Source organism: Camellia sinensis, chromosome 10 (assembly GCF_055761805.1).
Source record: "Camellia sinensis isolate YWXY chromosome 10, ASM5576180v1, whole genome shotgun sequence".
Classification (NCBI taxonomy): domain Eukaryota; kingdom Viridiplantae; phylum Streptophyta; class Magnoliopsida; order Ericales; family Theaceae; genus Camellia; species Camellia sinensis.
The window spans coordinates 189,618,828-189,690,916 of NC_138970.1; positions in this window are offsets into that span (position 1 = coordinate 189,618,828).

Sequence of the window (72,089 nt, forward strand, 5' to 3'; positions counted from 1 at the left end):
CCTATACGGATTCTCCTGCACAGTGGCAGATATGTAAATACGGGGTTTACATACCATTTCTTGCGCATTACGGTTCGAACAGTCGAACACCGATACGGATTCTCCTACGTAGTGGCGGATATGTAAATACGGGTTTTCCGTACCATTTCTTGCGCAATACGGTTCGAACACTCGAACACCTATACGGATTCTCCTGCACAGTGGCAGATATGTAAATACGAGGTTTGCATACCATTTCTTGCGCATTACGGTTCGAACACTCGAACACATATACGGATTCTCCTGCACAGTGGCAGATATGTAAATACGTGGTTTACATACCGTTTCTTGCGCAATACGGTTCGAACACTCGAACACCTATACGGATTCTCCTGCACAGTGGCAGATATGTAAATACGGGGTTTACATACCATTTCTTGCGCAATACGGTTCGAACACTCGAACACCTATACGGATTCTCCTGCACAGTGGCAGATATGTAAATATGAGGTTTACTTACCATTTCTTGCGAAATACGTTTCGAACACTCGAACACCTATACGGATTCTCCTGCACAGTGGCAGATATGTAAATACGGGGTTTACATACCATTTCTTGCGCAATACGGTTCGAACACTCGAACACCGATACGGATTCTCCTGCACAGTGGCAGATATGTAAATACGGGGTTTACATACCATTTCTTGCTCAATACGGTTCGAACACTCGAACACCTATACGGATTCTCCTGCACAGTGGCAGATATGTAAATACGGGGTTTACATACCATTTCTTGCGCAATACGGTTCGAACATTCGAACACTTATACGGATTCTCCTGCACAGTGGCAGATATGTAAATACGGGGTTTACGTACCATTTCTTGCGCAATACGGTTCGAACACTCGAACACCTATACGGATTCTCCTGCACAGTGGCGGATATGTAAATATGAGGTTTTCCTACCATTTCTTGCGAAATACGGTTCGAACACTCGAACACCTATACGGATTCTCCTGCACAGGGGCAGATATGTAAATACGGGGTTTACATACCATTTCTTGCGCAATACGGTTCAAACACTCGAACACCTATACGGATTCTCCTGCACAGTGGCAGATATGTAAATACGGGGTTTACATACCATTTCTTGCTCAATACGGTTCGAACACTCGAACACCTATACGGATTCTCCTGCACAGTGGCAGATATGTAAATACGGGGTTTACATACCATTTCTTGCGCATTACGGTTCGAACACTCGAACACCTATACGGATTCTCCTGCACAGTGGCAGATATGTAAATACGGGGTTTACATACCATTTCTTGCGCATTACGGTTCGAACAGTCGAACACCGATACGGATTCTCCTACGTAGTGGCGGATATGTAAATACGGGTTTTCCGTACCATTTCTTGCGCAATACGGTTCGAACACTCGAACACCTATACGGATTCTCCTGCACAGTGGCAGATATGTAAATACGAGGTTTACATACCATTTCTTGCGCATTACGGTTCGAACACTCGAACACCTATACGGATTCTCCTGCACAGTGGCAGATATGTAAATACGTGGTTTACATACCGTTTCTTGCGCAATACGGTTCGAACACTCGAACACCTATACGGATTCTCCTGCACAGTGGCAGATATGTAAATACGGGGTTTACATACCATTTCTTGCGCAATACGGTTCGAACACTCGAACACCTATACGGATTCTCCTGCACAGTGGCAGATATGTAAATATGAGGTTTACTTACCATTTCTTGCGAAATACGTTTCGAACACTCGAACACCTATACGGATTCTCCTGCACAGTGGCAGATATGTAAATACGGGGTTTACATACCATTTCTTGCGCAATACGGTTCGAACACTCGAACACCGATACGGATTCTCCTGCACAGTGGCAGATATGTAAATACGGGGTTTACATACCATTTCTTGCTCAATACGGTTCGAACACTCGAACACCTATACGGATTCTCCTGCACAGTGGCAGATATGTAAATACGGGGTTTACATACCATTTCTTGCGCAATACGGTTCGAACATTCGAACACTTATACGGATTCTCCTGCACAGTGGCAGATATGTAAATACGGGGTTTACGTACCATTTCTTGCGCAATACGGTTCGAACACTCGAACACCTATACGGATTCTCCTGCACAGTGGCAGATATGTAAATATGAGGTTTTCCTACCATTTCTTGCGAAATACGGTTCGAACACTCGAACACCTATACGGATTCTCCTGCACAGTGGCAGATATGTAAATACGGGGTTTACATACCATTTCTTGCGCAATACGGTTCAAACACTCGAACACCTATACGGATTCTCCTGCACAGTGGCAGATATGTAAATACGGGGTTTACATACCATTTCTTGCTCAATACGGTTCGAACACTCGAACACCTATACGGATTCTCCTGCACAGTGGCAGATATGTAAATACGGGGTTTACATACCATTTCTTGCGCATTACGGTTCGAACACTCGAACACCTATACGGATTCTCCTGCACAGTGGCAGATATGTAAATACGGGGTTTACATACCATTTCTTGCGCATTACGGTTCGAACAGTCGAACACCGATACGGATTCTCCTACGTAGTGGCGGATATGTAAATACGGGTTTTCCGTACCATTTCTTGCGCAATACGGTTCGAACACTCGAACACCTATACGGATTCTCCTGCACAGTGGCAGATATGTAAATACGGGGTTTACGTACCATTTCTTGCGCAATACGGTTCGAACACTCGAACACCTATACGGATTCTCCTGCACAGTGGCAGATATGTAAATACGGGGTTTACATACCATTTCTTGCGCATTACGGTTCGAACACTTGAACACCTATACGGATTCTCCTCCGCAGTGGCGGATATGTAAATACGGGTTTTCCGTACCATTTCTTGCGCAATACGGTTCGAACACTCGAACACCTACACGGATTCTCCTGCACAGTGGCAGATATGTAAATACGGCGTTTACGTACCATTTCTTGCGCAATACGGTTCGAACACTCGAACACCTATACGGATTCTCCTGCACAGTGGCAGATATGTAAATACGGGGTTTACATACCATTTCTTGCGCAATACGGTTCGAACACTCGAACACCTATACGGATTCTCCTGCACAGTGGCAGATATGTAAATACGGGGTTTACATACCATTTCTTGCGCAATACGGTTCGAACACTCGAACACCTATACGGATTCTCCTGCACAGTGGCAGATATATAAATACGGGGTTTACATACCATTTCTTGCGCATTACGGTTCGAACACTCGAACACCTATACGGATTCTCCTGCACAGTGGCAGATATGTAAATACGGGGTTTACATACCATTTCTTGCGCAATACGGTTCGAACACTCGAACACCTATACGGATTCTCCTGCACAGTGGCAGATATGTAAATACGGGGTTTACATACCATTTCTTGCGCAATACGGGTCGAACACTCGAACACCTATACGGATTCTCTTGCACAGTGGCAGATATGTAAATACGAGGTTTACATACCATTTCTTGCGCATTACGGTTCGAACACTCGAACACCTATACGGATTCTCCTGCACAGTGGCAGATATGTAAATACGTGGTTTACATACCGTTTCTTGCGCAATACGGTTCGAACACTCGAACACCTATACGGATTTTCCTGCACAGTGGCAGATATGTAAATACGGGGTTTACATACCATTTCTTGCGCAATACGGTTCGAACACTCGAACACCTATACGGATTCTCCTGCACAGTGGCAGATATGTAAATATGAGGTTTACTTACCATTTCTTGCGAAATACGTTTCGAACACTCGAACACCTATACGGATTCTCCTGCACAGTGGCAGATATGTAAATACGGGGTTTACATACCATTTCTTGCGCAATACGGTTCGAACACTCGAACACCGATACGGATTCTCCTGCACAGTGGCAGATATGTAAATACGGGGTTTACATACCATTTCTTGCGCAATACGGTTCGAACACTCGAACACCTATACGGATTCTCCTGCACAGTGGCAGATATGTAAATATGAGGTTTACTTACCATTTCTTGCGAAATACGTTTCGAACACTCGAACACCTATACGGATTCTCCTGCACAGTGGCAGATATGTAAATACGGGGTTTACATACCATTTCTTGCGCAATACGGTTCGAACACACGAACACCTATACGGATTCTCCTACACAGTGGCAGATATTTAAATACGGGGTTTACATACCATTTCTTGCTCAATACGGTTCGAACACTCGAACACCTATACGGATTCTCCTGCACAGTGGCAGATATGTAAATACGGGGATTACATACCATTTCTTGCGCATTACGGTTCGAACACTCGAACACCTATACGGATTCTCCTGCACAGTGGAAGATATGTAAATACGGGGTTTACATACCATTTCTCGCGCAATACGGTTCGAACACTCGAACACCTATACGGATTCTCCTGCACAGTGGCAGATATGTAAATATGGGGTTTACTTACCATTTCTTGCGAAATACGGTTCGAACACTCGAACACCTATACGGATTCTCCTGCACAGTGGCAGATATTTAAATATGGGGTTTACATACCATTTCTTGCGAAATACGGTTCGAACACTCGAACACCTATACGGATTCTCCTGCACAGTGGCAGATATGTAAATACGGGGTTTACATACCATTTCTTGCGCATTACGGTTCGAACACACGAACACCTATACGGATTCTCCTGCACAGTGGCAGATATGTAAATACGGGGTTTACATACCATTTCTTGCGCAATACGGTTCGAACACTCGAACACCTATACGGATTCTCCTGCACAGTGGCTGATATGTAAATACGGGGTTTACATACGATTTCTTGCGCAATACGGTTCGAACACTCGAAAACCTCTACGGATTCTCCTGCACAGTGGCAGATATGTAAATGCGGGGTTTACATACCATTTCTTGCGCATTGCGGTTCGAACACTCGAACACCTATACGGATTCTCCTGCACAGTGGCAGATATGTAAATACGGGGTTTACATACCATTTCTTGCGCAATACGGTTCGAACACTCGAACACCTATACGGATTCTCCTGCACAGTGGCAGATATGTAAATGCGGGGTTTACATACCGTTTCTTGCGCATTACGGTTCGAACACTCGAACACCTATACGGATTCTCCTGCACAGTGGCAGATATGTAAATACGGGGATTACATACCATTTCTTGCGCATTACGGTTCGAACACTCGAACACCTATACGGATTCTCCTGCACAGTGGCAGATATGTAAATACGGGGTTTACATACCATTTCTTGCGCATTATGGTTCGAACACTCGAACACCTATACGGATTTTCCTGCACAGTGGCAGATATGTAAATACGGGGTTTACATACCATTTCTTGCGCAATACGGTTCGAACACTCGAACACCTATACGGATTCTCCTGCACAGTGGCTGATATGTAAATACGGGGTTTACATACCATTTCTTGCGCAATACGGTTCGAACACTCGAAAACCTCTACGGATTCTCCTGCACAGTGGCAGATATGTAAATACGGGGTTTACATACCATTTCTTGCGCAATACGGTTCGAACACTCGAAAACCTAAACGGATTCTCCTGCACAGTGGCAGATATGTAAATGCGGGGTTTACATACCGTTTCTTGCGCATTACGGTTCGAACCCTCGAACACCTATACGGATTCTCCTGCACAGTGGCAGATATGTAAATACGGGGTTTACATACCATTTCTTGCTCAATACGGTTCGAACACTCGAACACCTATACGGATTCTCCTGCACAGTGGCATATATGTAAATACGGGGTTTACATACCATTTCTTGCGCATTACGGTTCGAACACTCGAACACCTATACGGATTCTCCTGCACAGTGGCAGATATGTAAATACGGGGTTTACATACCATTTCTTGCGCATTACGGTTCGAACACTCGAACACTTATACGGATTCTCCTACGCAGTGGCGGATATGTAAATACGGGTTTTCCGTACCATTTCTTGCGCAATACGGTTCGAACACTCGAACACCTATACGGATTCTCCTGCACAGTGGCAGATATGTAAATACGGGGTTTACGTACCATTTCTTGCGCAATACGGTTCGAACACTCGAACACCTATACGGATTCTCCTGCACAGTGGCAGATATGTAAATACGGGCTTTACATACCATTTCTTGCGCAATACGGTTCGAACACTCGAACACCTATACGGATTCTCCTGCACAGTGGCAGATATGTAAATACGGGGTTTACATACCATTTCTTGCGCAATACGGTTCGAACACTCGAACACCTATACGGATTCTCCTACACAGTGGCAGATATGTAAATACGGGGTTTACATACCATTTCTTGCGCAAAACGGGTCGAACACTCGAACACCTATACGGATTCTCCTGCACAGTGGCAGATATGTAAATACGGGGTTTACATACCATTTCTTGCGCATTACGGTTCGAACACTCGAACACCTATACGGATTCTCCTGCACAGTGGCAGATATGTAAATACGGGGTTTACATACCATTTCTTGCGCAATACGGTTCGAACACTCGAACACCTATACGGATTCTCCTGCACAGCGGCAGATATGTAAATGCGGGGTTTACTTACCATTTCTTGCGAAATACGGTTCGAACACTCGAACACCTATACGGATTCCCCTGCACAGTGGCAGATATGTAAATACGTGGTTTAGATACCATTTCTTGCGCAATACGGTTCGAACACTCGAACACCTATACGGATTCTCCTGCACAGTGGCAGATATGTAAATACGGGGTTTACATACCATTTCTTGCGCAATACGGTTCGAACACTCGAACACCTATACGGATTCTCCTGCACAGTGGCAGATATGTAAATATGAGGTTTACTTACCATTTCTTGCGAAATACGTTTCGAACACTCGAACACCTATACGGATTCTCCTGCACAGTGGCAGATATGTAAATACGGGGTTTACATACCATTTCTTGCGCAATACGGTTCGAACACTCGAACACCGATACGGATTCTCCTGCACAGTGGCAGATATGTAAATACGGGGTTTACATACCATTTCTTGCTCAATACGGTTCGAACACTCGAACACCTATACGGATTCTCCTGCACAGTGGCAGATATGTAAATACGGGGTTTAGATACCATTTCTTGCGCAATACGGTTCGAACATTCGAACACTTATACGGATTCTCCTGCACAGTGGCAGATATGTAAATACGGGGTTTACGTACCATTTCTTGCGCAATACGGTTCGAACACTCGAACACCTATACGGATTCTCCTGCACAGTGGCAGATATGTAAATATGAGGTTTACCTACCATTTCTTGCGAAATACGGTTCGAACACTCGAACACCTATACGGATTCTCCTGCACAGTGGCAGATATGTAAATACGGGGTTTACATACCATTTCTTGCGCAATACGGTTCAAACACTCGAACACCTATACGGATTCTCCTGCACAGTGGCAGATATGTAAATACGGGGTTTACATACCATTTCTTGCTCAATACGGTTCGAACACTCGAACACCTATACGGATTCTCCTGCACAGTGGCAGATATGTAAATACGGGGTTTACATACCATTTCTTGCGCATTACGGTTCGAACACTCGAACACCTATACGGATTCTCCTGCACAGTGGCAGATATGTAAATACGGGGTTTACATACCATTTCTTGCGCATTACGGTTCGAACAGTCGAACACCGATACGGATTCTCCTACGTAGTGGCGGATATGTAAATACGGGTTTTCCGTACCATTTCTTGCGCAATACGGTTCGAACACTCGAACACCTATACGGATTCTCCTGCACAGTGGCAGATATGTAAATACGGGGTTTACGTACCATTTCTTGCGCAATACGGTTCGAACACTCGAACACCTATACGGATTCTCCTGCACAGTGGCAGATATGTAAATACGGGGTTTACATACCATTTCTTGCGCATTACGGTTCGAACACTTGAACACCTATACGGATTCTCCTCCGCAGTGGCGGATATGTAAATACGGGTTTTCCGTACCATTTCTTGCGCAATACGGTTCGAACACTCGAACACCTACACGGATTCTCCTGCACAGTGGCAGATATGTAAATACGGCGTTTACGTACCATTTCTTGCGCAATACGGTTCGAACACTCGAACACCTATACGGATTCTCCTGCACAGTGGCAGATATGTAAATACGGGGTTTACATACCATTTCTTGCGCAATACGGTTCGAACACTCGAACACCTATACGGATTCTCCTGCACAGTGGCAGATATGTAAATACGGGGTTTACATACCATTTCTTGCGCAATACGGTTCGAACACTCGAACACCTATACGGATTCTCCTGCACAGTGGCAGATATATAAATACGGGGTTTACATACCATTTCTTGCGCATTACGGTTCGAACACTCGAACACCTATACGGATTCTCCTGCACAGTGGCAGATATGTAAATACGGGGTTTACATACCATTTCTTGCGCAATACGGTTCGAACACTCGAACACCTATACGGATTCTCCTGCACAGTGGCAGATATGTAAATACGGGGTTTACATACCATTTCTTGCGCAATACGGGTCGAACACTCGAACACCTATACGGATTCTCCTGCACAGTGGCAGATATGTAAATACGAGGTTTACATACCATTTCTTGCGCATTACGGTTCGAACACTCGAACACCTATACGGATTCTCCTGCACAGTGGCAGATATGTAAATACGTGGTTTACATACCGTTTCTTGCGCAATACGGTTCGAACACTCAAACACCTATACGGATTCTCCTGCACAGTGGCAGATATGTAAATACGGGGTTTACATACCATTTCTTGCGCAATACGGTTCGAACACTCGAACACCTATACGGATTCTCCTGCACAGTGGCAGATATGTAAATATGAGGTTTACTTACCATTTCTTGCGAAATACGTTTCGAACACTCGAACACCTATACGGATTCTCCTGCACAGTGGCAGATATGTAAATACGGGGTTTACATACCATTTCTTGCGCAATACGGTTCGAACACTCGAACACCGATACGGATTCTCCTGCACAGTGGCAGATATGTAAATACGGGGTTTACATACCATTTCTTGCTCAATACGGTTCGAACACTCGAACACCTATACGGATTCTCCTGCACAGTGGCAGATATGTAAATACGGGGTTTACATACCATTTCTTGCGCAATACGGTTCGAACATTCGAACACTTATACGGATTCTCCTGCACAGTGGCAGATATGTAAATACGGGGTTTACGTACCATTTCTTGCGCAATACGGTTCGAACACTCGAACACCTATACGGATTCTCCTGCACAGTGGCAGATATGTAAATATGAGGTTTACCTACCATTTCTTGCGAAATACGGTTCGAACACTCGAACACCTATACGGATTCTCCTGCACAGTGGCAGATATGTAAATACGGGGTTTACATACCATTTCTTGCGCAATACGGTTCAAACACTCGAACACCTATACGGATTCTCCTGCACAGTGGCAGATATGTAAATACGGGGTTTACATACCATTTCTTGCTCAATACGGTTCGAACACTCGAACACCTATACGGATTCTCCTGCACAGTGGCAGATATGTAAATACGGGGTTTACATACCATTTCTTGCGCATTACGGTTCGAACACTCGAACACCTATACGGATTCTCCTGCACAGTGGCAGATATGTAAATACGGGGTTTACATACCATTTCTTGCGCATTACGGTTCGAACAGTCGAACACCGATACGGATTCTCCTACGTAGTGGCGGATATGTAAATACGGGTTTTCCGTACCATTTCTTGCGCAATACGGTTCGAACACTCGAACACCTATACGGATTCTCCTGCACAGTGGCAGATATGTAAATACGGGGTTTACGTACCATTTCTTGCGCAATACGGTTCGAACACTCGAACACCTATACGGATTCTCCTGCACAGTGGCAGATATGTAAATACGGGGTTTACGTACCATTTCTTGCGCAATACGGTTCGAACACTCGAACACCTATACGGATTCTCCTGCACAGTGGCAGATATGTAAATATGAGGTTTACTTACCATTTCTTGCGAAATACGTTTCGAACACTCGAACACCTATACGGATTCTCCTGCACAGTGGCAGATATGTAAATACGGGGTTTACATACCATTTCTTGCGCAATACGGTTCGAACACTCGAACACCGATACGGATTCTCCTGCACAGTGGCAGATATGTAAATACGGGGTTTACATACCATTTCTTGCTCAATACGGTTCGAACACTCGAACACCTATACGGATTCTCCTGCACAGTGGCAGATATGTAAATACGGGGTTTACATACCATTTCTTGCGCAATACGGTTCGAACATTCGAACACTTATACGGATTCTCCTGCACAGTGGCAGATATGTAAATACGGGGTTTACGTACCATTTCTTGCGCAATACGGTTCGAACACTCGAACACCTATACGGATTCTCCTGCACAGTGGCAGATATGTAAATATGAGGTTTACCTACCATTTCTAGCGAAATACGGTTCGAACACTCGAACACCTATACGGATTCTCCTGCACAGTGGCAGATATGTAAATACGGGGTTTACATACCATTTCTTGCGCAATACGGTTCAAACACTCGAACACCTATACGGATTCTCCTGCACAGTGGCAGATATGTAAATACGGGGTTTACATACCATTTCTTGCTCAATACGGTTCGAACACTCGAACACCTATACGGATTCTCCTGCACAGTGGCAGATATGTAAATACGGGGTTTACATACCATTTCTTGCGCATTACGGTTCGAACACTCGAACACCTATACGGATTCCCCTGCACAGTGGCAGATATGTAAATACGGGGTTTACATACCATTTCTTGCGCATTACGGTTCGAACAGTCGAACACCGATACGGATTCTCCTACGTAGTGGCGGATATGTAAATACGGGTTTTCCGTACCATTTGTTGCGCAATACGGTTCGAACACTCGAACACCTATACGGATTCTCCTGCACAGTGGCAGATATGTAAATACGGGGTTTACGTACCATTTCTTGCGCAATACGGTTCGAACACTCGAACACCTATACGGATTCTCCTGCACAGTGGCAGATATGTAAATACGGGGTTTACATACCATTTCTTGCGCATTACGGTTCGAACACTTGAACACCTATACGGATTCTCCTCCGCAGTGGCGGATATGTAAATACGGGTTTTCCGTACCATTTCTTGCGCAATACGGTTCGAACACTCGAACACCTACACGGATTCTCCTGCACAGTGGCAGATATGTAAATACGGCGTTTACGTACCATTTCTTGCGCAATACGGTTCGAACACTCGAACACCTATACGGATTCTCCTGCACAGTGGCAGATATGTAAATACGGGGTTTACATACCATTTCTTGCGCAATACGGTTCGAACACTCGAACACCTATACGGATTCTCCTGCACAGTGGCAGATATATAAATACGGGGTTTACATACCATTTCTTGCGCATTACGGTTCGAACACTCGAACACCTATACGGATTCTCCTGCACAGTGGCAGATATGTAAATACGGGGTTTACATACCATTTCTTGCGCAATACGGTTCGAACACTCGAACACCTATACGGATTCTCCTGCACAGTGGCAGATATGTAAATACGGGGTTTACATACCATTTCTTGCGCAATACGGGTCGAACACTCGAACACCTATACGGATTCTCCTGCACAGTGGCAGATATGTAAATACGAGGTTTACATACCATTTCTTGCGCATTACGGTTCGAACACTCGAACACCTATACGGATTCTCCTGCACAGTGGCAGATATGTAAATACGTGGTTTACATACCGTTTCTTGCGCAATACGGTTCGAACACTCGAACACCTATACGGATTCTCCTGCACAGTGGCAGATATGTAAATACGGGGTTTACATACCATTTCTTGCGCAATACGGTTCGAACACTCGAACACCTATACGGATTCTCCTGCACAGTGGCAGATATGTAAATATGAGGTTTACTTACCATTTCTTGCGAAATACGTTTCGAACACTCGAACACCTATACGGATTCTCCTGCACAGTGGCAGATATGTAAATACGGGGTTTACATACCATTTCTTGCGCAATACGGTTCGAACACTCGAACACCGATACGGATTCTCCTGCACAGTGGCAGATATGTAAATACGGGGTTTACATACCATTTCTTGCTCAATACGGTTCGAACACTCGAACACCTATACGGATTCTCCTGCACAGTGGCAGATATGTAAATACGGGGTTTACATACCATTTCTTGCGCAATACGGTTCGAACATTCGAACACTTATACGGATTCTCCTGCACAGTGGCAGATATGTAAATACGGGGTTTACGTACCATTTCTTGCGCAATACGGTTCGAACACTCGAACACCTATACGGATTCTCCTGCACAGTGGCAGATATGTAAATATGAGGTTTACCTACCATTTCTTGCGAAATACGGTTCGAACACTCGAACACCTATACGGATTCTCCTGCACAGTGGCAGATATGTAAATACGGGGTTTACATACCATTTCTTGCGCAATACGGTTCAAACACTCGAACACCTATACGGATTCTCCTGCACAGTGGCAGATATGTAAATACGGGGTTTACATACCATTTCTTGCTCAATACGGTTCGAACACTCGAACACCTATACGGATTCTCCTGCACAGTGGCAGATATGTAAATACGGGGTTTACATACCATTTCTTGCGCATTACGGTTCGAACACTCGAACACCTATACGGATTCTCCTGCACAGTGGCAGATATGTAAATACGGGGTTTACATACCATTTCTTGCGCATTACGGTTCGAACAGTCGAACACCGATACGGATTCTCCTACGTAGTGGCGGATATGTAAATACGGGTTTTCCGTACCATTTCTTGCGCAATACGGTTCGAACACTCGAACACCTATACGGATTCTCCTGCACAGTGGCAGATATGTAAATACGGGGTTTACGTACCATTTCTTGCGCAATACGGTTCGAACACTCGAACACCTATACGGATTCTCCTGCACAGTGGCAGATATGTAAATACGGGGTTTACATACCATTTCTTGCGCATTACGGTTCGAACACTTGAACACCTATACGGATTCTCCTCCGCAGTGGCGGATATGTAAATACGGGTTTTCCGTACCAATTCTTGCGCAATACGGTTCGAACACTCGAACACCTACACGGATTCTCCTGCACAGTGGCAGATATGTAAATACGGCGTTTACGTACCATTTCTTGCGCAATACGGTTCGAACACTCGAACACCTATACGGATTCTCCTGCACAGTGGCAGATATGTAAATACGGGGTTTACATACCATTTCTTGCGCAATACGGTTCGAACACTCGAACACCTATACGGATTCTCCTGCACAGTGGCAGATATGTAAATACGGGGTTTACATACCATTTCTTGCGCAATACGGTTCGAACACTCGAACACCTATACGGATTCTCCTGCACAGTGGCAGATATATAAATACGGGGTTTACATACCATTTCTTGCACATTACGGTTCGAACACTCGAACACCTATACGGATTCTCCTGCACAGTGGCAGATATGTAAATACGGGGTTTACATACCATTTCTTGCGCAATACGGTTCGAACACTCGAACACCTATACGGATTCTCCTGCACAGTGGCAGATATGTAAATACGGGGTTTACATACCATTTCTCGCGCAATACGGGTCGAACACTCGAACACCTATACGGATTCTCCTGCACAGTGGCAGATATGTAAATACGAGGTTTACATACAATTTCTTGCGCATTACGGTTCGAACACTCGAACACCTATACGGATTCTCCTGCACAGTGGCAGATATGTAAATACGTGGTTTACATACCGTTTCTTGCGCAATACGGTTCGAACACTCGAACACCTATACGGATTCTCCTGCACAGTGGCAGATATGTAAATACGGGGTTTACATACCATTTCTTGCGCAATACGGTTCGAACACTCGAACACCGATACGGATTCTCCTGCACAGTGGCAGATATGTAAATACGGGGTTTACATACCATTTCTTGCTCAATACGGTTCGAACACTCGAACACCTATACGGATTCTCCTGCACAGTGGCAGATATGTAAATACGGGGTTTACATACCATTTCTTGCGCAATACGGTTCGAACATTCGAACACTTATACGGATTCTCCTGCACAGTGGCAGATATGTAAATACGGGGTTTACGTACCATTTCTTGCGCAATACGGTTCGAACACTCGAACACCTATACGGATTCTCCTGCACAGTGGCAGATATGTAAATATGAGGTTTACCTACCATTTCTAGCGAAATACGGTTCGAACACTCGAACACCTATACGGATTCTCCTGCACAGTGGCAGATATGTAAATACGGGGTTTACATACCATTTCTTGCGCAATACGGTTCAAACACTCGAACACCTATACGGATTCTCCTGCACAGTGGCAGATATGTAAATACGGGGTTTACATACCATTTCTTGCTCAATACGGTTCGAACACTCGAACACCTATACGGATTCTCCTGCACAGTGGCAGATATGTAAATACGGGGTTTACATACCATTTCTTGCGCATTACGGTTCGAACACTCGAACACCTATACGGATTCCCCTGCACAGTGGCAGATATGTAAATACGGGGTTTACATACCATTTCTTGCGCATTACGGTTCGAACAGTCGAACACCGATACGGATTCTCCTACGTAGTGGCGGATATGTAAATACGGGTTTTCCGTACCATTTGTTGCGCAATACGGTTCGAACACTCGAACACCTATACGGATTCTCCTGCACAGTGGCAGATATGTAAATACGGGGTTTACGTACCATTTCTTGCGCAATACGGTTCGAACACTCGAACACCTATACGGATTCTCCTGCACAGTGGCAGATATGTAAATACGGGGTTTACATACCATTTCTTGCGCATTACGGTTCGAACACTTGAACACCTATACGGATTCTCCTCCGCAGTGGCGGATATGTAAATACGGGTTTTCCGTACCATTTCTTGCGCAATACGGTTCGAACACTCGAACACCTACACGGATTCTCCTGCACAGTGGCAGATATGTAAATACGGCGTTTACGTACCATTTCTTGCGCAATACGGTTCGAACACTCGAACACCTATACGGATTCTCCTGCACAGTGGCAGATATGTAAATACGGGGTTTACATACCATTTCTTGCGCAATACGGTTCGAACACTCGAACACCTATACGGATTCTCCTGCACAGTGGCAGATATATAAATACGGGGTTTACATACCATTTCTTGCGCATTACGGTTCGAACACTCGAACACCTATACGGATTCTCCTGCACAGTGGCAGATATGTAAATACGGGGTTTACATACCATTTCTTGCGCAATACGGTTCGAACACTCGAACACCTATACGGATTCTCCTGCACAGTGGCAGATATGTAAATACGGGGTTTACATACCATTTCTTGCGCAATACGGGTCGAACACTCGAACACCTATACGGATTCTCCTGCACAGTGGCAGATATGTAAATACGAGGTTTACATACCATTTCTTGCGCATTACGGTTCGAACACTCGAACACCTATACGGATTCTCCTGCACAGTGGCAGATATGTAAATACGTGGTTTACATACCGTTTCTTGCGCAATACGGTTCGAACACTCGAACACCTATACGGATTCTCCTGCACAGTGGCAGATATGTAAATACGGGGTTTACATACCATTTCTTGCGCAATACGGTTCGAACACTCGAACACCTATACGGATTCTCCTGCACAGTGGCAGATATGTAAATATGAGGTTTACTTACCATTTCTTGCGAAATACGTTTCGAACACTCGAACACCTATACGGATTCTCCTGCACAGTGGCAGATATGTAAATACGGGGTTTACATACCATTTCTTGCGCAATACGGTTCGAACACTCGAACACCGATACGGATTCTCCTGCACAGTGGCAGATATGTAAATACGGGGTTTACATACCATTTCTTGCTCAATACGGTTCGAACACTCGAACACCTATACGGATTCTCCTGCACAGTGGCAGATATGTAAATACGGGGTTTACATACCATTTCTTGCGCAATACGGTTCGAACATTCGAACACTTATACGGATTCTCCTGCACAGTGGCAGATATGTAAATACGGGGTTTACGTACCATTTCTTGCGCAATACGGTTCGAACACTCGAACACCTATACGGATTCTCCTGCACAGTGGCAGATATGTAAATATGAGGTTTACCTACCATTTCTTGCGAAATACGGTTCGAACACTCGAACACCTATACGGATTCTCCTGCACAGTGGCAGATATGTAAATACGGGGTTTACATACCATTTCTTGCGCAATACGGTTCAAACACTCGAACACCTATACGGATTCTCCTGCACAGTGGCAGATATGTAAATACGGGGTTTACATACCATTTCTTGCTCAATACGGTTCGAACACTCGAACACCTATACGGATTCTCCTGCACAGTGGCAGATATGTAAATACGGGGTTTACATACCATTTCTTGCGCATTACGGTTCGAACACTCGAACACCTATACGGATTCTCCTGCACAGTGGCAGATATGTAAATACGGGGTTTACATACCATTTCTTGCGCATTACGGTTCGAACAGTCGAACACCGATACGGATTCTCCTACGTAGTGGCGGATATGTAAATACGGGTTTTCCGTACCATTTCTTGCGCAATACGGTTCGAACACTCGAACACCTATACGGATTCTCCTGCACAGTGGCAGATATGTAAATACGGGGTTTACGTACCATTTCTTGCGCAATACGGTTCGAACACTCGAACACCTATACGGATTCTCCTGCACAGTGGCAGATATGTAAATACGGGGTTTACATACCATTTCTTGCGCATTACGGTTCGAACACTTGAACACCTATACGGATTCTCCTCCGCAGTGGCGGATATGTAAATACGGGTTTTCCGTACCAATTCTTGCGCAATACGGTTCGAACACTCGAACACCTACACGGATTCTCCTGCACAGTGGCAGATATGTAAATACGGCGTTTACGTACCATTTCTTGCGCAATACGGTTCGAACACTCGAACACCTATACGGATTCTCCTGCACAGTGGCAGATATGTAAATACGGGGTTTACATACCATTTCTTGCGCAATACGGTTCGAACACTCGAACACCTATACGGATTCTCCTGCACAGTGGCAGATATGTAAATACGGGGTTTACATACCATTTCTTGCGCAATACGGTTCGAACACTCGAACACCTATACGGATTCTCCTGCACAGTGGCAGATATATAAATACGGGGTTTACATACCATTTCTTGCACATTACGGTTCGAACACTCGAACACCTATACGGATTCTCCTGCACAGTGGCAGATATGTAAATACGGGGTTTACATACCATTTCTTGCGCAATACGGTTCGAACACTCGAACACCTATACGGATTCTCCTGCACAGTGGCAGATATGTAAATACGGGGTTTACATACCATTTCTCGCGCAATACGGGTCGAACACTCGAACACCTATACGGATTCTCCTGCACAGTGGCAGATATGTAAATACGAGGTTTACATACAATTTCTTGCGCATTACGGTTCGAACACTCGAACACCTATACGGATTCTCCTGCACAGTGGCAGATATGTAAATACGTGGTTTACATACCGTTTCTTGCGCAATACGGTTCGAACACTCGAACACCTATACGGATTCTCCTGCACAGTGGCAGATATGTAAATACGGGGTTTACATACCATTTCTTGCGCAATACGGTTCGAACACTCGAACACCTATACGGATTCTCCTGCACAGTGGCAGATATGTAAATATGAGGTTTACTTACCATTTCTTGCGAAATACGTTTCGAACACTCGAACACCTATACGGATTCTCCTGCACAGTGGCAGATATGTAAATACGGGGTTTACATACCATTTCTTGCGCAATACGGTTCGAACACTCGAACACCTATACGGATTCTCCTACACAGTGGCAGATATTTAAATACGGGGTTTACATACCATTTCTTGCTCAATACGGTTCGAACATTCGAACACCTATACGGATTCTCCTGCACAGTGGCACATATGTAAATACGGGGTTTACATACCATTTCTTGCGCAATACGGTTCGAACACTCGAACACCTATACGGATTCTCCTGCACAGTGGCAGATATGTAAATATGAGGTTTACCTACCATTTCTTGCGAAATACGGTTCGAACACTCGAACACCTATACGGATTCTCCTGCACAGTGGCAGATATGTAAATACGGGGTTTACATACCATTTCTTGCGAAATACGGTTCGAACACTCGAACACTATACGGATTCTCCTGCACAGTGGCAGATATGTAAATACGGGGTTTACATACGATTTCTTGCGAAATACGGTTCGAACACTCGAACACCTATACGGATTCTCCTGCACAGTGGCAGATATGTAAATACGGGGTTTACATAACATTTCTTGCGCAATACGGTTCGAACACTCGAACACCTATATGGATTCTCCTGCACAGTGGCAGATATGTAAATACGGGGTTTACGTACCATTTCTTGCGCAATACGGTTCGAACAGTCGAACACCTATACGGATTCTCCTGCACAGTGGCAGATATGTAAATACGGGGTTTACATACCATTTCTTGCGCAATACGGTTCGAACACTCGAACACCTATACGAATTCTCCTGCACAGTGGCAGATATGTAAATACGGGGTTTACATACCATTTCTTGCGCAATACGGTTCGAACACTCGAACACCTATACGGATTCTCCTGCACAGTGGCAGATATATAAATACGGGGTTTACATACCATTTCTTGCGCATTACGGTTCGAACACTCGAACACCTATACGGATTCTCCTGCACAGTGGCAGATATGTAAATACGGGGTTTACATACCATTTCTTGCGCAATACGGTTCGAACACTCGAACACCTATACGGATTCTCCTGCACAGTGGCAGATATGTAAATACGGGGTTTACATACCATTTCTTGCGCAATACGGGTCGAACACTCGAACACCTATACGGATTCTCCGGCACAGTGGCAGATATGTAAATACGGGGTTTACATACCATTTCTTGCGCATTACGGTTCGAACACTCGAACACCTATACGGATTCTCCTGCACAGTGGCAGATATGTAAATACGGGGTTTACATACCATTTCTTGCGCAATACAGTTCGAAACCTCGAACACCTATACGGATTCTCCTGCACAGCGGCAGATATGTAAATGCGGGGTTTACTTACCATTTCTTGCGAAATACGGTTCGAACACTCGAACACCTATACGGATTCCCCTGCACAGTGGGAGATATGTAAATACGGGGTTTACATACCATTTCTTGCGCATTACGGTTCGAACACTCGAACACCTATACGGATTCTCCTGCACAGTGGCAGATATGTAAATACGTGGTTTACATACCATTTCTTGCGCAATACGGTTCGAACACTCGAACACCTATACGGATTCTCCTGCACAGTGGCAGATATGTAAATACGGGGTTTACATACCATTTCTTGCGCAATACGGTTCGAACACTCGAACACCTATACGGATTCTCCTGCACAGTGGCAGATATGTAAATACGGGGTTTACGTACCATTTCTTGCGCAATACGGTTCGAACAGTCGAACACCTATACGGATTCTCCTGCACAGTGGCAGATATGTAAATACGGGGTTTACATACCATTTCTTGCGCAATACGGGTCGAACACTCGAACACCTATACGGATTCTCCGGCACAGTGGCAGATATGTAAATACGGGGTTTACATACCATTTCTTGCGCATTACGGTTCGAACACTCGAACACCTATACGGATTCTCCTGCACAGTGGCAGATATGTAAATACGGGGTTTACATACCATTTCTTGCGCAATACGGTTCGAACACTCGAACACCTATACGGATTCTCCTGCACAGTGGCAGATATGTAAATATGAGGTTTACTTACCATTTCTTGCGAAATACGTTTCGAACACTCGAACACCTATACGGATTCTCCTGCACAGTGGCAGATATGTAAATACGGGGTTTACATACCATTTCTTGCGCAATACGGTTCGAACACTCGAACACCTATACGGATTCTCCTACACAGTGGCAGATATTTAAATACGGGGTTTACATACCATTTCTTGCTCAATACGGTTCGAACACTCGAACACCTATACGGATTCTCCTGCACAGTGGCAGATATGTAAATACGGGGTTTACATACCATTTCTTGCGCAATACGGTTCGAACATTCGAACACCTATACGGATTCTCCTGCACAGTGGCACATATGTAAATACGGGGTTTACATACCATTTCTTGCGCAATACGGTTCGAACACTCGAACACCTATACGGATTCTCCTGCACAGTGGCAGATATGTAAATATGAGGTTTACCTACCATTTCTTGCGAAATACGGTTCGAACACTCGAACACCTATACGGATTCTCCTGCACAGTGGCAGATATGTAAATACGGGGTTTACATACCATTTCTTGCGAAATACGGTTCGAACACTCGAACACCTATACGGATTCTCCTGCACAGTGGCAGATATGTAAATACGGGGTTTACATACGATTTCTTGCGAAATACGGTTCGAACACTCGAACACCTATACGGATTCTCCTGCACAGTGGCAGATATGTAAATACGGGGTTTACATACCATTTCTTGCGCAATACGGTTCGAACACTCGAACACCTATACGGATTCTCCTGCACAGTGGCAGATATGTAAATACGGGGTTTACGTACCATTTCTTGCGCAATACGGTTCGAACAGTCGAACACCTATACGGATTCTCCTGCACAGTGGCAGATATGTAAATACGGGGTTTACATACCATTTCTTGCGCAATACGGTTCGAACACTCGAACACCCATACGGATTCTCCTGCACAGTGGCAGATATGTAAATACGGGGTTTACATACCATTTCTTGCGCAATACGGGTCGAACACTCGAACACCTATACGGATTCTCCGGCACAGTGGCAGATATGTAAATACGGGGTTTACATACCATTTCTTGCGCATTACGGTTCGAACACTCGAACACCTATACGGATTCTCCTGCATAGTGGCAGATATGTAAATACGGGGTTTACATACCATTTCTTGCGCAATACAGTTCGAAACCTCGAACACCTATACGGATTCTCCTGCACAGCGGCAGATATGTAAATGCGGGGTTTACTTACCATTTCTTGCGAAATACGGTTCGAACACTCGAACACCTATACGGATTCCCCTGCACAGTGGGAGATATGTAAATACGGGGTTTACATACCATTTCTTGCGCATTACGGTTCGAACACTCGAACACCTATACGGATTCTCCTGCACAGTGGCAGATATGTAAATACGTGGTTTACATACCATTTCTTGCGCAATACGGTTCGAACACTCGAACACCTATACGGATTCTCCTGCACAGTGGCAGATATGTAAATACGGGGTTTACATACCATTTCTTGCGCAATACGGTTCGAACACTCGAACACCTATACGGATTCTCCTGCACAGTGGCAGATATGTAAATACGGGGTTTACGTACCATTTCTTGCGCAATACGGTTCGAACAGTCGAACACCTATACGGATTCTCCTGCACAGTGGCAGATATGTAAATACGGGGTTTACATACCATTTCTTGCGCAATACGGGTCGAACACTCGAACACCTATACGGATTCTCCGGCACAGTGGCAGATATGTAAATACGGGGTTTACATACCATTTCTTGCGCATTACGGTTCGAACACTCGAACACCTATACGGATTCTCCTGCACAGTGGCAGATATGTAAATACGGGGTTTACATACCATTTCTTGCGCAATACGGTTCGAACACTCGAACACCTATACGGATTCTCCTGCACAGTGGCAGATATGTAAATATGAGGTTTACTTACCATTTCTTGCGAAATACGTTTCGAACACTCGAACACCTATACGGATTCTCCTGCACAGTGGCAGATATGTAAATACGGGGTTTACATACCATTTCTTGCGCAATACGGTTCGAACACTCGAACACCTATACGGATTCTCCTACACAGTGGCAGATATTTAAATACGGGGTTTACATACCATTTCTTGCTCAATACGGTTCGAACACTCGAACACCTATACGGATTCTCCTGCACAGTGGCAGATATGTAAATACGGGGTTTACATACCATTTCTTGCGCAATACGGTTCGAACATTCGAACACCTATACGGATTCTCCTGCACAGTGGCACATATGTAAATACGGGGTTTACATACCATTTCTTGCGCAATACGGTTCGAACACTCGAACACCTATACGGATTCTCCTGCACAGTGGCAGATATGTAAATATGAGGTTTACCTACCATTTCTTGCGAAATACGGTTCGAACACTCGAACACCTATACGGATTCTCCTGCACAGTGGCAGATATGTAAATACGGGGTTTACATACCATTTCTTGCGAAATACGGTTCGAACACTCGAACACCTATACGGATTCTCCTGCACAGTGGCAGATATGTAAATACGGGGTTTACATACGATTTCTTGCGAAATACGGTTCGAACACTCGAACACCTATACGGATTCTCCTGCACAGTGGCAGATATGTAAATACGGGGTTTACATACCATTTCTTGCGCAATACGGTTCGAACACTCGAACACCTATACGGATTCTCCTGCACAGTGGCAGATATGTAAATACGGGGTTTACATACCATTTCTTGCGCAATACGGTTCGAACATTCGAACACCTATACGGATTCTCCTGCACAGTGGCACATATGTAAATACGGGGTTTACATACCATTTCTTGCGCAATACGGTTCGAACACTCGAACACCTATACGGATTCTCCTGCACAGTGGCAGATATGTAAATATGAGGTTTACCTACCATTTCTTGCGAAATACGGTTCGAACACTCGAACACCTATACGGATTCTCCTGCACAGTGGCAGATATGTAAATACGGGGTTTACATACCATTTCTTGCAAAATACGGTTCGAACACTCGAACACCTATACGGATTCTCCTGCACAGTGGCAGATATGTAAATACGGGGTTTACATACCATTTCTTGCGCAATACGGTTCGAACACTCGAACACCTATACGGATTCTCCTGCACAGTGGCAGATATGTAAATACGGGGTTTACATACCATTTCTTGCGCAATACGGGTCGAACACTCGAACACCTATACGGATTCTCCGGCACAGTGGCAGATATGTAAATACGGGGTTTACATACCATTTCTTGCGCATTACGGTTCGAACACTCGAACACCTATACGGATTCTCCTGCACAGTGGCAGATATGTAAATACGGGGTTTACATACCATTTCTTGCGCAATACAGTTCGAAACCTCGAACACCTATACGGATTCTCCTGCACAGCGGCAGATATGTAAATGCGGGGTTTACTTACCATTTCTTGCGAAATACGGTTCGAACACTCGAACACCTATACGGATTCCCCTGCACAGTGGGAGATATGTAAATACGGGGTTTACATACCATTTCTTGCGCATTACGGTTCGAACACTCGAACACCTATACGGATTCTCCTGCACAGTGGCAGATATGTAAATACGTGGTTTACATACCATTTCTTGCGCAATACGGTTCGAACACTCGAACACCTATACGGATTCTCCTGCACAGTGGCAGATATGTAAATACGGGGTTTACATACCATTTCTTGCGCAATACGGTTCGAACACTCGAACACCTATACGGATTCTCCTGCACAGTGGCAGATATGTAAATACGGGGTTTACGTACCATTTCTTGCGCAATACGGTTCGAACAGTCGAACACCTATACGGATTCTCCTGCACAGTGGCAGATATGTAAATACGGGGTTTACATACCATTTCTTGCGCAATACGGGTCGAACACTCGAACACCTATACGGATTCTCCGGCACAGTGGCAGATATGTAAATACGGGGTTTACATACCATTTCTTGCGCATTACGGTTCGAACACTCGAACACCTATACGGATTCTCCTGCACAGTGGCAGATATGTAAATACGGGGTTTACATACCATTTCATGCGCAATACGGTTCGAACACTCGAACACCTATACGGATTCTCCTGCACAGTGGCAGATATGTAAATATGAGGTTTACTTACCATTTCTTGCGAAATACGTTTCGAACACTCGAACACCTATACGGATTCTCCTGCACAGTGGCAGATATGTAAATACGGGGTTTACATACCATTTCTTGCGCAATACGGTTCGAACACTCGAACACCTATACGGATTCTCCTACACAGTGGCAGATATTTAAATACGGGGTTTACATACCATTTCTTGCTCAATACGGTTCGAACACTCGAACACCTATACGGATTCTCCTGCACAGTGGCAGATATGTAAATACGGGGTTTACATACCATTTCTTGCGCAATACGGTTCGAACATTCGAACACCTATACGGATTCTCCTGCACAGTGGCACATATGTAAATACGGGGTTTACATACCATTTCTTGCGCAATACGGTTCGAACACTCGAACACCTATACGGATTCTCCTGCACAGTGGCAGATATGTAAATATGAGGTTTACCTACCATTTCTTGCGAAATACGGTTCGAACACTCGAACACCTATACGGATTCTCCTGCACAGTGGCAGATATGTAAATACGGGGTTTACATACCATTTCTTGCGAAATACGGTTCGAACACTCGAACACCTATACGGATTCTCCTGCACAGTGGCAGATATGTAAATACGGGGTTTACATACGATTTCTTGCGAAATACGGTTCGAACACTCGAACACCTATACGGATTCTCCTGCACAGTGGCAGATATGTAAATACGGGGTTTACATACCATTTCTTGCGCAATACGGTTCGAACACTCGAACACCTATACGGATTCTCCTGCACAGTGGCAGATATGTAAATACGGGGTTTACGTACCATTTCTTGCGCAATACGGTTCGAACAGTCGAACACCTATACGGATTCTCCTGCACAGTGGCAGATATGTAAATACGGGGTTTACATACCATTTCTTGCGCAATACGGTTCGAACACTCGAACACCTATACGGATTCTCCTGCACAGTGGCAGATATGTAAATACGGGGTTTACATACCATTTCTTGCGCAATACGGTTCGAACACTCGAACACCTATACGGATTCTCCTGCACAGTGGCAGATATATAAATACGGGGTTTACATACCATTTCTTGCGCATTACGGTTCGAACACTCGAACACCTATACGGATTCTCCTGCACAGTGGCAGATATGTAAATACGGGGTTTACATACCATTTCTTGCGCAATACGGTTCGAACACTCGAACACCTATACGGATTCTCCTGCACAGTGGCACATATGTAAATACGGGGTTTACATACCATTTCTTGCGCAATACGGGTCGAACACTCGAACACCTATACGGATTCTCCGGCACAGTGGCAGATATGTAAATACGGGGTTTACATACCATTTCTTGCGCATTACGGTTCGAACACTCGAACACCTATACGGATTCTCCTGCACAGTGGCAGATATGTAAATACGGGGTTTACATACCATTTCTTGCGCAATACAGTTCGAAACCTCGAACACCTATACGGATTCTCCTGCACAGCGGCAGATATGTAAATGCGGGGTTTACTTACCATTTCTTGCGAAATACGGTTCGAACACTCGAACACCTATACGGATTCCCCTGCACAGTGGGAGATATGTAAATACGGGGTTTACATACCATTTCTTGCGCATTACGGTTCGAACACTCGAACACCTATACGGATTCTCCTGCACAGTGGCAGATATGTAAATACGTGGTTTACATACCATTTCTTGCGCAATACGGTTCGAACACTCGAACACCTATACGGATTCTCCTGCACAGTGGCAGATATGTAAATACGGGGTTTACATACCATTTCTTGCGCAATACGGTTCGAACACTCGAACACCTATACGGATTCTCCTGCACAGTGGCAGATATGTAAATACGAGGTTTACATACCATTTCTTGCGCATTACGGTTCGAACACTCGAACACCTATACGGATTCTCCTGCACAGTGGCAGATATGTAAATACGTGGTTTACATACCGTTTCTTGCGCAATACGGTTCGAACACTCGAACACCTATACGGATTCTCCTGCACAGTGGCAGATATGTAAATACGGGGTTTACATACCATTTCTTGCGCAATACGGTTCGAACACTCGAACACCTATACGGATTCTCCTGCACAGTGGCAGATATGTAAATATGAGGTTTACTTACCATTTCTTGCGAAATACGTTTCGAACACTCGAACACCTATACGGATTCTCCTGCACAGTGGCAGATATGTAAATACGGGGTTTACATACCATTTCTTGCGCAATACGGTTCGAACACTCGAACACCTATACGGATTCTCCTGTACAGTGGCAGATATTTAAATACGGGGTTTACATACCATTTCTTGCTCAATACGGTTCGAACACTCGAACACCTATACGGATTCTCCTGCACAGTGGCAGATATGTAAATACGGGGTTTACATACCATTTCTTGCGCAATACGGTTCGAACATTCGAACACCTATACGGATTCTCCTGCACAGTGGCACATATGTAACTACGGGGTTTACATACCATTTCTTGCGCAATACGGTTCGAACACTCGAACACCTATACGGATTCTCCTGCACAGTGGCAGATATGTAAATATGAGGTTTACATACCATTTCTTGCGAAATACGGTTCGAACACTCGAACACCTATACGGATTCTCCTGCACAGTGGCAGATATGTAAATACGGGGTTTACATACCATTTCTTGCGAAATACGGTTCGAACACTCGAACACCTATACGGATTCTCCTGCACAGTGGCAGATATGTAAATACGGGGTTTACATACGATTTCTTGCGAAATACGGTTCGAACACTCGAACACCTATACGGATTCTCCTGCACAGTGGCAGATATGTAAATACGGGGTTTACATACCATTTCTTGCGCAATACGGTTCGAACACTCGAACACCTATACGGATTCTCCTGCACAGTGGCAGATATGTAAATACGTGGTTTACATACCGTTTCTTGCGCAATACGGTTCGAACACTCGAACACCTATACGGATTCTCCTGCACAGTGGCAGATATGTAAATACGGGGTTTACATACCATTTCTTGCGCAATACGGTTCGAACACTCGAACACCTATACGGATTCTCCTGCACAGTGGCAGATATGTAAATACGGGGTTTACGTACCATTTCTTGCGCAATACGGTTCGAACAGTCGAACACCTATACGGATTCTCCTGCACAGTGGCAGATATGTAAATACGGGGTTTACATACCATTTCTTGCGCAATACGGTTCGAACACTCGAACACCTATACGGATTCTCCTGCACAGTGGCAGATATGTAAATACGGGGTTTACATACCATTTCTTGCGCAATACGGTTCGAACACTCGAACACCTATACGGATTCTCCTGCACAGTGGCAGATATATAAATACGGGGTTTACATACCATTTCTTGCGCATTACGGTTCGAACACTCGAACACCTATACGGATTCTCCTGCACAGTGGCAGATATGTAAATACGGGGTTTACATACCATTTCTTGCGCAATACGGTTCGAACACTCGAACACCTATACGGATTCTCCTGCACAGTGGCAGATATGTAAATACGGGGTTTACATACCATTTCTTGCGCAATACGGGTCGAACACTCGAACACCTATACGGATTCTCCGGCACAGTGGCAGATATGTAAATACGGGGTTTACATACCATTTCTTGCGCATTACGGTTCGAACACTCGAACACCTATACGGATTCTCCTGCACAGTGGCAGATATGTAAATACGGGGTTTACATACCATTTCTTGCGCAATACAGTTCGAAACCTCGAACACCTATACGGATTCTCCTGCACAGCGGCAGATATGTAAATGCGGGGTTTACTTACCATTTCTTGCGAAATACGGTTCGAACACTCGAACACCTATACGGATTCCCCTGCACAGTGGGAGATATGTAAATACGGGGTTTACATACCATTTCTTGCGCATTACGGTTCGAACACTCGAACACCTATACGGATTCTCCTGCACAGTGGCAGATATGTAAATACGTGGTTTACATACCATTTCTTGCGCAATACGGTTCGAACACTCGAACACCTATACGGATTCTCCTGCACAGTGGCAGATATGTAAATACGGGGTTTACATACCATTTCTTGCGCAATACGGTTCGAACACTCGAACACCTATACGGATTCTCCTGCACAGTGGCAGATATGTAAATACGAGGTTTACATACCATTTCTTGCGCATTACGGTTCGAACACTCGAACACCTATACGGATTCTCCTGCACAGTGGCAGATATGTAAATACGTGGTTTACATACCGTTTCTTGCGCAATACGGTTCGAACACTCGAACACCTATACGGATTCTCCTGCACAGTGGCAGATATGTAAATACGGGGTTTACATACCATTTCTTGCGCAATACGGTTCGAACACTCGAACACCTATACGGATTCTCCTGCACAGTGGCAGATATGTAAATATGAGGTTTACTTACCATTTCTTGCGAAATACGTTTCGAACACTCGAACACCTATACGGATTCTCCTGCACAGTGGCAGATATGTAAATACGGGGTTTACATACCATTTCTTGCGCAATACGGTTCGAACACTCGAACACCTATACGGATTCTCCTGTACAGTGGCAGATATTTAAATACGGGGTTTACATACCATTTCTTGCTCAATACGGTTCGAACACTCGAACACCTATACGGATTCTCCTGCACAGTGGCAGATATGTAAATACGGGGTTTACATACCATTTCTTGCGCAATACGGTTCGAACATTCGAACACCTATACGGATTCTCCTGCACAGTGGCACATATGTAAATACGGGGTTTACATACCATTTCTTGCGCAATACGGTTCGAACACTCGAACACCTATACGGATTCTCCTGCACAGTGGCAGATATGTAAATATGAGGTTTACATACCATTTCTTGCGAAATACGGTTCGAACACTCGAACACCTATACGGATTCTCCTGCACAGTGGCAGATATGTAAATACGGGGTTTACATACCATTTCTTGCGAAATACGGTTCGAACACTCGAACACCTATACGGATTCTCCTGCACAGTGGCAGATATGTAAATACGGGGTTTACATACGATTTCTTGCGAAATACGGTTCGAACACTCGAACACCTATACGGATTCTCCTGCACAGTGGCAGATATGTAAATACGGGGTTTACATACCATTTCTTGCGCAATACGGTTCGAACACTCGAACACCTATACGGATTCTCCTGCACAGTGGCAGATATGTAAATACGTGGTTTACATACCGTTTCTTGCGCAATACGGTTCGAACACTCGAACACCTATACGGATTCTCCTGCACAGTGGCAGATATGTAAATACGGGGTTTACATACCATTTCTTGCGCAATACGGTTCGAACACTCGAACACCTATACGGATTCTCCTGCACAGTGGCAGATATGTAAATATGAGGTTTACTTACCATTTCTTGCGAAATACGTTTCGAATACTCGAACACCTATACGGATTCTCCTGCACAGTGGCAGATATGTAAATACGGGGTTTACATACCATTTCTTGCGCAATACGGTTCGAACACTCGAACACCTATACGGATTCTCCTGCACAGTGGCAGATATTTAAATACGGGGTTTACATACCATTTCTTGCTCAATACGGTTCGAACACTCGAACACCTATACGGATTCTCCTGCACAGTGGCAGATATGTAAATACGGGGTTTACATACCATTTCTTGCGCAATACGGTTCGAACATTCGAACACCTATACGGATTCTCCTGCATAGTGGCACATATGTAAATACGGGGTTTACATACCATTTCTTGCGCAATACGGTTCGAACACTCGAACACCTATACGGATTCTCCTGCACAGTGGCAGATATGTAAATATGAGGTTTACCTACCATTTCTTGCGAAATACGGTTCGAACACTCGAACACCTATACGGATTCTCCTGCACAGTGGCAGATATGTAAATACGGGGTTTACATACCATTTCTTGCGAAATACGGTTCGAACACTCGAACACCTATACGGATTCTCCTGCACAGTGGCAGATATGTAAATACGGGGTTTACATACGATTTCTTGCGAAATACGGTTCGAACACTCGAACACCTATACGGATTCTCCTGCACAGTGGCAGATATGTAAATACGGGGTTTACATACCATTTCTTGCGCAATACGGTTCGAACACTCGAACACCTATACGGATTCTCCTGCACAGTGGCAGATATGTAAATACGGGGTTTACGTACCATTTCTTGCGCAATACGGTTCGAACAGTCGAACACCTATACGGATTCTCCTGCACAGTGGCAGATATGTAAATACGGGGTTTACATACCATTTCTTGCGCAATACGGTTCGAACACTCGAACACCTATACGGATTCTCCTGCACAGTGGCAGATATGTAAATACGGGGTTTACATACCATTTCTTGCGCAATACGGTTCGAACACTCGAACACCTATACGGATTCTCCTGCACAGTGGCAGATATATAAATACGGGGTTTACATACCATTTCTTGCGCATTAGAGTTCGAACACTCGAACACCTATACGGATTCTCCTGCACAGTGGCAGATATGTAAATACGGGGTTTACATACCATTTCTTGCGCAATACGGTTCGAACACTCGAACACCTATACGGATTCTCCTGCACAGTGGCAGATATGTAAATACGGGGTTTACATACCATTTCTTGCGCAATACGGGTCGAACACTCGAACACCTATACGGATTCTCCGGCACAGTGGCAGATATGTAAATACGGGGTTTACATACCATTTCTTGCGCATTACGGTTCGAACACTCGAACACCTATACGGATTCTCCTGCACAGTGGCAGATATGTAAATACGGGGTTTACATACCATTTCTTGCGCATTACGGTTCGAACACTCGAACACCTATACGGATTCTCCTGCACAGTGGCAGATATGTAAATACGTGGTTTACATACCATTTCTTGCGCAATACGGTTCGAACACTCGAACACCTATACGGATTCTCCTGCACAGTGGCAGATATGTAAATACGGGGTTTACATACCATTTCTTGCGCAATACGGTTCGAACACTCGAACACCTATACGGATTCTCCTGCACAGTGGCAGATATGTAAATATGAGGTTTACTTACCATTTCCTGCGAAATACGTTTCGAACACTCGAACACCTATACGGATTCTCCTGCACAGTGGCAGATATGTAAATACGGGGTTTACAAACCATTTCTTGTGCAATACGGTTCGAACACTCGAACGCCTATACGGATTCTCCTGCACAGTGGCAGATATGTAAATACGGGGTTTACATACCATTTCTTGCTCAATACGGTTCGAACACTCGAACACCTATACGGATTATCCTGCACAGTGGCAGATATGTAAATACGGGGTTTACATACCATTTCTTGCGCAATACGGTTCGAACACTCGAACACCTATACGGATTCTCCTGCACAGTGGCAGATATGTAAATACGGGGTTTACGTACCATTTCTTGCGCAATACGGTTCGAACAGTCGAACACCTATACGGATTCTCCTGCACAGTGGCAGATATGTAAATACGGGGTTTACATACCATTTCTTGCGCAATACGGTTCGAACACTCGAACACCTATACGGATTCTCCTGCACAGTGGCAGATATGTAAATACGGGGTTTACATACCATTTCTTGTGCAATACGGTTCGAACACTCGAACACCTATACGGATTCTCCTGCACAGTGGCAGATATATAAATACGGGGTTTACATACCATTTCTTGCGCATTACGGTTCGAACACTCGAACACCTATACGGATTCTCCTGCACAGTGGCAGATATGTAAATACGGGGTTTACATACCATTTCTTGCGCAATACGGTTCGAACACTCGAACACCTATACGGATTCTCCTGCACAGTGGCAGATATGTAAATACGGGGTTTACATACCATTTCTTGCGCAATACGGGTCGAACACTCGAACACCTATACGGATTCTCCGGCACAGTGGCAGATATGTAAATACGGGGTTTACATACCATTTCTTGCGCATTACGGTTCGAACACTCGAACACCTATACGGATTCTCCTGCACAGTGGCAGATATGTAAATACGGGGTTTACATACCATTTCTTGCGCAATACAGTTCGAAACCTCGAACACCTATACGGATTCTCCTGCACAGCGGCAGATATGTAAATGCGGGGTTTACTTACCATTTCTTGCGAAATACGGTTCGAACACTCGAACACCTATACGGATTCCCCTGCACAGTGGGAGATATGTAAATACGGGGTTTACATACCATTTCTTGCGCATTACGGTTCGAACACTCGAACACCTATACGGATTCTCCTGCACAGTGGCAGATATGTAAATACGTGGTTTACATACCATTTCTTGCGCAATACGGTTCGAACACTCGAACACCTATACGGATTCTCCTGCACAGTGGCAGATATGTAAATACGGGGTTTACATACCATTTCTTGCGCAATACGGTTCGAACACTCGAACACCTATACGGATTCTCCTGCACAGTGGCAGATATGTAAATATGAGGTTTACTTACCATTTCTTGCGAAATACGTTTCGAACACTCGAACACCTATACGGATTCTCCTGCATAGTGGCAGATATGTAAATACGGGGTTTACATACCATTTCTTGCGCAATACGGTTCGAACACTCGAACGCCTATACGGATTCTCCTGCACAGTGGCAGATATGTAAATACGGGGTTTACATACCATTTCTTGCTCAATACGGTTCGAACACTCGAACACCTATACGGATTCTCCTGCACAGTGGCAGATATGTAAATACGGGGTTTACATACCATTTCTTGCGCAATACGGTTCGAACATTCGAACACCTATACGGATTCTCCTGCACAGTGGCAGATATGTAAATACGGGGTTTACATACCATTTCTTGCGCAATACGGTTCGAACACTCGAACACCTATACGGATTCTCCTGCACAGTGGCAGATATGTAAATATGAGGTTTACCTACCATTTTTTGCGAAATACGGTTCGAACACTCGAGCACCTATACGGATTCTCCTGTACAGTGGCAGATATGTAAATACGGGGTTTACATACCATTTCTTGCGCAATACGGTTCGAACACTCGAACACCTATACGGATTCTCCTGCACAGTGGCAGATATGTAAATACGGGGTTTACATACCATTTCTTGCGCAATACGGTTCGAACACTCGAACACCTATACGGATTCTCCTGCACAGTGGCAGATATGTAAATACGGGGTTTACATACCATTTCTTGCGCAATACGGTTCGAACACTCGAACACCTATACGGATTCTCCTGCACAGTGGCAGATATATAAATACGGGATTTACATACCATTTCTTGCGAAATACGGTTCGAGCACTCGAACACCTATACGGATTCTCCTGCACAGTGGCAGATATGTAAATACGGGGTTTACATACGATTTCTTGCGAAATACGGTTCGAACACTCGAACACCTATACGGATTCTCCTGCACAGTGGCAGATATGTAAATACGGGGTTTACATACCATTTCTTGCGCAATACGGTTCGAACACTCGAACACCTATACGGATTCTCCTGCACAGTGGCAGATATGTAAATACGGGGTTTACGTACCATTTCTTGCGCAATACGGTTCGAACAGTCGAACACCTATACGGATTCTCCTGCACAGTGGCAGATATGTAAATACGGGGTTTACATACCATTTCTTGCGCAATACGGTTCGAACACTCGAACACCTATACGGATTCTCCTGCACAGTGGCAGATATGTAAATACGGGGTTTACATACCATTTCTTGCGCAATACGGTTCGAACACTCGAACACCTATACGGATTCTCCTGCACAGTGGCAGATATATAAATACGGGGTTTACATACCATTTCTTGCGCATTACGGTTCGAACACTCGAACACCTATACGGATTCTCCTGCACAGTGGCAGATATGTAAATACGGGGTTTACATACCATTTCTTGCGCAATACGGTTCGAACACTCGAACACCTATACGGATTCTCCTGCACAGTGGCAGATATGTAAATACGGGGTTTACATACCATTTCTTGCGCAATACGGGTCGAACACTCGAACACCTATACGGATTCTCCGGCACAGTGGCAGATATGTAAATACGGGGTTTACATACCATTTCTTGCGCATTACGGTTCGAACACTCGAACACCTATACGGATTCTCCTGCACAGTGGCAGATATGTAAATACGGGGTTTACATACCATTTCTTGCGCAATACAGTTCGAAACCTCGAACACCTATACGGATTCTCCTGCACAGCGGCAGATATGTAAATGCGGGGTTTACTTACCATTTCTTGCGAAATACGGTTCGAACACTCGAACACCTATACGGATTCCCCTGCACAGTGGGAGATATGTAAATACGGGGTTTACATACCATTTCTTGCGCATTACGGTTCGAACACTCGAACACCTATACGGATTCTCCTGCACAGTGGCAGATATGTAAATACGTGGTTTACATACCATTTCTTGCGCAATACGGTTCGAACACTCGAACACCTATACGGATTTTCCTGCACAGTGGCAGATATGTAAATACGGGGTTTACATACCATTTCTTGCGCAATACGGTTCGAACACTCGAACACCTATACGGATTCTCCTGCACAGTGGCAGATATGTAAATACGAGGTTTACATGCCATTTCTTGCGCATTACGGTTCGAACACTCGAACACCTATACGGATTCTCCTGCACAGTGGCAGATATGTAAATACGTGGTTTACATACCGTTTCTTGCGCAATACGGTTCGAACACTCGAACACCTATACGGATTCTCCTGCACAGTGGCAGATATGTAAATACGGGGTTTACATACCATTTCTTGCGCAATACGGTTCGAACACTCGAACACCTATACGGATTCTCCTGCACAGTGGCAGATATGTAAATATGAGGTTTACTTACCATTTCTTGCGAAATACGTTTCGAACACTCGAACACCTATACGGATTCTCCTGCACAGTGGCAGATATGTAAATACGGGGTTTACATACCATTTCTTGCGCAATACGGTTCGAACACTCGAATACCTATACGGATTCTCCTGCACAGTGGCAGATATTTAAATACGGGGTTTACATACCATTTCTTGCTCAATACGGTTCGAACACTCGAACACCTATACGGATTCTCCTGCACAGTGGCAGATATGTAAATACGGGGTTTACATACCATTTCTTGCGCAATACGGTTCGAACATTCGAACACCTATACGGATTCTCCTGCACAGTGGCAGATATGTAAATACGGGGTTTACATACCATTTCTTGCGCAATACGGTTCGAACACTCGAACACCTATACGGATTCTCCTGCACAGTGGCAGATATGTAAATATGAGGTTTACCTACCATTTCTTGCGAAATACGGTTCGAACACTCGAACACCTATACGGATTCTCCTGCACAGTGGCAGATATGTAAATACGGGGTTTACATACCATTTCTTGCGAAATACGGTTCGAATACTCGAACACCTATACGGATTCTCCTGCACAGTGGCAGATATGTAAATACGGGGTTTACATACGATTTCTTGCGAAATACGGTTCGAACACTCGAACACCTATACGGATTCTCCTGCACAGTGGCAGATATGTAAATACGGGGTTTACATACCATTTCTTGCGCAATACGGTTCGAACACTCGAACACCTATACGGATTCTCCTGCACAGTGGCAGATATGTAAATACGTGGTTTACATACCGTTTCTTGCGCAATACGGTTCGAACACTCGAACACCTATACGGATTCTCCTGCACAGTGGCAGATATGTAAATACGGGGTTTACATACCATTTCTTGCGCAATACGGTTCGAACACTCGAACACCTATACGGATTCTCCTGCACAGTGGCAGATATGTAAATATGAGGTTTACTTACCATTTCTTGCGAAATACGTTTCGAACACTCGAACACCTATACGGATTCTCCTGCACAGTGGCAGATATGTAAATACGGGGTTTACATACCATTTCTTGCGCAATACGGTTCGAACACTCGAACACCTATACGGATTCTACTGCACAGTGGCAGATATTTAAATACGGGGTTTACATACCATTTCTTGCTCAATACGGTTCGAACACTGGAACACCTATACGGATTCTCCTGCACAGTGGCAGATATGTAAATACGGGGTTTACATACCATTTCTTGCGCAATACGGTTCGAACATTCGAACACCTATACGGATTCTCCTGCACAGTGGCACATATGTAAATACGGGGTTTACATACCATTTCTTGCGCAATACGGTTCGAACACTCGAACACCTATACGGATTCTCCTGCACAGTGGCAGATATGTAAATATGAGGTTTACCTACCATTTCTTGCGAAATACGGTTCGAACACTCGAACACCTATACGGATTCTCCTGCACAGTGGCAGATATGTAAATACGGGGTTTACATACCATTTCTTGCGAAATACGGTTCGAACACTCGAACACCTATACGGATTCTCCTGTACAGTGGCAGATATGTAAATACGGGGTTTACATACGATTTCTTGCGAAATACGGTTCGAACACTCGAACACCTATACGGATTCTCCTGCACAGTGGCAGATATGTAAATACGGGGTTTACATACCATTTCTTGCGCAATACGGTTCGAACACTCGAACACCTATACGGATTCTCCTGCACAGTGGCAGATATGTACATACGGGGTTTACGTACCATTTCTTGCGCAATACGGTTCGAACAGTCGAACACCTATACGGATTCTCCTGCAAAGTGGCAGATATGTAAATACGGGGTTTACATACCATTTCTTGCGCAATACGGTTCGAACACTCGAACACCTATACGGATTCTCCTGCACAGTGGCAGATATGTAAATACGGGGTTTACATACCATTTCTTGCGCAATACGGTTCGAACACTCGAACACCTATACGGATTCTCCTGCACAGTGGCAGATATATAAATACGGGGTTTACATACCATTTCTTGCGCATTACGGTTCGAACACTCGAACACCTATACGGATTCTCCTGCACAGTGGCAGATATGTAAATACGGGGTTTACATACCATTTCTTGCGCAATACGGTTCGAACACTCGAACACCTATACGGATTCTCCTGCACAGTGGCAGATATGTAAATACGGGGTTTACATACCATTTCTTGCGCAATACGGGTCGAACACTCGAACACCTATACGGATTCTCCGGCACAGTGGCAGATATGTAAATACGGGGTTTACATACCATTTCTTGCGCAATACGGGTCGAACACTCGAACACCTATACGGATTCTCCTGCACAGTGGCAGATATGTAAATACGGGGTTTACATACCATTTCTTGCGCATTATGGTTCGAACACTCGAACACCTATACGGATTCTCCTGCACAGCGGCAGATATGTAAATGCGGGGTTTACTTACATTTCTTGCGAAATACGGTTCGAACACTCGAACACCTATACGGATTCCCCTGCACAGTGGCAGATATGTAAATACGGGGTTTACATACCATTTCTTGCGCATTACGGTTCGAACACTCGAACACCTATACGGATTCTCCTGCACAGTGGCAGATATGTAAATACGTGGTTTACATACCATTTCTTGCGCAATACGGTTCGAACACTCGAACACCTATACGGATTCTCCTGCACAGTGGCAGATATGTAAATACGGGGTTTACATACCATTTCTTGCGCAATACGGTTCGAACACTCGAACACCTATACGGATTCTCCTGCACAGTGGCAGATATGTAAATACGAGGTTTACATGCCATTTCTTGCGCATTACGGTTCGAACACTCGAACACCTATACGGATTCTCCTGCACAGTGGCAGATATGTAAATACGTGGTTTACATACCGTTTCTTGCGCAATACGGTTCGAACACTCGAACACCTATACGGATTCTCCTGCACAGTGGCAGATATGTAAATACGGGGTTTACATACCATTTCTTGCGCAATACGGTTCGAACACTCGAACACCTATACGGATTCTCCTGCACAGTGGCAGATATGTAAATACGGGGTTTACATACCATTTCTTGCGAAATACGTTTCGAACACTCGAACACCTATACGGATTCTCCTGCACAGTGGCAGATATGTAAATATGAGGTTTACCTACCATTTCTTGCGAAATACGGTTCGAACACTCGAGCACCTATACGGATTCTCCTGCACAGTGGCAGATATGTAAATACGGGGTTTACATACCATTTCTTGCGCAATACGGTTCGAACACTCGAACACCTATACGGATTCTCCTGCACAGTGGCAGATATGTAAATACGGGGTTTACATACCATTTCTTGCGCAATACGGTTCGAACACTCGAACACCTATACGGATTCTCCTGCACAGTGGCAGATATGTAAATACGGGGTTTACATACCATTTCTTGCGCAATACGGTTCGAACACTCGAACACCTATACGGATTCTCCTGCACAGTGGCAGATATATAAATACGGGGTTTACATACCATTTCTTGCGCATTACGGTTCGAACACTCGAACACCTATACGGATTCTACTGCACAGTGGCAGATATGTAAATACGGGGTTTACATACCATTTCTTGCGCAATACGGTTCGAACACTCGAACACCTATACGGATTCTCCTGCACAGTGGCAGATATGTAAATACGGGGTTTACATACCATTTCTTGCGCAATACGGGTCGAACACTCGAACACCTATACGGATTCTCCTGCACAGTGGCAGATATGTAAATACGGGGTTTACATACCATTTCTTGCGCATTATGGTTCGAACACTCGAACACCTATACGGATTCTCCTGCACAGCGGCAGATATGTAAATGCGGGGTTTACTTACATTTCTTGCGAAATACGGTTCGAACACTCGAACACCTATACGGATTCCCCTGCACAGTGGCAGATATGTAAATACGGGGTTTACATACCATTTCTTGCGCATTACGGTTCGAACACTCGAACACCTATACGGATTCTCCTGCACAGTGGCAGATATGTAAATACGTGGTTTACATACCATTTCTTGCGCAATACGGTTCGAACACTCGAACACCTATACGGATTCTCCTGCACAGTGGCAGATATGTAAATACGGGGTTTACATACCATTTCTTGCGCAATACGGTTCGAACACTCGAACACCTATACGGATTCTCCTGCACAGTGGCAGATATGTAAATACGGGGTTTACATGCCATTTCTTGCGCATTACGGTTCGAACACTCGAACACCTATACGGATTCTCCTGCACAGTGGCAGATATGTAAATACGTGGTTTACATACCGTTTCTTGCGCAATACGGTTCGAACACTCGAACACCTATACGGATTCTCCTGCACAGTGGCAGATATGTAAATACGGGGTTTACATACCATTTCTTGCGCAATACGGTTCGAACACTCGAACACCTATACGGATTCTCCTGCACAGTGGCAGATATGTAAATATGAGGTTTACTTACCATTTCTTGCGAAATACGTTTCGAACACTCGAACACCTATACGGATTCTCCTGCACAGTGGCAGATATGTAAATACGGGGTTTACATACCATTTCTTGCGCAATACGGTTCGAACACTCGAACACCTATACGGATTCTCCTGCACAGTGGCAGATATTTAAATACGGGGTTTACATACCATTTCTTGCTCAATACGGTTCGAACACTCGAACACCTATACGGATTCTCCTGCACAGTGGCAGATATGTAAATACGGGGTTTACATACCATTTCTTGCGCAATACGGTTCGAACATTCGAACACCTATACGGATTCTCCTGCACAGTGGCACATATGTAAATACGGGGTTTACATACCATTTCTTGCGCAATACGGTTCGAACACTCGAACACCTATACGGATTCTCCTGCACAGTGGCAGATATGTAAATATGAGGTTTACCTACCATTTCTTGCGAAATACGGTTCGAACACTCGAACACCTATACGGATTCTCCTGCACAGTGGCAGATATGTAAATACGGGGTTTACATACCATTTCTTGCTCAATACGGTTCGAACACTCGAACACCTATACGGATTCTCCTGCACAGTGGCAGATATGTAAATACGGGGTTTACATACGATTTCTTGCGAAATACGGTTCGAACACTCGAACACCTATACGGATTCTCCTGCACAGTGGCAGATATGTAAATACGGGGTTTACATACCATTTCTTGCGCAATACGGTTCGAACACTCGAACACCTATACGGATTCTCCTGCACAATGGCAGATATGTAAATACGTGGTTTACCTACCGTTTCTTGCGCAATACGGTTCGAACACTCGAACACCTATACGGATTCTCCTGCACAGTGGCAGATATGTAAATACGGGGTTTACATACCATTTCTTGCGCAATACGGTTCGAACACTCGAACACCTATACGGATTCTCCTGCACAGTGGCAGATATATAAATACGGGGTTTACATACCATTTCTTGCGCATTACGGTTCGAACACTCGAACACCTATGCGGATTCTCCTGCACAGTGGCAGATATGTAAATACGGGGTTTACATACCATTTCTTGCGCAATACGGTTCGAACACTCGAACACCTATACGGATTCTCCTGCACAGTGGCAGATATGTAAATACGGGGTTTACATACCATTTCTTGCGCAATACGGGTCGAACACTCGAACACCTATACGGATTCTCCGGCACAGTGGCAGATATGTAAATACGGGGTTTACATACCATTTCTTGCGCATTACGGTTCGAACACTCGAACACCTATACGGATTCTCCTGCACAGTGGCAGATATGTAAATACGGGGTTTACATACCATTTCTTGCGCAATACAGTTCGAAACCTCGAACACCTATACGGATTCTCCTGCACAGCGGCAGATATGTAAATGCGGGGTTTACTTACCATTTCTTGCGAAATACGGTTCGAACACTCGAACACCTATACGGATTCCCCTGCACAGTGGGAGATATGTAAATACGGGGTTTACATACCATTTCTTGCGCATTACGGTTCGAACACTCGAACACCTATACGGATTCTCCTGCACAGTGGCAGATATGTAAATACGTGGTTTACATACCATTTCTTGCGCAATACGGTTCGAACACTCGAACACCTATACGGATTCTCCTGCACAGTGGCAGATATGTAAATACGGGGTTTACATACCATTTCTTGCGCAATACGGTTCGAACACTCGAACACCTATACGGATTCTCCTGCACAGTGGCAGATACGTAAATATGAGGTTTACTAACCATTTCTTGCGAAATACGTTTCGAACACTCGAACACCTATACGGATTCTCCTGCACAGTGGCAGATATGTAAATACGGGGTTTACATACCATTTCTTGCGCAATACGGTTCGAACACTCGAACGCCTATACGGATTCTCCTGCACAGTGGCAGATATGTAAATACGGGGTTTACATACCATTTCTCGCTCAATACGGTTCGAACACTCGAACACCTATACGGATTCTCCTGCACAATGGCAGATATGTAAATACGGGGTTTACATACCATTTCTTGCGCAATACGGTTCGAACATTCGAACACCTATACGGATTCTCCTGCACAGTGGCAGATATGTAAATACGGGGTTTACATACCATTTCTTGCGCAATACGGTTCGAACACTCGAACACCTATACGGATTCTCCTGCACAGTGGCAGATATGTAAATATGAGGTTTACCTACCATTTCTTGCGAAATACGGTTCGAACACTCGAGCACCTATACGGATTCTCCTGCACAGTGGCAGATATGTAAATACGGGGTTTACATACCATTTCTTGCGCAATACGGTTCGAACACTCGAACACCTATACGGATTCTCCTGCACAGTGGCAGATATGTAAATACGGGGTTTACATACCATTTCTTGCGCAATACGGTTCGAACACTCGAACACCTATACGGATTCTCCTGCACAGTGGCAGATATGTAAATACGGGGTTTACATACCATTTCTTGCGCAATACGGTTCGAACACTCGAACACCTATACGGATTCTCCTGCACAGTGGCAGAAATGTAAATACGGGGTTTACATACCATTTCTTGCGCAATACGGGTCGAACACTCGAACACCTATACGGATTCTCCGGCACAGTGGCAGATATGTAAATACGGGGTTTACATACCATTTCTTGCGCATTACGGTTCGAACACTCGAACACCTATACGGATTCTCCTGCACAGTGGCAGATATGTAAATACGGGGTTTACATACCATTTCTTGCGCAATACAGTTCGAAACCTCGAACACCTATACGGATTCTCCTGCACAGCGGCAGATATGTAAATGCGGGGTTTACTTACCATTTCTTGCGAAATACGGTTCGAACACTGGAACACCTATACGGATTCCCCTGCACAGTGGGAGATATGTAAATACGGGGTTTACATACCATTTCTTGCGCATTACGGTTCGAACACTCGAACACCTATACGGATTCTCCTGCACAGTGGCAGATATGTAAATACGTGGTTTACATACCATTTCTTGCGCAATACGGTTCGAACACTCGAACACCTATACGGATTCTCCTGCACAGTGGCAGATATGTAAATACGGGGTTTACATACCATTTCTTGCGCAATACGGTTCGAACACTCGAACACCTATACGGATTCTCCTGCACAGTGGCAGATACGTAAATATGAGGTTTACTAACCATTTCTTGCGAAATACGTTTCGAACACTCGAACACCTATACGGATTCTCCTGCACAGTGGCAGATATGTAAATACGGGGTTTACATACCATTTCTTGCGCAATACGGTTCGAACACTCGAACGCCTATACGGATTCTCCTGCACAGTGGCAGATATGTAAATACGGGGTTTACATACCATTTCTTGCTCAATACGGTTCGAACACTCGAACACCTATACGGATTCTCCTGCACAATGGCAGATATGTAAATACGGGGTTTACATACCATTTCTTGCGCAATACGGTTCGAACATTCGAACACCTATACGGATTCTCCTGCACAGTGGCAGATATGTAAATACGGGGTTTACATACCATTTCTTGCGCAATACGGTTCGAACACTCGAACACCTATACGGATTCTCCTGCACAGTGGCAGATATGTAAATATGAGGTTTACCTACCATTTCTTGCGAAATACGGTTCGAACACTCGAGCACCTATACGGATTCTCCTGCACAGTGGCAGATATGTAAATACGGGGTTTACATACCATTTCTTGCGCAATACGGTTCGAACACTCGAACACCTATACGGATTCTCCTGCACAGTGGCAGATATGTAAATACGGGGTTTACATACCATTTCTTGCGCAATACGGTTCGAACACTCGAACACCTATACGGATTCTCCTGCACAGTGGCAGATATGTAAATACGGGGTTTACATACCATTTCTTGCGGAATACGGTTCGAACACTCGAACACCTATACGGATTCTCCTGCACAGTGGCAGATATATAAATACGGGGTTTACATACCATTTCTTGCGCATTACGGTTCGAACACTCGAACACCTATACGGATTCTACTGCACAGTGGCAGATATGTAAATACGGGGTTTACATACCATTTCTTGCGCAATACGGTTCGAACACTCGAACACCTATACGGATTCTCCTGCACAGTGGCAGATATGTAAATACGGGGTTTACATACCATTTCTTGCGCAATACGGGTCGAACACTCGAACACCTATACGGATTCTACTGCACAGTGGCAGATATGTAAATACGGGGTTTACATACCATTTCTTGCGCAATACGGTTCGAACACTCGAACACCTATACGGATTCTCCTGCACAGTGGCAGATATGTAAATACGGGGTTTACATACCATTTCTTGCGCAATACGGGTCGAACACTCGAACACCTATACGGATTCTCCTGCACAGTGGCAGATATGTAAATACGGGGTTTACATACCATTTCTTGCGAAATACGGTTCGAACACTCGAACACCTATACGGATTCTCCTGCACAATGGCAGATATGTAAATACGGGGTTTACATACCATTTCTTGCGCAATACGGTTCGAACATTCGAACACCTATACGGATTCTCCTGCACAGTGGCAGATATGTAAATACGAGGTTTACATACCATTTCTTGCGCAATACGGTTCGAACACTCGAACACCTATACGGATTCTCCTGCACAGTGGCAGATATGTAAATATGAGGTTTACCTACCATTTCTTGCGAAATACGGTTCGAACACTCGAGCACCTATACGGATTCTCCTGCACAGTGGCAGATATGTAAATACGGGGTTTACATACCATTTCTTGCGCAATACGGTTCGAACACTCGAACACCTATACGGATTCTCCTGCACAGTGGCAGATATGTAAATACGGGGTTTACATACCATTTCTTGCGCATTATGGTTCGAACACTCGAACACCTATACGGATTCTCCTGCACAGCGGCAGATATGTAAATGCGGGGTTTACTTACCATTTCTTGCGAAATACGGTTCGAACACTCGAACACCTATACGGATTCCCCTGCACAGTGGCAGATATGTAAATACGGGGTTTACATACCATTTCTTGCGCATTACGGTTCGAACACTCGAACACCTATACGGATTCTCCTGCACAGTGGCAGATATGTAAATACGTGGTTTACATACCATTTCTTGCGCAATACGGTTCGAGCACTCGAACACCTATACGGATTCTCCAGCACAGTGGCAGATATGTAAATACGGGGTTTACATACCATTTCTTGCGCAATACGGTTCGAACACTCGAACACCTATACGGATTCTCCTGCACAGTGGCAGATATGTAAATATGAGGTTTACTTACCATTTCTTGCGAAATACGTTTCGAACACTCGAACACTTGTACGGATTCTCCTGCACAGTGGCAGATATGTAAATACGGGGTTTACATACCATTTCTTGCGCAATACGGTTCGAACACTCGAACACCTATACGGATTCTCCTGCACAGTGGCAGATATTTAAATACGGGGTTTACATACCATTTCTTGCTCAATACGGTTCGAACACTCGAACACCTATACGGATTCTCCTGCACAGTGGCAGATATGTAAATACGGGGTTTACATACCATTTCTTGCGCAATACGGTTCGAACATTCGAACACCTATACGGATTCTCCTGCACAGTGGCACATATGTAAATACGGGGTTTACATACCATTTCTTGCACAATACGGTTCGAACATTCGAACACCTATACGGATTCTCCTGCACAGTGGCAGATATGTAAATATGAGGTTTACCTACCATTTCTTGCGAAATACGGTTCGAACACTCGAACACCTATACGGATTCTCCTGCACAGTGGCAGATATGTAAATACGGGGTTTACATACCATTTCTTGCGAAATACGGTTCGAACACTCGAACACCTATACGGATTCTCCTGCACAGTGGCAGATATGTAAATACGGGGTTTACATACCATTTCTTGCGCAATACGGTTCGAACACTCGAACACCTATACGGATTCTCCTGCACAGTGGCAGATATGTAAATACGGGGTTTACATACCATTTCTTGCGCAATACGGTTCGAACACTCGAACACCTATACGGATTCTCCTGCACAGTGGCAGATATGTAAATACGGGGTTTACATACCATTTCTTGCGCAATACGGGTCGAACACTCGAACACCTATACGGATTCTCCGGCACAGTGGCAGATATGTAAATACGGGGTTTACATACCATTTCTTGCGCATTACGGTTCGAACACTCGAACACCTATACGGATTCTCCTGCACAGTGGCAGATATGTAAATACGGGGTTTACATACCATTTCTTGCGCAATACAGTTCGAAACCTCGAACACCTATACGGATTCTCCTGCACAGCGGCAGATATGTAAATGCGGGGTTTACTTACCATTTCTTGCGAAATACGGTTCGAACACTCGAACACCTATACGGATTCCCCTGCACAGTGGGAGATATGTAAATACGGGGTTTACATACCATTTCTTGCGCATTACGGTTCGAACACTCGAACACCTATACGGATTCTCCTGCACAGTGGCAGATATGTAAATACGTGGTTTACATACCATTTCTTGCGCAATACGGTTCGAACACTCGAACACCTATACGGATTCTCCTGCACAGTGGCAGATATGTAAATACGGGGTTTACATACCATTTCTTGCGCAATACGGTTCGAACACTCGAACACCTATACGGATTCTCCTGCACAGTGGCAGATACGTAAATATGAGGTTTACTAACCATTTCTTGCGAAATACGTTTCGAACACTCGAACACCTATACGGATTCTCCTGCACAGTGGCAGATATGTAAATACGGGGTTTACATACCATTTCTTGCGCAATACGGTTCGAACACTCGAACGCCTATACGGATTCTCCTGCACAGTGGCAGATATGTAAATACGGGGTTTACATACCATTTCTTGCTCAATACGGTTCGAACACTCGAACACCTATACGGATTCTCCTGCACAATGGCAGATATGTAAATACGGGGTTTACATACCATTTCTTGCGCAATACGGTTCGAACATTCGAACACCTATACGGATTCTCCTGCACAGTGGCAGATATGTAAATACGGGGTTTACATACCATTTCTTGCGCAATACGGTTCGAACACTCGAACACCTATACGGATTCTCCTGCACAGTGGCAGATATGTAAATATGAGGTTTACCTACCATTTCTTGCGAAATACGGTTCGAACACTCGAGCACCTATACGGATTCTCCTGCACAGTGGCAGATATGTAAATACGGGGTTTACATACCATTTCTTGCGCAATACGGTTCGAACACTCGAACACCTATACGGATTCTCCTGCACAGTGGCAGATATGTAAATACGGGGTTTACATACCATTTCTTGCGCAATACGGTTCGAACACTCGAACACCTATACGGATTCTCCTGCACAGTGGCAGATATGTAAATACGGGGTTTACATACCATTTCTTGCGGAATACGGTTCGAACACTCGAACACCTATACGGATTCTCCTGCACAGTGGCAGATATATAAATACGGGGTTTACATACCATTTCTTGCGCATTACGGTTCGAACACTCGAACACCTATACGGATTCTACTGCACAGTGGCAGATATGTAAATACGGGGTTTACATACCATTTCTTGCGCAATACGGTTCGAACACTCGAACACCTATACGGATTCTCCTGCACAGTGGCAGATATGTAAATACGGGGTTTACATACCATTTCTTGCGCAATACGGGTCGAACACTCGAACACCTATACGGATTCTCCTGCACAGTGGCAGATATGTAAATACGGGGTTTACATACCATTTCTTGCGAAATACAGTTCGAACACTCGAACACCTATACGGATTCTCCTGCACAATGGCAGATATGTAAATACGGGGTTTACATACCATTTCTTGCGCAATACGGTTCGAACATTCGAACACCTATACGGATTCTCCTGCACAGTGGCAGATATGTAAATACGAGGTTTACATACCATTTCTTGCGCAATACGGTTCGAACACTCGAACACCTATACGGATTCTCCTGCACAGTGGCAGATATGTAAATATGAGGTTTACCTACCATTTCTTGCGAAATACGGTTCGAACACTCGAGCACCTATACGGATTCTCCTGCACAGTGGCAGATATGTAAATACGGGGTTTACATACCATTTCTTGCGCAATACGGTTCGAACACTCGAACACCTATACGGATTCTCCTGCACAGTGGCAGATATGTAAATACGGGGTTTACATACCATTTCTTGCGCATTATGGTTCGAACACTCGAACACCTATACGGATTCTCCTGCACAGCGGCAGATATGTAAATGCGGGGTTTACTTACCATTTCTTGCGAAATACGGTTCGAACACTCGAACACCTATACGGATTCCCCTGCACAGTGGCAGATATGTAAATACGGGGTTTACATACCATTTCTTGCGCATTACGGTTCGAACACTCGAACACCTATACGGATTCTCCTGCACAGTGGCAGATATGTAAATACGTGGTTTACATACCATTTCTTGCGCAATACGGTTCGAGCACTCGAACACCTATACGGATTCTCCTGCACAGTGGCAGATATGTAAATACGGGGTTTACATACCATTTCTTGCGCAATACGGTTCGAACACTCGAACACCTATACGGATTCTCCTGCACAGTGGCAGATATGTAAATATGAGGTTTACTTACCATTTCTTGCGAAATACGTTTCGAACACTCGAACACTTGTACGGATTCTCCTGCACAGTGGCAGATATGTAAATACGGGTATTACATACCATTTCTTGCGCAATACGGTTCGAACACTCGAACACCTATACGGATTCTCCTGCACAGTGGCAGATATTTAAATACGGGGTTTACATACCATTTCTTGCTCAATACGGTTCGAACACTCGAACACCTATACGGATTCTCCTGCACAGTGGCAGATATGTAAATACGGGGTTTACATACCATTTCTTGCGCAATACGGTTCGAACATTCGAACACCTATACGGATTCTCCTGCACAGTGGCACATATGTAAATACGGGGTTTACATTCCATTTCTTGCGCAATACGGTTCGAACATTCGAACACCTATACGGATTCTCCTGCACAGTGGCAGATATGTAAATATGAGGTTTACCTACCATTTCTTGCGAAATACGGTTCGAACACTCGAACACCTATACGGATTCTCCTGCACAGTGGCAGATATGTAAATACGGGGTTTACATACCATTTCTTGCGAAATACGGTTCGAACACTCGAACACCTATACGGATTCTCCTGCACAGTGGCAGATATGTAAATACGGGGTTTACATACCATTTCTTCCGCAATACGGTTCGAACACTCGAACACCTATACGGATTCTCCTGCACAGTGGCAGATATGTAAATACGGGGTTTACGTACCATTTCTTGCGCAATACGGTTCGAACAGTCGAACACCTATACGGATTCTCCTGCACAGTGGCAGATATGTAAATACAGGGTTTACTTACCATTTCTTACGCAATACGGTTCGAACACTCGAACACCTATACGGATTCTCTTGCACAGTGGCAGATATGTAAATACGGGGTTTACATACCATTTCTTGCGCAATACGGTTCGAACACTCGAACACCTATACGGATTCTCCTGCACAGTGGCAGATATATAAATACGGGGTTTACATACCATTTCTTGCGCATTACGGTTCGAACACTCGAACACCTATACGGATTCTCCTGCACAGTGGCAGATATGTAAATACGGGGTTTACATACCATTTCTTGCGCAATACGGTTCGAACACTCGAACACCTATACGGATTCTCCTGCACACTGGCAGATATGTAAATACGGGGTTTACATACCATTTCTTGCGCAATACGGGTCGAACACTCGAACACCTATACGGATTCTCCGGCACAGTGGCAGATATGTAAATACGGGGTTTACATACCATTTCTTGCGCATTACGGTTCGAACACTCGAACACCTATACGGATTCTCCTGCACAGTGGCAGATATGTAAATACGGGGTTTACATACCATTTCTTGCGCAATACAGTTCGAAACCTCGAACACCTATACGGATTCTCCTGCACAGCGGCAGATATGTAAATGCGGGGTTTACTTACCATTTCTTGCGAAATACGGTTCGAACACTCAAACACCTATACGGATTCCCCTGCACAGTGGCAGATATGTAAATACGGGGTTTACATACCATTTCTTGCGCATTACGGTTCGAACACTCGAACACCTATACGGATTCTCCTGCACAGTGGCAGATATGTAAATACGTGGTTTACATACCATTTCTTGCGCAATACGGTTCGAACACTCGAACACCTATACGGATTCTCCTGCACAGTGGCAGATATGTAAATACGGGGTTTACATACCATTTCTTGCGCAATACGGTTCGAACACTCGAACACCTATACGGATTCTCCTGCACAGTGGCAGATATGTAAATATGAGGTTTACTTACCATTTCTTGCGAAATACGTTTCGAACACTCGAACACCTATACGGATTCTCCTGCACAGTGGCAGATATGTAAATACGGGGTTTACATACCATTTCTTGCGCAATACGGTTCGAACACTCGAACGCCTATACGGATTCTCCTGCACTGTGGCGGATATGTAAATACGGGGTTTACATACCATTTCTTGCTCAATACGGTTCGAACACTCGAACACCTATACGGATTCTCCTGCACAGTGGCAGATATGTAAATACGGGGTTTACATACCATTTCTTGCGCAATACGGTTCGAACATTCGAACACCTATACGGATTCTCCTGCACAGTGGCAGATATGTAAATACGGGGTTTACATACCATTTCTTGCGCAATACGGTTCGAACACTCGAACACCTATACGGATTCTCCTGCACAGTGGCAGATATGTAAATATGAGGTTTACCTACCATTTCTTGCGAAATACGGTTCGAACACTCGAGCACCTATACGGATTCTCCTGCACAGTGGCAGATATGTAAATACGGGGTTTACATACCATTTCTTGCGCAATACGGTTCGAACACTCGAACACCTATACGGATTCTCCTGCACAGTGGCAGATATGTAAATACGGGGTTTACATACCATTTCTTGCTCAATACGGTTCGAACACTCGAACACCTATACGGATTCTCCTGCACAGTGGCAGATATGTAAATACGGGGTTTACATACCATTTCTTGCGCATTACGGTTCGAACACTCGAATACCTATACGGATTCTCCTGCACAGTGGCAGATATGTAAATACGGGGTTTACATACTATTTCTTGCGCATTACGGTTCGAACACTCGAACACCTATACGGATTCTCCTACGTAGTGGCGGATATGTAAATACGGGTTTTCCGTACCATTTCTTGCGCAATACGGTTCGAACACTCGAACACCTATACGGATTCTCCTGCACAGTGGCAGATATGTAAATACGGGGTTTACGTACCATTTCTTGCGCAATACGGTTCGAACACTCGAACACCTATACGGATTCTCCTGCACAGTGGCAGATATGTAAATACGGGGTTTACGTACCATTTCTTGCGCAATACGGTTCGAACACTCGAACACCTATACGGATTCTCCTGCACAGTGGCAGATATGTAAATACGGGGTTTACATACCATTTCTTGCGCAATACGGTTCGAACACTCGAACACCTATACGGATTCTCCTGCACAGTGGCAGATATGTAAATACGGGGTTTACATACCATTTCTTGCTCAATACGGTTCGAACACTCGAACACCTATACGGATTCTCCAGCACAGTGGTAGATATTTAAATACGGGGTTTACATACCATTTCTTGCGCATTACGGTTCGAACACTCGAACACCTATACGGATTCTCCGGCATAGTGGCAGATATGTAAATACGGGGTTTACATACCATTTCTTGCGCAATACGGTTCGAACACTCGAACACCTATACGGATTCTCCTGCACAGTGGCAGATATGTAAATACGGGGTTTACATACCATTTCTTGCGCAATACGGTTCGAACACTCGAACACCTATACGGATTCTCCTGCACAGTGGCAGATATGTAAATGCGGGGTTTACATACCATTTCTTGCGAAATACGGTTCGAACGCTCGAACACCTATACGGATTCTCCTGCACAGTGGCAGATATGTAAATACGGGGTTTACATACCATTTCTTGCGCAATACGGTTCGAACACTCGAAGACCTATACGGATTCTCCTGCACAGTGGCAGATATGTAAATACGGGGTTTACATACCATTTCTTGCGCAATACGGTTCGAACACTCGAACACCTATACGGATTCTCCTGCACAGTGGCAGATATGTAAATGCGGGGTTTACATACCATTTCTTGCGAAATACGGTTCGAACGCTCGAACACCTATACGGATTCTCCTGCACAGTGGCAGATATGTAAATCCGGGGTTTACATACCATTTCTTGCGCAATACGGTTCGAACACTCGAACACCTATACGGATTCTCCTGCACAGTGGCAGATATGTAAATACGGGGTTTACATACCATTTCTTGCGCAATACGGTTCGAACATTCGAACACCAATACGGATTCTCCTGCACAGTGGCAGATATGTAAATGCGGGTTTTCCGTACCATTTCTTGCGCAATACGGTTCGAACACTCGAACACCTATACGGATTCTCCTGCACAGTGGCAGATATGTAAATACGGGGTTTACGTACCATTTCTTGCGCAATACGGTTCGAACAGTCGAACACCTATACGGATTCTCCTGCACAGTGGCAGATATGTAAATACGGGGTTTACATACCATTTCTTGCTCAATACGGTTCGAACACTCGAACACCTATACGGATTCTCCTGCACAGTGGCAGATATATAAATACGGGGTTTACAAACCATTTCTTGCGCATTACGGTTCGAACACTCGAATACCTATACGGATTCTCCTGCACAGTGGCAGATATGTAAATACGGGGTTTACATACCATTTCTGGCGCATTACGGTTCGAACACTCGAACACCTATACGGATTCTCCTACGTAGTGGCGGATATGTAAATACGGGTTTTCCGTACCATTTCTTGCGCAATACGGTTCGAACACTCGAACACCTATACGGATTCTCCTGCACAGTGGCAGATATGTAAATACGGGGTTTACGTACCATTTCTTGCGCAATACGGTTCGAACACTCGAACACCTATACGGATTCTCCTGCACAGTGGCAGATACATAAATACGGGGTTTACATACCATTTCTTGCGCAATACGGTTCGAACACTCGAACACCTATACGGATTCTCCTGCACAGTGGCAGATATGTAAATACGGGGTTTACATACCATTTCTTGCTCAATACGGTTCGAACACTCGAACACCTATACGGATTCTCCAGCACAGTGGTAGATATGTAAATACGGGGTTTACATACCATTTCTTGCGCATTACGGTTCGAACACTCGAACACCTATACGGATTCTCCTGCACAGTGGCAGATATGTAAATACGGGGTTTACATACCATTTCTTGCGCAATACGGTTCGAACACTCGAACACCTATACGGATTCTCCTGCACAGTGGCAGATATGTAAATACGGGGTTTACATACCATTTCCTGCGCAATACGGTTCGAACACTCGAACAGCTATACGGATTCTCCCGCACAGTGGCAGATATGTAAATGCGGGGTTTACATACCATTTCTTGCGAAATACGGTTCGAACGCTCGAACACCTATACGGATTCTCCTGCACAGTGGCAGATATGTAAATACGGGGTTTACATACCATTTCTTGCGCAATACGGTTCGAACACTCGAACACCTATACGGATTCTCCTGCACAGTGGCAGATATATAAATACAGGGTTTACATACCATTTCTTGCGCATTACGGTTCGAACACTCGAACACCTATACGGATTCTCCTGCACAGTGGCAGATATGTAAATACGGGGTTTACATACCATTTCTTGCGCAATACGGTTCGAACACTCGAACACCTATACGGATTCTCCTGCACAGTGGCAGATATATAAATACAGGGTTTACATACCATTTCTTGCGCATTACGGTTCGAACACTCGAACACCTATACGGATTCTCCTGCACAGTGGCAGATATGTAAATACGGGGTTTACATACCATTTCTTGCGCAATACGGTTCGAACACTCGAACACCTATACGGATTCTCCTGCACAGTGGCAGATATATAAATACAGGGTTTACATACCATTTCTTGCGCATTACGGTTCGAACACTCGAACACCTATACGGATTCTCCTACGCAGTGGCGGATATGTAAATACGGGTTTTCCGTACCATTTCTTGCGCAATACGGTTCGAACACTCGAACACCTATACGGATTCTCCTGCACAGTGGCAGATATGTAAATACGGGGTTTACGTACAATTTCTTGCGCAATACGGTTCGAACAGTCGAACACCTATACGGATTCTCCTGCACAGTGGCAGATATGTAAATACGGGGTTTACATACCATTTCTTGCGCAATACGGTTCGAACACTCGAACACCTATACGGATTCCCCTGCACAGTGGCAGATATGTAAATACGGGGTTTACATACCATTTCTTGCGCAATACGGTTCGAACACTCGAACACCTATACGGATTCTCCTGCACAGTGGCAGATATGTAAATACGGGGTTTACATACCATTTCTTGCGCAATACGGTTCGAACACTCGAACACCTATACGGATTCTCCTGCACAGTGGCAGATATATAAATACGGGGTTTACATACCATTTCTTGCGCATTACGGTTCGAACACTCGAACACCTATACGGATTCTCCTACGCAGTGGCGGATATGTAAATACGGGTTTTCCGTACCATTTCTTGCGCAATACGGTTCGAACACTCGAACACCTATACGGATTCTCCTGCACAGTGGCAGATATGTAAATACGGGGTTTACATACCATTTCTTGCGCAATACGGTTCGAACACTCGAACACCTATACGGATTCTCCTGCACAGTGGCAGATATGTAAATACGGGGTTTACATACCATTTCTTGCGCAATACGGTTCGAACACTCGAACACCTATACGGATTCTCCTGCACAGTGGCAGATATATAAATACGGGGTTTACATACCATTTCTTGCGCATTACGGTTCGAACACTCGAACACCTATACGGATTCTCCTGCACAGTGGCAGATATGTAAATACGGGGTTTACGTACCATTTCTTGCGCAATACGGTTCGAACACTCGAACACCTATACGGATTCTCCTGCACAGTGGCAGATATGTAAATACGGGGTTTACATACCATTTCCTGCGCAATACGGTTCGAACACTCGAACACCTATACGGATTCTCCCGCACAGTGGCAGATATGTAAATGCGGGGTTTACATACCATTTCTTGCGAAATACGGTTCGAACGCTCGAACACCTATACGGATTCTCCTGCACAGTGGCAGATATGTAAATACGGGGTTTACATACCATTTCTTGCGCAATACGGTTCGAACACTCGAACACCTATACGGATTCTCCTGCACAGTGGCAGATATATAAATACAGGGTTTACATACCATTTCTTGCGCATTACGGTTCGAACACTCGAACACCTATACGGATTCTCCTGCACAGTGGCAGATATGTAAATACGGGGTTTACATACCATTTCTTGCGCAATACGGTTCGAACACTCGAACACCTATACGGATTCTCCTGCACAGTGGCAGATATGTAAATACGGGGTTTACATACCATTTCTTGCGCAATACGGTTCGAACACTCGAACACCTATACGGATTCTCCTGCACAGTGGCAGATATATAAATACGGGGTTTACATACCATTTCTTGCGCATTACGGTTCGAACACCCGAACACCTATACGGATTCTCCTACGCAGTGGCGGATATGTAAATACGGGTTTTCCGTACCATTTCTTGCGCAATACGGTTCGAACACTCGAACACCTATACGGATTCTCCTGCACAGTGGCAGATATGTAAATACGGGGTTTACGTACCATTTCTTGCGCAATACGGTTCGAACAGTCGAACACCTATACGGATTCTCCTGTACAGTGGCAGATATGTAAATACGGGGTTTACATACCATTTCTTGCGCAATACGGTTCGAACACTCGAACACCTATACGGATTCTCCTGCACAGTGGCAGATATGTAAATACGGGGTTTACATACCATTTCTTGCGCAATACGGTTCGAACACTCGAACACCTATACGGATTCTCCTGCACAGTGGCAGATATGTAAATACGGGGTTTACATACCATTTCTTGCGCAATACGGTTCGAACACTCGAACACCTATACGGATTCTCCTGCACAGTGGCAGATATATAAATACGGGGTTTACATACCATTTCTTGCGCATTACGGTTCGAACACTCGAACACCTATACGGATTCTCCTACGCAGTGGCGGATATGTAAATACGGGTTTTCCGTACCATTTCTTGCGCAATACGGTTCGAACACTCGAACACCTATACGGATTCTCCTGCACAGTGGCAGATATGTAAATACGGGGTTTACATACCATTTCTTGCGCAATACGGTTCGAACACTCGAACACCTATACGGATTCTCCTGCACAGTGGCAGATATGTAAATACGGGGTTTACGTACCATTTCTTGCGCAATACGGTTCGAACAGTCGAACACCTATACGGATTCTCCTGCACAGTGGCAGATATGTAAATACGGGGTTTACATACCATTTCTTGCGCAATACGGTTCGAACACTCGAACACCTATACGGATTCTCCTGCACAGTGGCAGATATGTAAATACGGGGTTTACATACCATTTCTTGCGCAATACGGTTCGAACACTCGAACACCTATACGGATTCTCCTGCACAGTGGCAGATATATAAATACGGGGTTTACATACCATTTCTTGCGCATTACGGTTCGAACACTCGAACACCTATACGGATTCTCCTGCACAGTGGCAGATATGTAAATACGGGGTTTACATACCATTTCTTGCGCAATACGGTTCGAACACTCGAACACCTATACGGATTCTCCTGCACAGTGGCAGATATGTAAATACGGGGTTTACATACCATTTCTTGCGCAATACGGGTCGAACACTCGAACACCTATACGGATTCTCCGGCACAGTGGCAGATATGTAAATACGGGGTTTACATACCATTTCTTGCGCATTACGGTTCGAACACTCGAACACCTATACGGATTCTCCTGCACAGTGGCAGATATGTAAATACGGGGATTACATACCATTTCTTGCGCAATACAGTTCGAAACCTCGAACACCTATACGGATTCTCCTGCACAGCGGCAGATATGTAAATGCGGGGTTTACTTACCATTTCTTGCGAAATACGGTTCGAACACTCGAACACCTATACGGATTCCCCTGCACAGTGGCAGATATGTAAATACGGGGTTTACATACCATTTCTTGCGCATTACGGTTCGAACACTCGAACACCTATACGGATTCTCCTGCACAGTGGCAGATATGTAAATACGTGGTTTACATACCATTTCTTGCGCAATACGGTTCGAACACTCGAACACCTATACGGATTCTCCTCCACAGTGGCAGATATGTAAATATGAGGTTTACTTACCATTTCTTGCGAAATACGTTTCGAACACTCGAACACCTATACGGATTCTCCTCCACAGTGGCAGATATGTAAATACGGGGTTTACATACCATTTCTTGCGCAATACGGTTCGAACACTCGAACACCTATACGGATTCTCCTGCACAGTGGCAGATATGTAAATACGGGGTTTACATACCATTTCTTGCGCAATACGGTTCGAACACTCGAACACCTATACGGATTCTCCTGCACAGTGGCAGATATATAAATACAGGGTTTACATACCATTTCTTGCGCATTACGGTTCGAACACTCGAACACCTATACGGATTCTCCTACGCAGTGGCGGATATGTAAATACGGGTTTTCCGTACCATTTCTTGCGCAATACGGTTCGAACACTCGAACACCTATACGGATTCTCCTGCACAGTGGCAGATATGTAAATACGGGGTTTACGTACCATTTCCTGCGCAATACGGTTCGAACAGTCGAACACCTATACGGATTCTCCTGCACAGTGGCAGATATGTAAATACGGGGTTTACATACCATTTCTTGCGCAATACGGTTCGAACACTCGAACACCTATACGGATTCCCCTGCACAGTGGCAGATATGTAAATACGGGGTTTACATACCATTTCTTGCGCAATACGGTTCGAACACTCGAACACCTATACGGATTCTCCTGCACAGTGGCAGATATGTAAATACGGGGTTTACATACCATTTCTTGCGCAATACGGTTCGAACACTCGAACACCTATACGGATTCTCCTGCACAGTGGCAGATATATAAATACGGGGTTTACATACCATTTCTTGCGCATTACGGTTCGAACACTCGAACACCTATACGGATTCTCCTACGCAGTGGCGGATATGTAAATACGGGTTTTCCGTACCATTTCTTGCGCAATACGGTTCGAACACTCGAACACCTATACGGATTCTCCTGCACAGTGGCAGATATGTAAATACGGGGTTTACATACCATTTCTTGCGCAATACGGTTCGAACACTCGAACACCTATACGGATTCTCCTGCACAGTGGCAGATATGTAAATACGGGGTTTACATACCATTTCTTGCGCAATACGGTTCGAACACTCGAACACCTATACGGATTCTCCTGCACAGTGGCAGATATATAAATACGGGGTTTACATACCATTTCTTGCGCATTACGGTTCGAACACCCGAACACCTATACGGATTCTCCTACGCAGTGGCGGATATGTAAATACGGGTTTTCCGTACCATTTCTTGCGCAATACGGTTCGAACACTCGAACACCTATACGGATTCTCCTGCACAGTGGCAGATATGTAAATACGGGGTTTATGTACCATTTCTTGCGCAATACGGTTCGAACAGTCGAACACCTATACGGATTCTCCTGTACAGTGGCAGATATGTAAATACGGGGTTTACATACCATTTCTTGGGCAATACGGTTCGAACACTCGAACACCTATACGGATTCTCCTGCACAGTGGCAGATATGTAAATACGGGGTTTACATACCATTTCTTGCGCAATACGGTTCGAACACTCGAACACCTATACGGATTCTCCTGCACAGTGGCAGATATGTAAATACGGGGTTTACATACCATTTCTTGCGCAATACGGTTCGAACACTCGAACACCTATACGGATTCTCCTGCACAGTGGCAGATATGCAAATACGGGGTTTACATACCATTTCTTGCGCAATACGGTTCGAACACTCGAACACCTATACGGATTCTCCTGCACAGTGGCAGATATATAAATACGGGGTTTACATACCATTTCTTGCGCATTACGGTTCGAACACTCGAACACCTATACGGATTCTCCTACGCAGTGGCGGATATGTAAATACGGGTTTTCCGTACCATTTCTTGCGCAATACGGTTCGAACACTCGAACACCTATACGGATTCTCCTGCACAGTGGCAGATATGTAAATACGGGGTTTACGTACCATTTCATGCGCAATACGGTTCGAACAGTCGAACACCTATACGGATTCTCCTGCACAGTGGCAGATATGTAAATACGGGGTTTACATACCATTTCTTGCGCAATACGGTTCGAACACTCGGACACCTATACGGATTCTCCTGCACAGTGGCAGATATGTAAATACGGGGTTTACATACCATTTCTTGCGCAATACGGTTCGAACACTCGAACACCTATACGGATTCTCCTGCACAGTGGCAGATATATAAATACGGGGTTTACATACCATTTCTTGCGCATTACGGTTCTAACACTCGAACACCTATACGGATTCTCCTGCACAGTGGCAGATATGTAAATACGCGGTTTACATACCATTTCTTGCGCAATACGGTTCGAACACTCGAACACCTATACGGATTCTCCTGCACAGTGGCAGATATGTAAATACGGGGTTTACATACCATTTCTTGCGCAATACGGGTCGAACACTCGAACACCTATACGGATTCTCCGGCACAGTGGCAGATATGTAAATACGGGGTTTACATACTATTTCTTGCGCATTACGGTTCGAACACTCGAACACCTATACGGATTCTCCTGCACAGTGGCAGATATGTAAATACGGGGATTACATACCATTTCTTGCGCAATACAGTTCGAAACCTCGAACACCTATACGGATTCTCCTGCACAGCGGCAGATATGTAAATGCGGGGTTTACTTACCATTTCTTGCGAAATACGGTTCGAACACTCGAACACCTATACGGATTCCCCTGCACAGTGGCAGATATGTAAATACGGGGTTTACATACCATTTCTTGCGCATTACGGTTCGAACACTCGAACACCTATACGGATTCTCCTGCACAGTGGCAGATATGTAAATACGTGGTTTACATACCATTTCTTGCGCAATACGGTTCGAACACTCGAACACCTATACGGATTCTCCTGCACAGTGGCAGATATGTAAATACGGGGTTTACATACCATTTCTTGCGCAATACGGTTCGAACACTCGAACACCTATACGGATTCTCCTGCACAGTGGCAGATATGAAAATATGAGGTTTACTTACCATTTCTTGCGAAATACGTTTCGAACACTCGAACACCTATACGGATTCTCCTGCACAGTGGCAGATATGTAAATACGGGGTTTACATACCATTTCTTGCGCAATACGGTTCGAACACTCGAACACCTATACGGATTCTCCTGCACAGTGGCAGATATATAAATACAGGGTTTACATACCATTTCTTGCGCATTACGGTTCGAACACTCGAACACCTATACGGATTCTCCTACGCTGTGGCGGATATGTAAATACGGGTTTTCCGTACCATTTCTTGCGCAATACGGTTCGAACACTCGAACACCTATACGGATTTTCCTGCACAGTGGCAGATATGTAAATACGGGGTTTACGTACCATTTCTTGCGCAACACGGTTCGAACAGTCGAACACCTATACGGATTCTCCTGCACAGTGGCAGATATGTAAATACGGGGTTTACATACCATTTCTTGCGCAATACGGTTCGAACACTCGAACACCTATACGGATTCTCCTGCACAGTGGCAGATATGTAAATACGGGGTTTACATACCATTTCTTGCGCAATACGGTTCGAACACTCGAACACCTATACGGATTCTCCTGCACAGTGGCAGATATGTAAATACGGGGTTTACATACCATTTCTTGCGCAATACGGTTCGAACACTCGAACACCTATACGGATTCTCCTGCACAGTGGCAGATATGTAAATACGGGGTTTACATACCATTTCTTGCGCAATACGGTTCGAACACTCGAACACCTATACGGATTCTCCTGCACAGTGGCAGATATATAAATACGGGGTTTACATACCATTTCTTGCGCATTACAGTTCGAACACCCGAACACCTATACGGATTCTCCTACGCAGTGGCGGATATGTAAATACGGGTTTTCCGTACCATTTCTTGCGCAATACGGTTCGAACACTCGAACACCTATACGGATTCTCCTGCACAGTGGCAGATATGTAAATACGGGGTTTACGTACCATTTCTTGCGCAATACGGTTCGAACAGTCGAACACCTATACGGATTCTCCTGTACAGTGGCAGATATGTAAATACGGGGTTTACATACCATTTCTTGCGCAATACGGTTCGAACACTCGAACACCTATACGGATTCTCCTGCACAGTGGCAGATATGTAAATACGGGGTTTACATACCATTTCTTGCGCAATACGGTTCGAACACTCGAACACCTATACGGATTCTCCTGCACAGTGGCAGATATGTAAATACGGGGTTTACATACCATTTCTTGCGCAATACGGTTCGAACACTCGAACACCTATACGGATTCTCCTGCACAGTGGCAGATATATAAATACGGGGTTTACATACCATTTCTTGCGCATTACGGTTCGAACACTCGAACACCTATACGGATTCTCCTACGCAGTGGCGGATATGTAAATACGGGTTTTCCGTACCATTTCTTGCGCAATACGGTTCGAACACTCGAACACCTATACGGATTCTCCTGCACAGTGGCAGATATGTAAATACGGGGTTTACGTACCATTTCTTGCGCAATACGGTTCGAACAGTCGAACACCTATACGGATTCTCCTGCACAGTGGCAGATATGTAAATACGGGGTTTACATACCATTTCTTGCGCAATACGGTTCGAACACTCGAACACCTATACGGATTCTCCTGCACAGTGGCAGATATGTAAATACGGGGTTTACATACCATTTCTTGCGCAATACGGTTCGAACACTCGAACACCTATACGGATTCTCCTGCACAGTGGCAGATATATAAATACGGGGTTTACATACCATTTCTTGCGCATTACGGTTCGAACACTCGAACACCTATACGGATTCTCCTGCACAGTGGCAGATATGTAAATACGGGGTTTACATACCATTTCTTGCGCAATACGGTTCGAACACTCGAACACCTATACGGATTCTCCTGCACAGTGGCAGATATGTAAATACGGGGTTTACATACCATTTCTTGCGCAATACGGGTCGAACACTCGAACACCTATACGGATTCTCCGGCACAGTGGCAGATATGTAAATACGGGGTTTACATACCATTTCTTGCGCATTACGGTTCGAACACTCGAACACCTATACGGATTCTCCTGCACAGTGGCAGATATGTAAATACGGGGATTACATACCATTTCTTGCGCAATACAGTTCGAAACCTCGAACACCTATAGGGATTCTCCTGCACAGCGGCAGATATGTAAATGCGGGGTTTACTTACCATTTCTTGCGAAATACGGTTCGAACACTCGAACACCTATACGGATTCCCCTGCACAGTGGCAGATATGTAAATACGGGGTTTACATACCATTTCTTGCGCATTACGGTTCGAACACTCGAACACCTATACGGATTCTCCTGCACAGTGGCAGATATGTAAATACGTGGTTTACATACCATTTCTTGCGCAATACGGTTCGAACACTCGAACACCTATACGGATTCTCCTGCACAGTGGCAGATATGTAAATATGAGGTTTACTTACCATTTCTTGCGAAATACGTTTCGAACACTCGAACACCTATACGGATTCTCCTGCACAGTGGCAGATATGTAAATACGGGGTTTACATACCATTTCTTGCGCAATACGGTTCGAACACTCGAACACCTATACGGATTCTCCTGCACAGTGGCAGATATGTAAATACGGGGTTTACATACCATTTCTTGCGCAATACGGTTCGAACACTCGAACACCTATACGGATTCTCCTGCACAGTGGCAGATATATAAATACAGGGTTTACATACCATTTCTTGCGCATTACGGTTCGAACACTCGAACACCTATACGGATTCTCCTACGCAGTGGCGGATATGTAAATACGGGTTTTCCGTACCATTTCTTGCGCAATACGGTTCGAACACTCGAACACCTATACGGATTCTCCTGCACAGTGGAAGATATGTAAATACGGGGTTTACGTACCATTTCTTGCGCAATACGGTTCGAACAGTCGAACACCTATACGGATTCTCCTGCACAGTGGCAGATATGTAAATACGGGGTTTACATACCATTTCTTGCGCAATACGGTTCGAACACTCGAACACCTATACGGATTCTCCTGCACAGTGGCAGATATGTAAATACGGGGTTTACATACCATTTCTTGCGCAATACGGTTCGAACACTCGAACACCTATACGGATTCTCCTGCACAGTGGCAGATATGTAAATACGGGGTTTACATACCATTTCTTGCGCAATACGGTTCGAACACTCGAACACCTATACGGATTCTCCTGCACAGTGGCAGATATATAAATACGGGGTTTACATACCATTTCTTGCGCATTACGGTTCGAACACTCGAACACCTATACGGATTCTCCTACGCAGTGGCGGATATGTAAATACGGGTTTTCCGTACCATTTCTTGCGCAATACGGTTCGAACACTCGAACACCTATACGGATTCTCCTGCACAGTGGCAGATATGTAAATACGGGGTTTACATACCATTTCTTGCGCAATACGGTTCGAACACTCGAACACCTATACGGATTCTCCTGCACAGTGGCAGATATATAAATACGGGGTTTACATACCATTTCTTGCGCATTACAGTTCGAACACCCGAACACCTATACGGATTCTCCTACGCAGTGGCGGATATGTAAATACGGGTTTTCCGTACCATTTCTTGCGCAATACGGTTCGAACACTCGAACACCTATACGGATTCTCCTGCACAGTGGCAGATATGTAAATACGGGGTTTACGTACCATTTCTTGCGCAATACGGTTCGAACAGTCGAACACCTATACGGATTCTCCTGTACAGTGGCAGATATGTAAATACGGGGTTTACATACCATTTCTTGCGCAATACGGTTCGAACACTCGAACACCTATACGGATTCTCCTGCACAGTGGCAGATATGTAAATACGGGGTTTACATACCATTTCTTGCGCAATACGGTTCGAACACTCGAACACCTATACGGATTCTCCTGCACAGTGGCAGATATGTAAATACGGGGTTTACATACCATTTCTTGCGCAATACGGTTCGAACACTCGAACACCTATACGGATTCTCCTGCACAGTGGCAGATATATAAATACGGGGTTTACATACCATTTCTTGCGCATTACGGTTCGAACACTCGAACACCTATACGGATTCTCCTACGCAGTGGCGGATATGTAAATACGGGTTTTCCGTACCATTTCTTGCGCAATACGGTTCGAACACTCGAACACCTATACGGATTCTCCTGCACAGTGGCAGATATGTAAATACGGGGTTTACGTACCATTTCTTGCGCAATACGGTTCGAACAGTCGAACACCTATACGGATTCTCCTGCACAGTGGCAGATATGTAAATACGGGGTTTACATACCATTTCTTGCGCAATACGGTTCGAACACTCGAACACCTATACGGATTCTCCTGCACAGTGGCAGATATGTAAATACGGGGTTTACATACCATTTCTTGCGCAATACGGTTCGAACACTCGAACACCTATACGGATTCTCCTGCACAGTGGCAGATATATAAATACGGGGTTTACATACCATTTCTTGCGCATTACGGTTCGAACACTCGAACACCTATACGGATTCTCCTGCACAGTGGCAGATATGTAAATACGGGGTTTACATACCATTTCTTGCGCAATACGGTTCGAACACTCGAACACCTATACGGATTCTCCTGCACAGTGGCAGATATGTAAATACGGGGTTTACATACCATTTCTTGCGCAATACGGGTCGAACACTCGAACACCTATACGGATTCTCCGGCACAGTGGCAGATATGTAAATACGGGGTTTACATACCATTTCTTGCGCATTACGGTTCGAACACTCGAACACCTATACGGATTCTCCTGCACAGTGGCAGATATGTAAATACGGGGATTACATACCATTTCTTGCGCAATACAGTTCGAAACCTCGAACACCTATAGGGATTCTCCTGCACAGCGGCAGATATGTAAATGCGGGGTTTACTTACCATTTCTTGCGAAATACGGTTCGAACACTCGAACACCTATACGGATTCCCCTGCACAGTGGCAGATATGTAAATACGGGGTTTACATACCATTTCTTGCGCATTACGGTTCGAACACTCGAACACCTATACGGATTCTCCTGCACAGTGGCAGATATGTAAATACGTGGTTTACATACCATTTCTTGCGCAATACGGTTCGAACACTCGAACACCTATACGGATTCTCCTGCACAGTGGCAGATATGTAAATATGAGGTTTACTTACCATTTCTTGCGAAATACGTTTCGAACACTCGAACACCTATACGGATTCTCCTGCACAGTGGCAGATATGTAAATACGGGGTTTACATACCATTTCTTGCGCAATACGGTTCGAACACTCGAACACCTATACGGATTCTCCTGCACAGTGGCAGATATGTAAATACGGGGTTTACATACCATTTCTTGCGCAATACGGTTCGAACACTCGAACACCTATACGGATTCTCCTGCACAGTGGCAGATATATAAATACAGGGTTTACATACCATTTCTTGCGCATTACGGTTCGAACACTCGAACACCTATACGGATTCTCCTACGCAGTGGCGGATATGTAAATACGGGTTTTCCGTACCATTTCTTGCGCAATACGGTTCGAACACTCGAACACCTATACGGATTCTCCTGCACAGTGGAAGATATGTAAATACGGGGTTTACGTACCATTTCTTGCGCAATACGGTTCGAACAGTCGAACACCTATACGGATTCTCCTGCACAGTGGCAGATATGTAAATACGGGGTTTACATACCATTTCTTGCGCAATACGGTTCGAACACTCGAACACCTATACGGATTCTCCTGCACAGTGGCAGATATGTAAATACGGGGTTTACATACCATTTCTTGCGCAATACGGTTCGAACACTCGAACACCTATACGGATTCTCCTGCACAGTGGCAGATATGTAAATACGGGGTTTACATACCATTTCTTGCGCAATACGGTTCGAACACTCGAACACCTATACGGATTCTCCTGCACAGTGGCAGATATATAAATACGGGGTTTACATACCATTTCTTGCGCATTACGGTTCGAACACTCGAACACCTATACGGATTCTCCTACGCAGTGGCGGATATGTAAATACGGGTTTTCCGTACCATTTCTTGCGCAATACGGTTCGAACACTCGAACACCTATACGGATTCTCCTGCACAGTGGCAGATATGTAAATACGGGGTTTACATACCATTTCTTGCGCAATACGGTTCGAACACTCGAACACCTATACGGATTCTCCTGCACAGTGGCAGATATGTAAATACGGGGTTTACATACCATTTCTTGCGCAATACGGTTCGAACACTCGAACACCTATACGGATTCTCCTGCACAGTGGCAGATATATAAATACGGGGTTTACATACCGTTTCTTGCGCATTACGGTTCGAACACCCGAACACCTATACGGATTCTCCTACGCAGTGGCGGATATGTAAATACGGGTTTTCCGTACCATTTCTTGCGCAATACGGTTCGAACACTCGAACACCTATACGGATTCTCCTGCACAGTGGCAGATATGTAAATACGGGGTTTACGTACCATTTCTTGCGCAATACGGTTCGAACAGTCGAACACCTATACGGATTCTCCTGTACAGTGGCAGATATGTAAATACGGGGTTTACATACCATTTCTTGCGCAATACGGTTCGAACACTCGAACACCTATACGGATTCTCCTGCACAGTGGCAGATATGTAAATACGGGGTTTACATACCATTTCTTGCGCAATACGGTTCGAACACTCGAACACCTATACGGATTCTCCTGCACAGTGGCAGATATGTAAATACGGGGTTTACATACCATTTCTTGCGCAATACGGTTCGAACACTCGAACACCTATACGGATTCTCCTGCACAGTGGCAGATATGTAAATACGGGGTTTACATACCATTTCTTGCGCAATACGGTTCGAACACTCGAACACCTATACGGATTCTCCTGCACAGTGGCAGATATATAAATACGGGGTTTACATACCATTTCTTGCGCATTACGGTTCGAACACTCGAACACCTATACGGATTCTCCTGCACAGTGGCAGATATGTAAATACGGGGATTACATACCATTTCTTGCGCAATACAGTTCGAAACCTCGAACACCTATACGGATTCTCCTGCACAGCGGCAGATATGTAAATGCGGGGTTTACTTACCATTTCTTGCGAAATACGGTTCGAACACTCGAACACCTATACGGATTCCCCTGCACAGTGGCAGATATGTAAATACGGGGTTTACATACCATTTCTTGCGCATTACGGTTCGAACACTCGAACACCTATACGGATTCTCCTGCACAGTGGCAGATATGTAAATACGTGGTTTACATACCATTTCTTGCGCAATACGGTTCGAACACTCGAACACCTATACGGATTCTCCTGCACAGTGGCAGATATGTAAATACGGGGTTTACATACCATTTCTTGCGCAATACGGTTCGAACACTCGAACACCTATACGGATTCTCCTGCACAGTGGCAGATATGTAAATATGAGGTTTACTTACCATTTCTTGCGAAATACGTTTCGAACACTCGAACACCTATACGGATTCTCCTGCACAGTGGCAGATATGTAAATACGGGGTTTACATACCATTTCTTGCGCAATACGGTTCGAACACTCGAACACCTATACGGATTCTCCTGCATAGTGGCAGATATATAAATACAGGGTTTACATACCATTTCTTGCGCATTACGGTTCGAACACTCGAACACCTATACGGATTCTCCTACGCTGTGGCGGATATGTAAATACGGGTTTTCCGTACCATTTCTTGCGCAATACGGTTCGAACACTCGAACACCTATACGGATTCTCCTGCACAGTGGCAGATATGTAAATACGGGGTTTACGTACCATTTCTTGCGCAATACGGTTCGAACAGTCGAACACCTATACGGATTCTCCTGCACAGTGGCAGATATGTAAATACGGGGTTTACATACCATTTCTTGCGCAATACGGTTCGAACACTCGAACACCTATACGGATTCTCCTGCACAGTGGCAGATATGTAAATACGGGGTTTACATACCATTTCTTGCGCAATACGGTTCGAACACTCGAACACCTATACGGATTCTCCTGCACAGTGGCAGATATGTAAATACGGGGTTTACATACCATTTCTTGCGCAATACGGTTCGAACACTCGAACACCTATACGGATTCTCCTGCACAGTGGCAGATATGTAAATACGGGGTTTACATACCATTTCTTGCGCAATACGGTTCGAACACTCGAACACCTATACGGATTCTCCTGCACAGTGGCAGATATATAAATACGGGGTTTACATACCATTTCTTGCGCATTACGGTTCGAACACCCGAACACCTATACGGATTCTCCTACGCAGTGGCGGATATGTAAATACGGGTTTTCCGTACCATTTCTTGCGCAATACGGTTCGAACACTCGAACACCTATACGGATTCTCCTGCACAGTGGCAGATATGTAAATACGGGGTTTACGTACCATTTCTTGCGCAATACGGTTCGAACAGTCGAACACCTATACGGATTCTCCTGTACAGTGGCAGATATGTAAATACGGGGTTTACATACCATTTCTTGCGCAATACGGTTCGAACACTCGAACACCTATACGGATTCTCCTGCACAGTGGCAGATATGTAAATACGGGGTTTACATACCATTTCTTGCGCAATACGGTTCGAACACTCGAACACCTATACGGATTCTCCTGCACAGTGGCAGATATGTAAATACGGGGTTTACATACCATTTCTTGCGCAATACGGTTCGAACACTCGAACACCTATACGGATTCTCCTGCACAGTGGCAGATATATAAATACGGGGTTTACATACCATTTCTTGCGCATTACGGTTCGAACACTCGAACACCTATACGGATTCTCCTACGCAGTGGCGGATATGTAAATACGGGTTTTCCGTACCATTTCTTGCGCAATACGGTTCGAACACTCGAACACCTATACGGATTCTCCTGCACAGTGGCAGATATGTAAATACGGGGTTTACGTACCATTTCTTGCGCAATACGGTTCGAACAGTCGAACACCTATACGGATTCTCCTGCACAGTGGCAGATATGTAAATACGGGGTTTACATACCATTTCTTGCGCAATACGGTTCGAACACTCGAACACCTATACGGATTCTCCTGCACAGTGGCAGATATGTAAATACGGGGTTTACATACCATTTCTTGCGCAATACGGTTCGAACACTCGAACACCTATACGGATTCTCCTGCACAGTGGCAGATATATAAATACGGGGTTTACATACCATTTCTTGCGCATTACGGTTCGAACACTCGAACACCTATACGGATTCTCCTGCACAGTGGCAGATATGTAAATACGGGGTTTACATACCATTTCTTGCGCAATACGGTTCGAACACTCGAACACCTATACGGATTCTCCTGCACAGTGGCAGATATGTAAATACGGGGTTTACATACCATTTCTTGCGCAATACGGGTCGAACACTCGAACACCTATACGGATTCTCCGGCACAGTGGCAGATATGTAAATACGGGGTTTACATACCATTTCTTGCGCATTACGGTTCGAACACTCGAACACCTATACGGATTCTCCTGCACAGTGGCAGATATGTAAATACGGGGATTACATACCATTTCTTGCGCAATACAGTTCGAAACCTCGAACACCTATACGGATTCTCCTGCACAGCGGCAGATATGTAAATGCGGGGTTTACTTACCATTTCTTGCGAAATACGGTTCGAACACTCGAACACCTATACGGATTCCCCTGCACAGTGGCAGATATGTAAATACGGGGTTTACATACCATTTCTTGCGCATTACGGTTCGAGCACTCGAACACCTATACGGATTCTCCTGCACAGTGGCAGATATGTAAATACGTGGTTTACATACCATTTCTTGCGCAATACGGTTCGAACACTCGAACACCTATACGGATTCTCCTGCACAGTGGCAGATATGTAAATATGAGGTTTACTTACCATTTCTTGCGAAATACGTTTCGAACACTCGAACACCTATACGGATTCTCCTGCACAGTGGCAGATATGTAAATACGGGGTTTACATACCATTTCTTGCGCAATACGGTTCGAACACTCGAACACCTATACGGATTCTCCTGCACAGTGGCAGATATGTAAATACGGGGTTTACATACCATTTCTTGCGCAATACGGTTCGAACACTCGAACACCTATACGGATTCTCCTGCACAGTGGCAGATATATAAATACAGGGTTTACATACCATTTCTTGCGCATTACGGTTCGAACACTCGAACACCTATACGGATTCTCCTACGCAGTGGCGGATATGTAAATACGGGTTTTCCGTACCATTTCTTGCGCAATACGGTTCGAACACTCGAACACCTATACGGATTCTCCTGCACAGTGGCAGATATGTAAATACGGGGTTTACGTACCATTTCTTGCGCAATACGGTTCGAACAGTCGAACACCTATACGGATTCTCCTGCACAGTGGCAGATATGTAAATACGGGGTTTACATACCATTTCTTGCGCAATACGGTTCGAACACTCGAACACCTATACGGATTCTCCTGCACAGTGGCAGATATATAAATACGGGGTTTACATACCATTTCTTGCGCATTACGGTTCGAACACCCGAACACCTATACGGATTCTCCTACGCAGTGGCGGATATGTAAATACGGGTTTTCCGTACCATTTCTTGCGCAATACGGTTCGAACACTCGAACACCTATACGGATTCTCCTGCACAGTGGCAGATATGTAAATACGGGGTTTACGTACCATTTCTTGCGCAATACGGTTCGAACAGTCGAACACCTATACGGATTCTCCTGTACAGTGGCAGATATGTAAATACGGGGTTTACATACCATTTCTTGCGCAATACGGTTCGAACACTCGAACACCTATACGGATTCTCCTGCACAGTGGCAAATATGTAAATACGGGGTTTACATACCATTTCTTGCGCAATACGGTTCGAACACTCGAACACCTATACGGATTCTCCTGCACAGTGGCAGATATGTAAATACGGGGTTTACATACCATTTCTTGCGCAATACGGTTCGAACACTCGAACACCTATACGGATTCTCCTGCACAGTGGCAGATATATAAATACGGGGTTTACATACCATTTCTTGCGCATTACGGTTCGAACACTCGAACACCTATACGGATTCTCCTACGCAGTGGCGGATATGTAAATACGGGTTTTCCGTACCATTTCTTGCGCAATACGGTTCGAACACTCGAACACCTATACGGATTCTCCTGCACAGTGGCAGATATGTAAATACGGGGTTTACGTACCATTTCTTGCGCAATACGGTTCGAACAGTCGAACACCTATACGGATTCTCCTGCACAGTGGCAGATATGTAAATACGGGGTTTACATACCATTTCTTGCGCAATACGGTTCGAACACTCGAACACCTATACGGATTCTCCTGCACAGTGGCAGATATGTAAATACGGGGTTTACATACCATTTCTTGCGCAATACGGTTCGAACACTCGAACACCTATACGGATTCTCCTGCACAGTGGCAGATATATAAATACGGGGTTTACATACCATTTCTTGCGCATTACGGTTCGAACACTCGAACACC